Source organism: Ylistrum balloti, unplaced genomic scaffold (genome assembly GCF_031769215.1).
Source record: "Ylistrum balloti isolate Yb309-2 unplaced genomic scaffold, AGI_CSIRO_Ybal_v1 Utg371472, whole genome shotgun sequence".
Lineage (NCBI taxonomy): Eukaryota > Metazoa > Mollusca > Bivalvia > Pectinida > Pectinidae > Ylistrum > Ylistrum balloti.
Genome location: NW_026782766.1, coordinates 329,753 through 388,044, shown reverse-complemented (window position 1 = coordinate 388,044; position 58,292 = coordinate 329,753). Strand labels below are relative to the sequence as shown.

The 58,292-nt window shown below is 36.0% G+C and overlaps 1 protein-coding gene across 1 annotated transcript; it reads left to right on the top strand.

The window, feature by feature from the left end:
- The first annotated feature begins 6,176 nt into the window (after positions 1-6,176).
- On the top strand, positions 6,177-56,669 carry LOC132562650 (voltage-dependent calcium channel subunit alpha-2/delta-2-like). The gene is made up of 24 exons (XM_060227405.1): positions 6,177-6,258; positions 6,484-6,572; positions 9,708-9,857; positions 15,072-15,223; positions 16,693-16,845; positions 18,486-18,650; positions 20,235-20,363; positions 21,128-21,256; positions 23,388-23,509; positions 23,998-24,101; positions 32,941-33,191; positions 35,016-35,160; positions 39,872-40,021; positions 46,632-46,700; positions 47,077-47,222; positions 49,124-49,318; positions 49,788-49,943; positions 52,235-52,449; positions 53,270-53,474; positions 54,516-54,726; positions 54,983-55,121; positions 55,386-55,548; positions 56,104-56,222; positions 56,584-56,669. The coding sequence occupies exons 1-24, from the start codon at positions 6,177-6,179 to the stop codon at positions 56,667-56,669; spliced, it is 3,525 nt and encodes a 1,174-aa protein (XP_060083388.1).
- Positions 56,670-58,292: the final 1,623 nt, after the last annotated feature.

Here is a 58,292-nt window from a genome sequence, read left to right as displayed (position 1 = left end):
CATGGATATTAATGACTTACTTTCTTGGTAAATAGGCACGTGCTTAGCCTTGATGGGACGAGGGCCCACATGAGGGGATTCTGGAATTGTTTTCTTCTTGGGATCCACCACAGGGGGCAATCTGTTCTTGTTGACTGGGAAAAGACTTGGCACCAACTGTTGTTTGGGACCAGGAACTGGATACCGAATAGGACTGTGGTTGATTGTAAAAGAAAATAAATATAATGCCAGCCGGTAATGTTGTTCTAAAAATTACTTTTAATATGTTAGAACACCATGGTGGCGTTTTTGATCCCCACCTAGGACCATATGTCTTCTTATGTAAAATTTGTTGTTCATGCTTGAAACTCTTATGTTTCAAGTTCATCGTTTATATATTAATAAACGGCCAATTTCAAGCATCGCTGATCTTTTGTCTTGTCTTTTATGCTTATGCATTTGGTCCAACTAGCTTGCCCTCACGACGGTCATGTATAATAATCTTTATGTATTTCAACACATTAAGAAGGAAAAGTAAGAAAATGCTGAATCTACTACGTTAGGGACGATATCAATAAACACGATATCACTAAGCACGATATCAATAAACACGATATCACTAAGCACGATATCAATAAACAGAATACCAATAAGCACGATATCAATAAACAGAATACCAATAAACACGATATCAATAAACACGATATCAATAAACGCGATAACAATAAGTTCGATATCAATAAACACGATAACAATAAGTTCGATATCAATAAACGCGATAACAATAAGTTCGATATCAATAAACGCGATACCAATAAGTTCGATATCAATAAACACGATAACAATAAGTTCGATATCAATAAACACGATACCAATAAGTTCGATATCAATAAACACGATAACAATAAGTTCGATATCAATAAACACGATAACAATAAGTTCGATATCAATAAACACGATAACAATAAGTTCGATATCAATAAACGCGATAACAATAAGTTCGATATCAATAAACACGATAACAATAAACACGACACCAATAAACACAATATCAATAAACACGATTCCAATAAACACAATATCAATAAACATGATATCACTATGCACGTTATAAATAAAAACAGGATATCACTATGCACGATATCAATAAACACTATATCACTAAGCACCATATCAATAAACACGATATCAATAAACACGATATCACTAAGCATGATACCAATAAACACGATATTAATAAACACGATTCCAATAAACACGATTTCATAACGCGATATCACTAAGCACGATTTCAATAAACACGGTATCAATAAACACGATATCACTATGCACGATATAAATAAACACGATATCACTATGCACGTTATAAATAAAAACAGGATATCACTATGCACGATATCAATAAACACTATATCACTAAGCACCATATCAATAAACACGATATCAATAAACACGATATCACTAAGCATGATACCAATAAACACGATATTAATAAACACGATTCCAATAAACACGATTTCATAACGCGATATCACTAAGCACGATTTCAATAAACACGGTATCAATAAACACGATATCACTATGCACGATATAAATAAACACGATATCACTATGCACGATATAAATAAACACGATATCACTAAGCACGTTATCAATAAACACGATATCAATAAACACGATACCAATAAACACGATATCACTAAGCAGGATACCAATAAACACGATATCAATAAACACGATACCAATAGATATCAATAAACACGATACCAATAGATATCAATAAACACTTCCTTTTATAAAGCAGTGATTTACTTACTTGACTGTTTCATTGCCACATTTTGTAGTCGGCTTCTCCCCTCTGTAGGGGAAGACATCTGCAGGAAAACAAAACATGACAGTAATAAATATGTCAGACTGTATGATAATCAAATAGTTCTGAGCTGGAAATGTAGCAATTAAGATATCCATATTTCATCCATACTATGATGAATCAAATAACAATCAACAAAACATCCATGCACCATGCTAAAAATGGGCAATATAGTGCCTACCAATGTTTGAAAATTAAAGTTTTACTTTCTAAGCGTTCGTGTGTATTGATACATCGAACTTAAATAAATGAAAAATAATAACAAAAATATGAACGATACCAATCAATTTAAAACTCGAACTTGCCGTCATATAAGGCTTGTTGCTTCATCGTCTTTTCCTCCTTGCCAAACATTCTGTTTCCTTTCAATGGTGTTGGACAATACCATGGAACAGCTGGGTCATTGGTCTGGGGTACCTTTTTGGAATCACGTACAGTACTGGGTTCTAGTCTGTAGATATGTGTTTCTGAGTCCAGTGAATGTCCATACTTTGCCTCGTGTGTTTCAAAATGCTGAATACGAATTCTGTGCTTTCTGCGTAAGTGTAATGCTTCTGCAGGTTTAGGGTCTTTAGGAGGAGTTGGGACGACATCAAACTTACTGATGTCGGTAAAGATCGTCTGGCTTTTGTCACCTGAATAACATTAAATTAAAATTCGTCGGTATGGCAATATTGCGTTTGATTTTAGAATTAGAGTAAAACCTTTGTTCTTGTGGAAGAAATGGCAGATTGAACATTTCCTAGGGCCATGTTTGGCTATATGTTAGTTCGTATAATAATGTGAGACAGTTAGTTTATTTTGCGTAGTTAAAATGAACTTACTTTCCATTCTGTTGTGACGCAATGCCTTCTTTATGTTGGTTACTTCCATTTTTCACTCTTATGATAAACTAACAAAAAAAGTTTCGCTAGATGCTACAAATGTCGTCGTTTCGTAGCTACCGCCGCCAAAACTCACGTGAATGAACAATGAGATATTGAACGTTATTGATTGGATAAAAAAAACCACGTGCTCTTTTAGACGTTTTGATAGGCTTAAAAATGGTAATTATAAAAGACACTCGAACTGTAATCCGGATTATACTAAATATGATACACCATTCAACTTTTTTCTTAATAGATTGGAAAAAGGAAATTTTTTTCACATTTTTGGAAAACATCAGTGAACTTTCATTCCTGATGTCAGAAACACGTGATTTGTCGTCAACATCTACGTATTTGAAAAATGATTTAGGAGTTGGTTCTGGTAAATTACATCCGTTACTTAGCCTTTACCTTTCATACGGAAACCAATGAAAAGTGCCGTACTATAAAACAACCAATCAGAATGCATTTCACATGATAGAAAGGAAAACGGTGTGTTGTCTGCTAGAAAACGAAGAGAGATCTTAGAAAAAGACGAAAACTACCAACAGTGACCATATATACTCGATAAATTCCAGTATGGTATATGTCAGCATTTTATTTCACGTTAATACTGTTACATATTTAAAAACAGATGCTAGGAATATATTTTCAGCCTATGACCAAACAGGCACGTGCTGCATGGTGACAGTTGGTTGTAGACGAGTCCCAAATCCGAGGTGCTGCTGTTGGATATCGATCTATTGCGCTGTGGCTATACAACAGCTATACGATACAGCGACATTCCCAATCAATAAAATACCTTCATTCGTCAGAGAACCTACCATGGAAGGAGGAACTACTGCTGAAACGGTATAGTTGCCCGTGTATATATGCCTGTTACGGGATGAACTGAAATCGGGACACCGAAAACAGTGATGTCTGTCTTCTGCTATTGTGAGTACAATATTATGGTATATCGCAAAAAGGCATGTTTAAGGCTTTATTGTTAAAACTGTGAACAGGGATGGTAAAGTATGTAGACATGGGGCCCGGGCTGTGTACGCGTTTGTCGATAAAATGACCTTTCTGATAGAAAACCCCGTAGCGTGGCTGCTCTATTGTTTTCTCAATGTAATCTATAAAATTTTCAGTACCAAGTACAATCTACCTTATTATTTATTCAACAGTCAACAAACACCTTTCACTACAGGAGCCATAGATTAATATGCAAACGTCAAATATTTTCGTTAAGGTTTGCCAAATGCATACATCAATTCTACCCTGCACCTATCAAAATTTGTTTTACAAAATCAAATGTTAAGTATTCGCTGTTTCATGACTGTTAACATGCAATGTACATATTCCCTTTGTATAGTTACAACATCAAACTTGTTAAAAATACTTTGCATGTCTTATATATAATTATTGCATGTTCAAAACGTGTTTCTTTTCTATCTTGGTTCTCGTGTGTGCCTGGGGTGTCAGTTGGAAGTTAATTTGTCTTATGGAATATGTAACATTCACACATATATAGATGGGTCTGTTTTAATCATTCAAAAATTTAGTTATTGAAATTATTGACTGATGAATTTAAGAACTGGTACTGGAATGCTCTACACAATGTAGAACTTGTATTATCAATCAGTATGATAGTTTTAATTAATTATCATAACGTCCCTGTTTACACTCATTTATGGCATTAACCATGTCAATGTATACCAGAAGATTAAAGATGCAATGTACAATTGTATGTGTCAAGCTTTTTAAAATCTTTTTGTCACATTATTAAATGTATAAAGTTATTCACAAATATTAGTTATACCTGGATGCTATCAAAGTGTTACCATCTTAACTACCTTACAATATTGCCATTGCCAGAATGTTTAATGTTTTTGACTTCAATGTGCAAAATGTCATTGACCTCATGTCTAAAGATTCAATGTACAGTCAGTTGATATGAAATGATGTTTTCACAAAGTCATTGTCACTAGGCATAGTGTAAAATCTGTTTAGTTCCATTTCATTTCATAGCATAATTATCTACATCCATTACATAAAGTGTCGTCATTACACACATGTTACATGTGTAATATGACCTAGTGAAGCTGTGATTAACTTAAGGTTTCCATATTTTACAAGTAAATCATGTTTCATGATGTCATGTACATTTGGGCGTTACCAAAGAAAGAAATACAGAATGAGAATGTTATCAATTAATTAATGCCGTTTTTTGTTAATATTTGCAAAGGCATCTAAGTTATAATGTGACAAACAGAATATTACATATGCTTCAATTTCACCTGAAATGTATGAAATTTTTCACAAACTTTTTCATTATACCTCACCAGATAATCAATAAAATGAAAAATTATAAAATTGCTTCACAAATCTCATGTAAATAGAAACTCCTGTAAAATTGTTTTTGTCAAAAAATTTCTACATGTTCACCAACATCATCTCTTGTATGATTTCATATTGCAAACCTCTGGAGTATACAACAGTCTTGCACATAGTATTTTAGCATTAAAACTGTCTGTAAACATAATTTCTTATTTTATTATATTATACAAAATGAGTTCAATTTAAAAACATCAGATATAGCCATTTATACCTGATACATGAGGTGATACAGTATGTTGCCAGGCATTTTGTCCTTAATGAAACTGAAACCAGACAGAAAATTTTCAAAGGTTAGAGCTGATACCAAAATTCTGTGAACTTGGTGAAGTGTTTTTTTGTTGTCGGTCAATACAAGTTGATCATTAGGGTTTGATTTCAAAATGTAATGTTTAGAAAGTGATTCTCTTTATATGTCATATCAATCATCCAATATCAAAATTGAAGACAAAAATTTACACCAAAAGACTTGTTCATTGTGCGATATGAATCCTCTGTTAAACAGCAGACACATATTTCTATGTGTACAGATTTCTAAAAGAAATATAGTACAACAAGGTTTACATGATTTGGAAAAAAATCAATACATGGTGTTGTGATAATGAAATTAATCAACTCAGCACTCGAAAAAAACCCAGAAAGAAATCTTCTGTAGTGGTCCAAGGATATCTACATCTGGATCACCCTCTCAGCGTCTGCAGCTCAGGTCACATGTGTATACTTTCCACAATTAAAACTTCCCTCCAATACATGTCCAATCATATTGATTTCTTGTTCTTGTTTGAGCTCTTGCACATACTCCAGGGTCTGCTGGTGAACACCCTTCTTCAAATTCTCCTTTGTGGTAGAATAAATAAATATTCATTGTTTCATTGTATATTATTCTTTTGATTGTTTGGGAATTTATAGTGTATTTCCTGCATAGATTTGAAATAAAAGGTTAATATCTACTGCTTATATTAATCACTTGGGATTACCTGGGTGTAGAGATGTATATATATAAGCCACAACATTATTTCAAAAATCTTCAGGTTCTGGTAATACAACTGATGACATAAGATGAAATTTTCGTAAAATTAAAGATGACTTTTGGAGAAATGTCACCTGTAAACCTTCTAAACTGGATAATTTCTAAAGATTTTGAGCTCAGGAAATACATCACAAGTAATTGTTTAATTGATGAAAAAGTGGTATTTGTTTAAATTTTATTGTTTCTCATTTCAGATTTAACTTGGGATAAATACCTTCAAGGAGTGTAATTATATAACAAATGGTGTAATAGTGTAATGAGTTAGATGGCTGGTAAGACTTTGTTATCAAAGTGTGACGAGATGATCCTGTGGCAAACCATCTTACTATTATTGTGCATGTCCTGTTGGACAATCCAAGGTTACCCAGGCGAGGAAAAAAGGGACATGGGTACCCTAGAGGGGGACGTCCAAAACTGGGCCATGTTGATTCAGAACTACATTCTACAGGTCAGTATGTTTTAATTTTCTTCCTCTCTCTATGTTTTCTCATATATTTCCTCCTTTTCCTTTTGTGGAAATGTTGTCACTGGCATGTACACGTCATTCCAACCACTTTAGTTATATATGCTTTCTAACATCTGTGTGTAGTGCTGGATATCTGTATCTGCCACAGCTGTGTGTTCTGTGTAGAATATCTCTTTTTTCCAAAGCTGTGCCTACCATATAGAATAACTCTTATCTCTCATAGCTGTGTGGGAAGTGTAGGATATCGCTATCTCCAATAGTTGTGTATACTGCATAGGATATCCGTAAATCCCATAGCAGTGTGTACAATGTAGAATATCTTTGTCTCCAAAATCTGTGTGTAGATTGTAGATATATCTACCTCCCATAGCTGTGTGAACAGTGTAGGATATCTCTATCTCCCATAGCTATGTGTAAAAGTAGTTATATATATACATTGAAGGCTATCTCTAGTTTTCATTGTTGTGTGTGCACCATAAGAATGAGACTTAGATTTGATACCATGTGTGTCTATTGAAGAGAAAACTTTGTTTGATACATTTTATATGGTAGAAATGGTTTAATGCAGTGTGTGTATTTATAAAAAGGAGTCTTGGTCAGATACAGTTGATACAGTGTGTGTATCTATGGAAGGGAGTCTTGGTCAGATACAGTGTGCATATCTATAGAAGCGAGTCTTGGTCAGATACAGTGTGTGTATCTATAGAAGGGAGCCTTGGTCAGATACAGTGTGTGTATCTATAGAAGTGAGCCTTGGTCAGATACAGTTGATACAGTGTGTGTATCTATAGAAGGGAGCCTTGGTCATATATAGTGTGTGTATCTATAGAAGGGAGCCTTGGTCAGATACAATTGATACAGTGTGTGTATCTATAGAAGGGAGACTTGGTCAGATATAGTGTGTGTATCTATAGAAGGGAGCCTTGGTCAGATACAGTTGATACAGTGTGTGTATCTATAGAAGGGAGCCTTGGTCAGATACAGTGTGTGTATCTATAGAAGGGAGCCTTGGTCAGATACAATTGATACAGTGTGTGTATCTATAGAAGGGAGACTTGGTCAGATACAGTGTGTTTATCTATAGAAGGGAGTCTTGGTCAGATACAGTGTGTGTATCTATAGAAGGGAGTCTTGGTCAGATACAGTGTGTGTATCTATAGAAGGGAGTCTTGGTCAGATACAGTGTGTTAATCTATAGAAGGGAGTCTTGGTCAGATACAGTGTGTGTATCTATAGAAGGGAGCCTTGGTCAGATACAGTGTGTGTATCTATAGAAGGGAGCCTTGGTCAGATACAGTTGATACAGTGTGTGTATCTATAGAAGGGAGCCTTGGTCATATATAGTGTGTGTATCTATAGAAGGGAGCCTTGGTCAGATACAATTGATACAGTGTGTGTATCTATAGAAGGGAGACTTGGTCAGATATAGTGTGTGTATCTATAGAAGGGAGCCTTGGTCAGATACAGTTGATACAGTGTGTGTATCTATAGAAGGGAGCCTTGGTCAGATACAGTTGATACAGTGTGTGTATCTATAGAAGGGAGCCTTGGTCAGATACAGTTGATACAGTGTGTGTATCTATAGAAGGGAGCCTTGGTCAGATACAGTTGATACAGTGTGTGTATCTATAGAAGGGAGCCTTGGTCAGATACAGTTGATACAGTGTGTGTATCTATAGAAGGGAGCCTTGGTCAGATACAGTTGATACAGTGTGTGTATCTATAGAAGGGAGCCTTGGTCAGATACAGTGTGTGTATCTATAGAAGGGAGCCTTGGTCAGATACAATTGATACAGTGTGTGTATCTATAGAAGGGAGACTTGGTCAGATACAGTGTGTTTATCTATAGAAGGGAGTCTTGGTCAGATACAGTGTGTGTATCTATAGAAGGGAGTCTTGGTCAGATACAGTGTGTGTATCTATAGAAGGGAGACTTGGTCAGATACAGTGTGTTAATCTATAGAAGGGAGTCTTGGTCAGATACAGTGTGTGTATCGATAGAAGGGAGTCTTGTATGGTACTGTGGCTTTATATATTGTGTGTAACTATTGAGTTGAACTGTGGCTTTATATATTGTGTGTAACTATTGAGTTTACTGTGGCTTTATATATTGTGTGTAACTATTGAATGGTACTGTGGCTTTATATATTATGTGTAACTATTGAATGGTACTGTGGCTTAATATTTTGTGTGTAACTATTGAATGGTACTGTGGCTTTATATATTATGTGTAACTATTGAATGGTACTGTGGCTTAATATTTTGTGTGTAACTATTGAATGGTACTGTGGCTTTATATATTGTGTGTAACTATTGAATGGTACTGTGGCTTTATATATTGTGTGTGACTATTGAATGGTACGGTGGCTTTATATATTGTGTGTAACTATTGAGTTGAACTGTGGCTTTATATATTGTGTGTAACTATTGAATGGTACTGTGGCTTTATATATTGTGTGTAACTATTGAATGGTACTGTGGCTTAATATTTTTTGTGTAACTATTGAATGGAACTGTGGCTTTATATATTGTGTGTAACTATTGAATGGTACTGTGGCTTTATATATTGTGTGTAACTATTGAATGGTACTGTGGCTTTATATATTGTGTGTAACTATTGAATGGAACTGTGGCTTTATATATTGTGTGTAACTATTGAATGGTACTGTGGCTTTATATATTGTGTGTAACTATTGAATGGAACTGAGGCTTGACATTGATTGAAAAGAACTGTGGTTTAATATAATGTGTTTGTATTTATTGAATGGAACTCTGGTTTGATATGTAGTGTGGGTGTATCTATAAAGGAATGTTTTTTAGGGTGTTTTAGTATGGATGCACTGGTACTCTTATATAATTAATGAAGGAGTTTTCAATACAAAAACCACCCTGTCTGTGTGTTTGGTTAGAAACAGTGTATAATACTGATGGGTTTTCTTGTTTATTTCAGTGTAGTTACAATGATGAGGTACTTGTTGGAATGCCCAAGAACACAGTGAGCTCCCATACGTTATGCTCCCACCCTAGTAGACTTTCGCATTGTGACATGCCTGTTCACTAATCACCAAGTTATTCTTTTTAGAAATCAATAATAGTTTTTCTGTGCCTGTTTTGTAGTTAGCCAGTGATGGTATCAAACGAGACTTCTCTCAGTCTTACCTCGATGAAGCTAGCTACACAAAGGAGGTAAAAAATGGAACCAAAATTGCCAAAAAAGTCAAGAAAACTCTGGGTGATTACTTTGAGAAGAAGAAAGTTGCAGCCCAGGTGAGAATTTATAACACATTTAAATAAGATCAAAATTTTAATTTAATTATCAAAATCTACATGGGATTATTTTGCAGGGTAATTAAGATAATACAGTGCACTTTCTCCCACCTGATCCTTGTCAAAACCGATCAGCTCTTATTGAATCTGAATGAAATGACGATGTATGGAATATCTTCTTTATTATAGTAAGTAAAAACTTCCCAAAACTGATCCCTCTCAGTTTCAAATAGGGAACTGATTTTGTGTCTAAAATGATTGAAATATGCTGAAAATTACTTCTGAAGACCTGCCTTATCTGAGCAATGGAGATCTGAGTTCCAACCAGCGGACGTATGAAATCAACACATGAGGTGCCATTTGCAAACTTAAGCTTTGTGCCCCTGGCATGTACCTGTCACAGATAGGTTTTGTACGCATTACCTACCCTGATTGAGAGGATTATGCTAGACATTATATATAGTTATCTCCAATGTTAAAATGAAAACACGTTGAATGAATACATTGTTTCACGAAAATGAGAAACAGACAGTGAAAATCAGTAACATGCACATTTATAAAGTCACAGATTTGCATCTAAATTGTGAGTAATGGAATGCAGTTTTAACACATACAAACCGGAAATGTCATTGGAGTTTTGTTTTAAAAGATAATTTCATATTAACAAAAACATCTATTCATCAAATATATTTGTTGACACCACACTTTCAGACAAGCCGACCGTCACACTGGGGCTACTTTCGGCCATATATGAAGTTAGTTCTGAGATCGCCAGTCGAAGAGCAGAATTCTTTTAGAGTAAATTCAAACATTCTACAAGTACATGTATTAATGTTTTTTTCACTTTAATGAAACATTTTTATTCTATAAAGTCCTTTTTCGCTGTATTCAGTTGGACATGTGCAGCATAGATATGAACACAATACACATTTTTGCTAAGTTTCATAGTTTATTGCACTGGCGGGAAACATTATCAATTATATGTGCTAGATGACATCAAAAGATATGTTCTTGATATTATTATAATACATTGATATATGACGCTACAGCAAGAATGACAGCTTGGCACATATGTGAATGTTTATACAAATACCGTTGGTAATCCTGATGCATCTTCAGACACTATTGCCAAAAATATTTCAAGAAGTTAGCAACATCAAAAGATGTATTGTAGATTTGATTGTGATACATCCTGGTACAGAATTTATTGTTGATATGTGTAAAATTGGTTGAGTTGCAAAAAGATGAATTTTCCTGAATTGCCAATGATACCTGTGTGTATGTGTATCACACTTGAGAGCAGCGTCACCTTGTTATGTGTTGATTAAATAGGGAATAAAATAAATTACAAGAAAGAATTCATCCCATAATCATTTTATGACTGTATATATAACACATATTCATCTCTGGTTTTATATTCTGTGTCACACATTGTTACACAAAAACAGATAATTACAATCTTTGTGGTGAAGTTTTTTTTTCATGTCCTGCTGTCACATCGTGCATGTGGCTGCTCACACAAACTGAGACCCAAACTATGTATCACGAACGATCAGTATGAGGAGCAAGTAATGTAGGCAAATGTACTTTGTCAAAGAGTAACGGTCTTTCACTACACATTTTGATAAGATAATTGTGTGAAGACTTTCCTTATTATGGGGAATAAATAATTATATGATCATAAGACTCAGATATGTTTCATAAACACCAATCAGGTGGATTTTAATAAATGATAGATCTATAGTCTTAAAGATTCCATGCAGATTCCGCATACTAATATGTCAACGCTAACTTCTGCAAATACACTAGCAAGCAGGCAGTGCAGATGGCTTCTCCATCGAAACATCCAAAGTGAAAGGGAATCAAATTAATTCTGTCATTTCTTAACAGTTGATGTTGTAAATGCCTCAAAAGATAGTCATATCTAATCAACATTTTTAAAACCATTCCACAGATCACTGACAATTGGTATTTTCCTGTCTCGTTAGTTACTATCACATTTTTAAAAACTTTGTCCTGCTTTTGAATGATGTTGAATGGGATAGTTGGCATTAATATATACAGTAACAATTTTATTTGTTTTTGCTGTTCATGAATTTTTGTCCACTAGATTTTGGAACTTTCAGTTAAAAAAATTGTTGCTAGGTGACCATCCTGGATTCGACAGCGAGAGATTATCTCAGTTTTTTTTCGTCTTTTTTTTTATTTCTTTTGAAAATAGCAATTTACATGAAAGTGAATTAAATTTCAACAATATACAAAAAATTGAAATTACCACAGATGATTAAACTTGGTAATGGATAAAGTATGAAGAAAAAGAACATTGTCAATTTCGGAGGCATCAGCTTAAGGTCAAGGTCAACAGTAGTAATTCATTTTAAAGGAGGAACGACCTCAGTCCAGATATTAACTTTAGATCATGTGATGACAGGTGAAACTTGATAGATAGTTTACTTCACTGAAATTGAGGTCTTTTCATGTAAAACCAATTTTTATGAGGTAATACTTACCATAACTTTAGTATGCAAATACAGTACCTACACCCATCTTTGTATCCCAACAACAAAAGATTCAAACAATCATGCCCTCCCTATGATCCATGAGCCATCACGGCAGGAACATAGAGTGATCTCCCTTCCTCTAATAACCTTTATGGAGTACCCTACAGAGGGGCAGCCAGGCAGATAAGGAAGAGGGGAGGCTAGGGTGGAACTCCATAAAGTAATGGTAAGTATTACCTCATGAAAATTGGTTTTACATGAAAAAACCTCAATTTCATTTCAGTAATAATTACCATAACTTTAGAAATAGTTCACACTTGATTAGAAGTTATATTTATTAGTATAAGCTGACTAATTGATGAGATGCACATGTTTACCTTGACTGACTCCCAGGGGCTGATGGGCAGGGCCTAAAGTGGGTCAAATTTACTGAAATTTCAAAGATGTTCTACTGTTTCTGGAACGAAGATTTTATATAGGAAAATTCAAATCTTAAGTGAAATTTCTTTTATTTTAAACTTGGTTAGAAGCCTTAGCTTGGGACAGCTGTTAATGTATACACAATTTATATTTGCATAATGTGTACAAAAATTTCAGAATTCCTCCCAAGAAATACCACTAAATTAACTGTCAATTCAAAGACAGCCACATGTCACCCATTTTGTTTTTTATCAGATCCAAGAACAAACAGCACAATAAGAGACCAAGAGGAATCTTACATGTGAAATTCAATATAAGTTATATTACTTTTTTTGACAAAATCATTTCTATGGCATGTTACAAAAAGCATTGTGGCTCAGGTGACAGTTAAGGCCCTTGGGCCCCATGTTGTGCTTAAGTCCTGACTTCAGCACAAAATATTACACATACTCTAAATGCAGAAATTTCTATGTGTGGAATATTTTTGCTAAATATGCAAAACAGTCCTGTTTATAGTAGCTCCTATACTGTATTTAGTTTTTGTATAAGAGTAGATTAGAAAATTTTTATGATTTATTTGTGATTTAAAGAAAAACACTGTAGAAATCAGCTTTTATATACATCATCCCATTCACTTGAAAGTTCACTTGTCCTGTGATGCCATTTGTGTCTGTGTATAGAGTGATTATGTTAAACTGAACTTGTTCTTACAGTACATGTTTACTCAAAAGAATGAGAGCTAACACAGACACACTGGAATAAAATGTCCACAATTGGCAGAAGAAAATCAAGATCTATTCACTGCCTGTGCTATTTTGGTTTAGGGGTGAGACAAATGTCATGATTCTGTATAACATGGAATCAAGGGAATTGTATTTACCATGTGGCAGCTAGGACAATTCTCCAGCATGCTTTTAAACTGTATTATGTGTGCTTTATAACCCAGCAGGCTTATTGTGTATGAGGCTAACTGGATTTACTCCTGAACATTTACTCTTGTGTACTGATTTAAGGGAATATCAAAGAACATATTTTGATGTTAAGATTATTATTTAATGTAGAATAACTGAATATTTGTCAATGTCTAAGAGTACAGAAGATGAATCAATGACAATCTCTCCCATTTAGAATGAAATTTGCTCAATCAAATTAAACTCAACTCAGGCATTATTGCTTTGTGATATACTTTGTTTACACTGTATTTTCTCCTATCTTTTGTTATACCCCCCGCAACGAAGTTAGGGGGGGTATACTGGAATCAGGTTGTCCGTCCATCTCTCCAGGCATCCGTCTGTCTGTCCGTCTGTCTGTCTGTTGTCCGGCTAACTCCTCCTAAACCTGTGAACCGATTTTGATGAAACTTTACAGGAATATTAAGAATCATGTGTAGATATGCATGCAACTTTCTTTTTTTGAAAATTTTGGTTGCCATGGTAACTGGTCACTATAAACAAGTTTTCTAATAAATGTCCATAACTCCTCAGTTATTTGACTGATTGTATTCAAACTTAGTAAAAAGATGTAATTGAGTAAGGCCAATAATTGGACATATTAGACGTTTCCCAAATTGTTACCGCGGAAACACAATCCTGGCCTCTGATTGGTCAAAATTTAGATATTGTCCAATTTTGACCAAATTTGGTATATAGGGTTATTAGGGGATGCCAAACATTATAAAATAGGTTTTGTTGCCATGACAAACATGAGTGTTTAGTGTAGATCAAGAACATAATGGCAGACATTTTTTCAGTTAAACAAATTTGCCATCATTGGTCAAAAAGTTATTAAATATCGTCAGATTTTAACGGTTTCTCGGCATGAAGAAGAAGATGCAGGCACATGCAGAATGTGTCAATTATTCTCAGAATAACACTTTAACTTGTCCATTGACTCGTTGCAGTGTGTGGGTGGTATTGGTTAGCCATCTAGGCGACAGTTCTAGTTTCCTATGGTTTGTACATGCCACTTGAAGTGGCATTGAATGAGTGGTACACTCAATCCTTTAGTTTTCCTTAGTATCTGTGTAGACATTTTGTACAAATCTGAAGGTTTGAAAATTAGTTACTCAGTTAACTGCTGAAGGAAAAGGAATTGTTTGACCTTGAACTGCTTTTGTGTTTCAGAGATTAGCAAACAAAAAAGGAAATATATAACCTTGAATTATCATTGTGTTTCAGAGGTTTGCAGACAAAATAAAGAAAATGTGTGTCCTTGAATTGTCCTTGTGTTTCAATGGTTAATTAGTGGACAAAATAAGGGAAAAGTATGACCTTGAATTGTCCTTGTGTTTCAGAGGTTAGCAGACAAGGTGAGAGAACTTTATGACAACTTTATGAACCTGAATTTGACTGGCAAAGTAGTTAATAGTCTAAACGACTTAGGAGACGATCGGTACAGGGATTCTGATATCCCAGGCACCCTCCCAAGTGATCTAACCTTCACTCCGTAAGCATGATTTTTGTTACTAGACAAGAAAATTATTAAAAAAGATAAATTGCTTTGTTCAAAAGTAATGGCTTTTTTTTCTTCTTCTTTCTTTCTTTCTTTCTTTCAAAAGAAATTAATTGAAATCAAATAATTTCACAATGTATGCACATGGTGATCATGAGTTTTTAGCTCACCTGGCCTGAAGAACTTTTTTCTTCTTTAACTTTTTCATACAAATCATAAAAGAGTTACAGGATCTTTTGGAAATTTTGGTCAGAAATATGCCGAGGGAAAGAGGTTAAATTTTTTTATAAATGATTGATCATGGCCCCAGGGACCTGTGTGGTGGGGTTGCAAAAGATGAAACCAGTAGGAATGATTGGATTTTGCCCAAATTAAGTCTGAAGCATTGTTGTGTGAAAGGGAATCAATTTTGTATAAATGGTTGGTCGAAGCCCCCTGGAATGTGAAGGGCAGGGCCCAATAGGGGTAATAGAACAAATTCTTTACAAACCTTACTCCTCCTGTAAGAATGATTGGATTTTGCCCTTATTTAGTCAGAAGCAATGTTGGTTGAAATGGAATCATTTTTGTTTAACGTTGGGTCACAGCCCTCTTGGGTGGGAGGGGCGGGGCCAAGTATGTCTAATAGAGCAAGGGGTAATAGAAATTTGTTTGGTGAAAGGAAATCAATTTTGCATAAGCGGTGGGTCTTGACCCCCTGGTTAGGGAGGGCCAGAGCCCAATTGGGGAATAGAGGAGTTCCTTAAAATCCTTCTTCTCCATTAAAAATGATTATATATCACCCAAATTTGGTCAGAGGTATTCTTTGGTGAACAGGAACAAAGTTTGTGTAAGAATTGATTCTCAGTTCCCAGTGGTCTTAAGGGTGGGGCCCAAAAGAGGAAATTTTGCAAGTTCTTTAAAACCTTACTCCTCCTATAAGAATAAATGGATATTGCCCAATTTGTTCTGAAGTATCTTGGGTGAAGGGAACTAAGTTCTGTATAAATGGTGCATCCAGGCCCCAATCGGGGGAGGGGATGGCCCCAGAGTGGGAGGTGTTGGCCCTAGGGAGGAGTGGGATGGGTAGGGGTGGGCCCCATTGGGGGTGGGTGGGAGAAGGACGGGAAGGGGTGAGCCCATTGGAGAAATGTAAGTTCTGAGGGATGGGCCCTATTTTGGAAATGTAAGTTCTTAAGTCCTTCTTCCATACAGGAATATTGTCCCAAGTTTGGTCTGAAGTAATTTGTATGAATAATGAATCTGACCTCTGTTTTACCACTAGGGTGAGACCCAATAGGGAAACAATATCAGAAATTGTTTGTCATATTTGAAATTCTTTATCCAATGGCTGAATAGCTAAATTAGCCAGTGAGGGGTGTAGGCCCCTTGTGCCTATTGTTGATGTTAATAATACTGTTTAGAATATTGGTATAAAACATATTATATTAATATTTAGATTACAAAATTTTTCTTGTTTGCAGGAACTTTCGCCAGAAAGTGGCCTGGAGTCAGTCGACTATAAAAATTGCTGATGAACTCCCAAGAGGTGACGCTTCTACAATTAACTCCATTTTTTACACAGCTGGCCTTGATGAAGTTTTTAAAAGAAACAAGAATGACGATGAATCACTGAGGTAGATCATTATAGGTTTACTGCTGGGTAGCAACTCTATTAAAGTGAAGGTCAAAATATTTGACAATGTTTTGTGTAGACAGACTGATTCTAGTTATCGGTGTATAACTACAATTTTGTAGTATGTTTATGCAATCACTTTTGTGAGAAGGGGAATACAGTAACCATTTTGTCAGCATACATGAATGTGTGATAACATTGTGTACAAGACATCTCAAAATCCAATGAACAGATTTAGTTCTTATTCACACCAAGATCTACACATGATTAGATTCTGAATGTCAAGGTTAAAGGACAAAAGTCACCCTTGACCACAGATTTAGATCAGACGGAAAAAACAATGTGGATGGATTGGATTAGTTGGGGTTGAGGGGGGGATCATATGTGAGTCCCTGCTCACTCTGTTTTCAGACACTAAGCGTCTATAGTCATCACTTGATTTATAATCTGGAACCTTATTATTTCTTCATAAAAATACCCAAAACATACATCTACCTATGCGAGAGGAATGAAGAGTTTTTTTAAACTATTTCGTGAAGTAGCTGATGCTGTTACTTTGCGAATATATGTACAGTTGAATCTCTTTATCTCAATTTCTGTGGGACCATGGGAAATCTTCAAGATAAGTGAGTATTTGATTTATGTGAGTTCGAATGCTTTGTGTAAAATTAGGCAGGGACTCACAAAATGCTTCAATTAAATGGGTCTCTGAATTATACGAGTTCAAGATAAAGAAAATGCTAATATTTCGTAAATAACTTATATCTTCCGAGAGAATTCCTAACTACTTTATGCACATATTGCTATGCCTCTTTTTTGTTTGAAAGAAAATGGTATGCCAATCTCCTACCATTCAAGTTGCCTCCCAATGCCCATCCATTCAAAGTTTCATACACGCTTTGTATATAAAAACATGTGAAAGAGTTGACCTGTTTATTACATATAGAGGCAAAGTGTGGATAACGCATATTACAACACTTAAAAATAAAAACTATTCTTTGGCCTATCAGGGGCTACTCGCTCAAACACTAAACTAAATAAACGTAACTGAAACTGCCAAGTTTACCATATTCCTTGTCATTAAACACTGTTTCTTTTATTGAATTAAATGACTGATCATGAAATGCAAGTGCCTGTGGTAAATAGGGCATTTTGACATGTGGTTTCTTCTGTTTTTTTGTCTTTCTGTACTACTATGCCATTTCCTTCATTCCTTTATTTCAATCCATCATACATAGTGTCTATGAGTGGTCTGAGTGCTTTGATTAGTTTAGTGAATGTGACAAATAACCATGTTCTATTCAAATACATATCCCTACTACCAGTTGAAAATGCATATTTACCTACTTCTACACATATATGCTGTTATTTTTCATTGATTATAAAATCTTAAAATGGCGTGCAAGAAATTGATTTATTTGTATTTGCAGTTGTAATATTGATGCAGTATTGTCAAAATCCTAGTTCAGAAGAGCTTTCATTTTATCACTTATAATATTTGATTAAGGTGAAAGTTCTTGCTTATTGTGATTTAATAAAAAGTGGCAGGTACATAGATCTTTACTATACTCTTTAGGGTTTGAAGCATTGTTGAACAGATTTTTGTAACTCTGAAATTTTTGTTGAATTTTCCTGTACCAGATGGCAGTATTTTGGTTCCTCGGTGGGTATTGTGAGAATCTATCCAGGCCGAGAGTGGTCAACAAACTTTGCTGGCTTTTACAATGATTACGATCCACGTGTTCGTCCCTGGTATATAGCTGCAACCAGTGGTCCAAAGGATGTGGTTATCATTTTAGACTGTAGGTAAGTTTTTCACACAGTAAAGCACAGTAATGATCCAGAAAATTACACGTCATTTCCATAGATTTTAGGCTTAATAGAAATCTTTCAACTTATTGTCACAGCCTTTGGCGTTTGATGTTACTACCTATTCAAGTTTTTTGATATGTTGAAAAATTTCACATGAGTTTACCATGCTACCATGCCATCTTTCAAAACTGTGTTAAGTATGCATACATTTGCTATGAGACAAGCAAATACTATACTGAAAACTTGTCAAAGCTAAACAGACTAGGTGTTCCTGACACTATTCAGATTGAGATAAGTATCAATCACAAACACTCAGGAAGTGGAACACTCTGGAGTTTTGGATCACTGACATGTATTCTTCTTGGTCAAATTAAAAATAACAATGAACAAGTGACAATCAGGGACAGCATAAATACTCCTCAGAACAGAAATGTTGATAAAACATATTTTGAAATATAGACATATTGGAGATGCTGAAACTAGTCTATAAATTGTCCAAAAGTCCAAATTTTGCCTATTGTAGTTCATTTATGCATTATGGGTCTTGTCATCCTGTTAATAGAATTCTTATTTTCATATTCATGCTACATTTGCATAGAAAGATCTAAAAGATCTGGTATTGATCTATAAGGTACAGATTATGCCTTTGAATCCCAATAATAATAAATTTGATGAATGTTTGCTTTTACCTGTCACGGGTACAGCACATCAGGGATGCAAGAATGAATCTGAGTGTGCATTCATAAATTGCAATTCTTAAACGATTAGTATAGAAAAAGTTGAAGAACATATCAGTTTCATCCGTTTAATCATGTATTCTCTTCTGATGTAAAATTTCATGTATCTCTGCTGTTGTGTGAACAACATATTTAGTGCGAAAAATATTATTAGTGTATACGATACAATCTATACTACAGTAGCATATGATTGTGCTGATGATGCAATAACTGGAACATATTAAGATTAGGAAAAAATCTCAATTGGAGCCTTCTTATCAGCCAATCAAAAGACAGGAAACAACATTAAAAATTGATTCTGCTACAAATTGCTTCTGATGAAAGGAAATTCCACTTTTTTATGACTTTTATGATCGATATAGGATAAAAAACTAATATTTTCATAGCTTGTCCATCTGTCTAACGTGTCCTACACATTGTATATCACATACAGTTATAGTGTGAGTCAAGAAACAAGAACAGTACCATTTACAGTACCTGGACTAGAACTTTTGTGTTATCACACGCCATATTATAACTAAAGTCTTATGTATCCTGTTTTAAAGTTTTAATGTACTGCAAGTAGTAATCATTGTTTGAGAACTTGAAATTGTTTCAGTGAATTGAATGTTGAACACAAATCACTGATTTGATAGAAAATGTATTCAGAATTTCAGATTGCTGTTGATAGTTATCTTCTGTAATGGTGTTTGATTGTTTTGAATGTGATTGATTATATTGATTTTAAATAAATCCTTCAAGAAAAGTCCACGTTTTACGGTTTTTACCTACATATATACTTGAATTCGCTGACTGTATTAATATCTTATCAGAGTTAATTTGGCCATTGTTTTCTTTCCAGCTTGTCGATGGCTGGTGAGAAGTTTGCTATAGCAAAAGGTGTGGCTAAAACAGTGATCAACACCCTCACCAAACAGGACTATGTGAATGTGATCTGTGCACGGGCTAGTCATTGGGACGAAGTTGGAAAGTGAGTTGCGTTTTTACCATATTTATTGTGCATAAAACCCAGGGATGTTACTAACACTTGATATCCGACTCAAAAGGGAAATGGGCTTGTAGCAGGACATTTGTAAAAAAAATTTGGTAATCTACTAAAATGCTAACATGTGGATGGGGTTGCATTAAAGTAGGACTCTTCAGCGTAGTCTTATCATTTGTAATGAAAATACATGAATTTTTGTGGGGGAATAGTTTGTATTGATTTCATAAGTACTTTTAATCCACTGATACTTCTGTCCATTAACAGTTTAACTAACTATAAGTAGAATCATTGAGCTATGTTTATCCTCAAAATCAAGTGTCCACGGAATTTTTTTTTTTAAACCAGAAGCTCCACAATAATACAATGTATAATATTTGACAGCATATGTGGATATCTAACAATTCAGAAAATGACATCTGTATACTGGAAATTTGACAATTTCTCTGTTGGAAGGTCATAACAATTACAAGGTTGCAGTTTTAGATATCCGTGTAACAGTTATAAATTACAGAGCAAAATACAGTTGTATTTGAAGTGCATACTTAAATGGGACTGAAATATCCAGGATTTGGAGCAGATCAGTCACATTTTAGTACATTCATTTTACCCCTTTACCTCAAGATCTTCTTCAGGCTTCAACAAGTATTGTTACATTAACAGATGATTGTCAAACCAATCTTTAGTGTAGTAGGAAGTCTAGTTAGGAATTGATTTTTCATGAAACTTTGATTAAATGTCATGTGTTTCAGGTGGAAGTATTTTTCAACTGATGTGTTGAGTTGCCAGACAGAGAGTCTGGTTCCTGCGACCATCGCTCACCGGAAGGATTTGATAGAGAAGATAAAGAAACTCAAAGCTGGGGGTACTAGTGAATTGGAGTAAGTACAGAAATACGTTTGTAGACATAGAATGTCAAGACTTGTTGAAGTCCCTATCTTCAACATGACATTAGTTACAGGATATCCTGTTAGGGTCAAAGAGTTTTGTAATCTTTGTAATTAAAGGATAGAATTTAATGAAGGTGAAGAATTGTAAATCTTTTGAAATTACATTTTGGAGGATATCGAAAGGTAGGAGGATATTCAGTGTTGAAAGACAAATCACAAGGGAAGTTTGATAAAAAAAATCCTTGAAGGCTACATTTTGTTGTCAAAAACTCAAAAGGTTGTAGAATTGTAGAATATCGGTATTTGAGATCAAAGACTCAAACAGTTGGAAATTTGTTCAAGGTTAGTGTAGAAGGCTGAATACAGATATGTTTTTGAATGTTAGGTCAAGGTAACCAAAATCAAACATACTGAAATTCTTGGTATGACAATATCATTTTTTGATTTTTGATTTTAAACTTTTTTGGCATCAATTATATTACTTTGATCAACTTTAGTGTAGTATTTATGCTGATAGACCACAGGAATGCTTGTCATTGTGATGTTGACAACAAAGTTTTGTTTTCATATGAAAGTGACTTGTTTTCAGCTCTAGTATGAATTTCAGTTTGTTACTACTGTATAAGTACTTAATTTAGCACAATCAAATTTTAGCTCATTATCACATTAGGCAAATTGGAGCCATAATGATTTCTTACACCAGTGCTTTATAGTAACAATATACAGAAGAAATAATTAGTGCAATCATATTAATCTTATTTCAGCTTAATTGATTTTTAGCATGATAAATGCTTAAATAAGTTTACTGCTAAAATAAATTTACCACTAAAGTGGAAGATACACATAGTTATAATATTGGTTAACCAAAGGTTCTGTTACTGTCTGTGCCACCATTTGCTAGTAATATCTGGTCATAACTCTCCAAATTCAATGGTGAAGAGGTTTATTAAAGGGTTATCAAGGAAAAAGACCTTATAATCACTTCTGTTATCAAATCTGTATGTATTTAGAATGATGTTCTAGGTTGTAATTGGACATTATTTTGTTTATTTTAGATCCAAAATATTGATTGGGAATTTTTAGATACTTATCATAATTAAAGAAATATAAGGCAATTCTGTCATTTTTCAATTATAAGTCCATCCATTCATCCATCCCTTCGTAGACAATTTCTGTTATTGCTAGTTCTTGAGAAGTACTGGATTCGTCTTTCTCATATTTCATATGTAGGTTCCCCTTGTTCTCTAGTTGTGCCTGTCCAATTTTGGGACTGATAAAAACAACAAAATGGCTGACAAGTGGTTATCTTGGATTTTGTGAATATATTATTGCTATTTCTTGAGAACTACAGCATAGGTCTTTCTCAAATTTCATTTGTAGGTATCCCTTGATCCCTAGTTTGGCCAGCTTGATTTTGGTACTGATCAGAAAAAAAGCGGCCAACAGACGGCCATCTTGGATTTAGATTTTAAAAGATTGTAATCGCTATTCCTTGAGAACTACAGAATAGAACTTTCTCAAATTTCAAGTGTAGGTTTCCCATGATCCATAATCTTGCCTGATTGATTTTGGTACTGATCAGAAAATGATAATGGCCTTCTGGTGGTCGTTTTGGACTTCGCCAAGTAAAGTTTTGTTATCACTATTTCTTGATAAAACTGCATAGTATAGGTTCCTCTTTATCGCCAGTTGGCTCTATAAAGTTTTTGGGACTGACTGTTTGGAAAAATAAAAGGTCTGACAGGTTGCCATCTTAGATTTTACCAAGTAAAGTTTGTTATCCCTATTTCTTAAAAGGAACTGAATAGATCTCTCTCAAATTTCATAGGTAGGTTTTCCTATGTCTCTTGTGCCCATTTGATTTTACATCATACAAAAGTTTTAACATTAAGACTGAATGTTAAGTTATCTTTAAGGTGATATTGTATAAGTATACCAAACAAAGAGTTAATGACCTCTGAGCTTTACTGTCAGAGTTCAACGAAGAAGTTGAAAATCGCCTAATAAAGGGGAAAATGAATTTGGAATAGTTATGAAATTTTTTACATCATATTTAATAAGATGGTTTGTATTGTGTGATCAAGCGATCGGTGTTATAAATAATTTTTCATATCTATTTCAGGAAAGGTTTTGATATTGCCTACGATCTGCTGATGGGTAATGCCAGGACAGGGTGTCAGTCTGTTATTGTGTTTGCTACAGATGGTCAGGAGATGGATGGAGAAAATGTTCGCTGTGGACCAGGTTTGTATTCTACACAATTCTCATATATCCAAGAACATTATATCCTACCATTTATGTACGTAGACATGGGATAAAAATAGGTTTCTGTCAAAAACTATTTGATTTCATGAATAGATGTTAGCTCAATATGTCTACTTATCCTAATTCTAACACTTCATGGATGTAGGAACTCCTAGATTCAGAGTATCTATGGAATCAACAAAAGTAAAACCCCTATGAAAATTAATGATTTTATAGTACGTGAAGAACAATTTTGCTTTCACAGAGTCTCCAAGATGTCATTTGTGTGATCCATGCACCTTTATTTAGTCAAAATTGCAATAAGTCTGATAGATATTCAATACAAGGTATTTGATAGTGTAGTAAAATAAAATATGATAAATATTCAATACAAGGTATTTGATAGTGTAGTAAAATAAAATATGATAAATATTCAATACAAAGTATTTGATAGTGTAGTAAAATAAAATATATGTTTGTGTTGCTAGGCTATTATACAAGGAGTGGGTATGTGCCAGGGCCAGTCTGTAAATATAACTGGACCAAAGTTTTCAATGTGGCTGATGAGAAGAGGAAATATTCTCATCCTGAGGTAAGTTTTGTTCAAACTAACTCTTTATTGAGGTATTGTCAATTGTCATTTTGGAGGATAACGAGGGATATGATATTGTTGCTGTGAGGAAGGTTTATAAGGGACAGTGTGATATTGTGTCTGAGTATACATTGCATACAATGTTCGGGAAAAAACCATTTTGACAAGATTTCACAAAATTGTTCCAATTGTCATTTTCAAAGGTCAAAGGTGAAAGTTACAATTGCTGAATATTGATATGCAACATTCTGTAAAAAAACTGCTTATCCAACGCTAAACCAATTTTAATCAGACTCAATTGTTCCTTATATCTGCTCTAGGCCCAGGTTAAGTGTCAAGATCATATAAACATGAGAGATCAAAGTCCTGGTAAGAGTTAAAATAACACATTTCAGGATTCTTTACATCAGGCTCTAATATATTGGTCTGACTGAAGTTTCAGGGTCTCAATTCGTGTTCTTAAGTCAAAAATCAGGGTCACAACAGCTGAATATTCTTTTTTTCCCTGCAGCATTTGGGAAAAACTGCTCCACAGATGTTCAATGAGACATTACACAATTGTTTTATACAATTTGGTGTAGGTTTATAGGTTCAGGTCATGGCAGCTTAATGTACTAAAATGGGTACACATTGTGTCTTCCACATACTAGGTTCAGTCCTAAACACACTTCAAACGATTGTTCCAAACATAAAGCTCTGCATAAGTTAAAGTCAAATGTAGAGGTCTTGGTCATGTTCAAAGATGATTGATGTTAATTTCATAAATCAGATTTTGAGGTTGTGTAACTGCACACAGAGGTTCTTCATATCAAATTACAAACCAGTCAGATTAACATTAGTATTCAAGATTGTGAATCACCAACAATACCAAAATGTAAGTACAATGGTGATGATAGCAGAATTACCTAAACTAAATACTGGCAGGGTCTCTGGTCACATTCTACAACATAATTGAATTTTAATAATTTTAGGGCTTGCTACTAGGAATATAAACACCATACAAACAAATCATAATTTAATGTCATAGCAACACATCAAGTTTGTTGCATTATTTCTGCAAACATCAGGAAAATGGTTGGTTATTGTGATGGAATACCCCACTATATGCAGTACCTGTGATCATTTTATGTTCTATAGGGTATCAAAAGTTGGGGACTGGATTATATTTAGTGCTCCAGTCCTCTAAAGTTTGGCCATCATTGCTGCCATCTTAAAAAACATATTGAGCTGGAAACTGTTTGGATGTTAAGAAAAAGAAGCTGACAAAATGTTTGAAATGTTAGCCATGTCAGACAAGTGGCACAATCATGGTTTCCCTAAACATGAACAATTGTAAACTTCTTTTTGAGTTGGGGTTTAGCTCAATCTTTGCATGAAATGTCCTTACAAAGTGTTGTTATTTTTATTTTTTGGGTAAGTCCAAAATCTTATTTGTCTGCCATGGCTACCATATTCAAAAACACTAAACCTCTTCTTAACTGATGCTGTTGTGCTGGAGATAGGTTGGTATATTAAAGGAAGTAAGCTGCAAAGCATTGTTAATTTTCGTGTTGGTTTGAGTCCTATATAACCTCATGACTACCATCTTAAAAAGCACATTTTCAAATCAACTTTTCTGTGGTTCCAGTGGTGCCATGCCATTGAGCTGAAATTTTGTAGGAATGTGGAGAAGCTTAATTGATGAGTGTTGGTGCTTTCCTTTTTTCTTTACTTCTAAAATACAGTGAACCTTACAGTCATTAATAATTGTACCCACTACTACAACTTCTGTAATAGTCAGAGGACTTTTAAGGCCTATCATTAAGATTCACATGGGCCTCTCATTTCCACTGTAGTAGTTATTTGTGGTTGTATTGAATCCTTGAAAATGGCATTAAATAAAAACCTTCGAAGATTGCAGTCTTTCATGTATAATACTTGTTACTGGTAACTTTCATTGTTATACCCAAATAATTGTCATTCTTTATCACAAAGCAGTATTCAGGTGAATGCACAGCATTGATGTAGACGCTTTATGGTTGATTAAATATCACTAGTTTTGTATCAGTGGCTTCAACTGAATTTTGGTTTCTGCCTTTTTTTTGGAAAAGTTACATGATGCTTTGTGAAATGTGCTGTATCTCCATTCCAAATATTTTATAAATAGGTATAAAAATTTCAGGCGGTTTTTACCGCATTCCAAACAGTTTGTTCAGGAATCGAAGTTCATTCCTTGAAATTACTCTTTTGATTAAAGCATAGAGCACATGAAAAGCTTGCATCCTTATCAGATGGGCATGTTATATGTTTTTGTCTCTAGAGAGGTCTAGAACAATACAGTTCACAGTATGTGAATTTCATGCAAATTTAATTGCAAATGATCATGTAATGTAGCACTACTTGAGTTTGTATTGCGTTCTCTGCAGCACAAGTCTCTAGGCAAGTGCACACTAGTGTTATTGATTGAAGTCATTAAAACTAGGGTTTGTTTGTGTTAAATTGGTGAATTCTTGTATCCTATTGTCACTATAGTAATATATAATCCTTTTTTAGTGAATCTGGTGAGGAAAATTTCCCTTTACCTAAATCTGTAGACCAGAAAACCTTTATGTCACAAATTCCAAGGCAGTCTCTAGAGTGTTAGATGGATGTATGATCAGGTGATGATCTGCGGTATGTGGTTCAATTCCAACATGGGAAACTTTGCCTTTCTCAAGCAGTTGGGAACAAAGTCAATTCTGTACTGTCATGGTTGTGTCCAAGACAATTTTTCAGATTGGTTCCTGATAGCATTTAACAGGCCTCCCTCATGATGTTCACAAAGACAGCTACCAGCTCTTGGAGTAATATTTCACTTCAATAAAACACACGAATAAACAAAATTAAAAACAGCAGTATAAATTACTATATATACTGTGCTGGGTTTGTTATCTAAAAGTTTATTGTACAATTGGGTATGGCTCTTGGCAGAAACAATACAAGTGTGATTACCATGCATCACAGTAGCAAAGAAAAACATACAGGCTGTTGTTTGATTGATCTTCCTCGAAATAAAACATTTCTTGTGATATAAAACCATCAGTTTGAATACTTGACTACCGAAATTTATAGTGCATCCACCGTGTTATTTGATAATGAAACATGTAGATAATTTATCTGTACCACTGTTATACATATACTATATTTGTTTTCATAAGGATTTATCTACACAGTTTTGTTAAGTCATAGCAAAGGCTTGTCTTACATTACAATTGTAGATACAGTATTGTTCAAGGTAATTATTGTCTTAAGACATGCAAATAGAGAATCTTTGTTAAAGGTCTTCATAGTTACAAATGTAGAACCAGTTTTTGTTCATGGTATATATTGATACAAATGTAGAACCAGCTTTGTTCATGGTCTGTAGTGATACAAATGTAGAACCAGTTTTTGTTCATGGTATGTATTGATACAAATGTAGAACCAGTTTTTGTTCATGGTATGTATTGATACAAATGTAGAACCAGCTTTGTTCATGGTCTGTAGTGATACAAATGTAGAACCAGTTTTTGTTCATGGTATGTATTGATACAAATGTAGAACCAGCTTTGTTCATGGTCTGTAGTGATACAAATGTAGAACCAGTTTTTGTTCATGGTCTGTAGTAATACAAATGTAGAACCAGCTTTTGTTCATGGTCTGAAAAACAATTCTGTTCAAGGCCTGTCGAGTTTCAAATGTATAACAAGTTTTTTAAGATGATATGTGTCTTGTAGCCATCACCCAGATCTAGCTATTTATAGACTTGACTGAAGTTTACATATCAAAAAGACCCAATAACACACATATACCTCTGAAAAAAGGATGTAAAATGTGTTTGGAAATTAGTTCATGAAGTAGTTGCTGCTGTAATTTTTGTAAATACATGTATTTATTTTGTGATAAGGTCTTTATTCCAAGACATTATTAAAAAGATATTAATACATTTTCGATTATTCTATGGAGGAAGTCTTACATAGATAATCATACATATTTGATCACCACAGACTTCCGAGCTAAAGTTTCTGACATGATTCATCAAATAGATGTTTGAAATATTTTTCATTTTTGATAGAAAATTATATATATGATTACAATAAATTTATTGAAAAGTTTGTGAAAACTTTAATATGAAACAACACCGACTAGTGTAGAGTTAGGTTTTATGAGTTGTGGTAAGCTTAAACAACAATGGCAAAAAAACAATCAAGAGTTTGAAAGATATATTGCTTAAAGAAATAAACTTTGGTTGGCAAACTACACAGATGTGAACAGAGCAGTCTGTAGATTGCGTAATTGAATTGTGCTTATAAAGGTTAATCATTTTATATTTTTTATAGTAGTGACAGCTCTGATTATGTATTTATGTTTTGTCAATGTTTATTGCCCTAATTATGAATTTACAGCATATCATGAAGGGCATGTTTAAAGGCTTGGACAGCTAATAGGCCTTTAGGAATTTTAATGGTGCTTTTTTCGTCATTGTGTGGCATGCATTGTACATAAACTCTTTCTTACCCTACTCCTCTTTTATACCTGGATGGATCTCAACAAAATTTGATCTGATGCATTGTTTGGTGAGGGTTATCATTTCTTAAATTCAGAATTTTGATTTGACCCATAGGGGTTGAGATACAAGGACCCAAAGGGGGAAGTGCTGAAATTAAATTAAAAACATTACTCCTTTCTGCCTGGGTGGATTTCAACAAGCTTTGGCCTTATTGAACTGTTAGAGTATGCAATTATTTGTTAAATTCAGAAATTTGATCTGACCCCTAAGTACTTTAGGGCAGTCACAAGGAAGGAATTATCAACTCATTTTCCATTGAATTGAATCTATTGTGCAGTTGTTGTTGATTGTATCAAGGAAATAAAGGCATGATTGGTTTATATTTTGACTCAGAAATGAACAAGTTTATAGATCTTGGATTTGATGCAATAATTGATACATAGAGATTTTATTGGAAGGAGTCCAGAAAAACACAGCTCCTAGCTTCAGGGGTTTGAATTAGGCCTATAGCTTGTATACTTCTTCTTTCTGTTTTCACCTTCACCAATACTAATGACTCTGTGGAGACTATAGTGACGCTTTGGTTTCTAGCCAGACACTCTACCAATAGACTAAAGAGAAATCCACACAAGCTAAGGCTAGAAAGGTGACCATGTCTGCCCTCAACTTCTACAACTTTTAGTATCAGTAGAACTCATCAGTTTAAAAACATACACTTTGTATTTTAGATCTAATAATGTGTAATGCTCAAACAAACTATGGAGTGATGAAATGTTATTGGTTACTTTTATATAAGATGATTTAAAAGAATAAGAAAAACCAAAAGTTAAACAAGCAAGTAATTGATCAGTTACTAGCCAGTTAATTGATCATCGATGTTGAAATCTCAACCTATCTCTATATACACAAGAAAATATTCAAACCTGCAGTGGCCTATAACCATGCACTACATTGATAGTCACACTTGATTCGGCATGGTCAGTTATTACTTGTCCAATCATACTCATCCATCATAATGATCATATGAAGATCTTATCATAACCATATGTCCTGAATCTTCATATTATGTATGTATAAACAGGGTGACCAATCACTCAACATTTAATGCCATTCCATATTGATATATCACTTCCTTTATTTCAATATACATCATACACAGCATCTATGAGTATCCTCAACACTTTGATTGTTTATGGTCTGTAGTGATACAGATGTAGAACAAATTTTTGTTCATGGTCTCAAGAACCATTCTAGGTTCAAAGTCTGTAGAGTTACAAATTTAGAACCAGTTTTTGTTCATGGTCTGTAGTGATACAAATGTAGAACCAGTTTTTGTTCATGGTATGTATTGATACAAATGTAGAACCAGCTTTGTTCATGGTCTGTAGTAATACAAATGTAGAACCAGTTTTTGTTCATGGTATGTATTGATACAAATGTAGAACCAGCTTTGTTCATGGTCTGTAGTAATACAAATGTAGAACCAGTTTTTGTTCATGATCTGTAGTGATACAAATGTAGAACCAGTTTTTGTTCATGGTCTGTAGTGATACAAATGTAGAACCAGTTTTTGTTCATGGTCTGTAGTGGTACAAATGTAGAACCAGTTTTTGTTCATGGTATGTATTGATACAAATGTAGAACCAGCTTTGTTCATGGTATGTATTGATACAAATGTAGAACCAGTTTTTGTTCATGGTCTGTAGTGGTACAAATGTAGAACCAGTTTTTGTTCATGGTATGTATTGATACAAATGTAGAACCAGTTTTTGTTCATAGTCTGTAGTGATACAAATGTAGAACCAGTTTTTGTTCATGGTCTGTAGTGATACAAATGTAGAACCAGTTTTTGTTCATGGTCTGTAGTGATACAAATGTAGAACCAGTTTTTGTTCATAGTCTGTAGTGATACAAATGTAGAACCAGTTTTTGTTCATAGTCTGTAGTGATACAAATGTAGAACCAGTTTTTGTTCATAGTCTGTAGTGATACAAATGTAGAACCAGTTTTTGTTCATGGTCTGTAGTGGTACAAATGTAGAACCAGTTTTTGTTCATAGTCTGTAGTGATACAAATGTAGAACCAGTTTTTGTTCATGGTCTGTAGTGATACAAATGTAGAACCAGCTTTGTTCATGGTCTGTAGTGGTACAAATGTAGAACCAGTTTTTGTTCATGGTCTGTAGTGGTACAAATGTAGAACCAGTTTTTGTTCATGGTCTGTAGTGGTACAAATGTAGAACCAGTTTTTGTTCATGGTCTGTAGTGATACAAATGTAGAACCAGTTTTTGTTCATAGTCTGTAGTGGTACAAATGTAGAACCAGTTTTTGTTCATAGTCTGTAGTGATACAAATGTAGAACCAGTTTTTGTTCATGGTATGTATTGATACAAATGTAGAACCAGTTTTTGTTCATGGTCTGTAGTGATACAAATGTAGAACCAGTTTTTGTTCATGGTCTGTAGTGATACAAATGTAGAACCAGTTTTTGTTCATGGTCTGTAGTGATACAAATGTAGAACCAGTTTTTGTTCATGGTCTGTAGTGATACAAATGTAGAACCAGCTTTGTTCATGGTCTGTAGTGATACAAATGTAGAACCAGTTTTTGTTCATGGTCTGTAGTGATACAAATGTAGAACCAGTTTTTGTTCATGGTCTGTAGTGATACAAATGTAGAACCAGTTTTTGTTCATGGTCTGTAGTGATACAAATGTAGAACCAGTTTTTGTTCATGGTCTGTAGTGATACAAATGTAGAACCAGTTTTTGTTCATGGTCTGTAGTGATACAAATGTAGAACCAGTTTTTGTTCATGGTCTGTAGTGATACAAATGTAGAACCAGTTTTTGTTCATGGTCTGTAGAGTTAAAAATGTAGAACCAGTTTTTGTTCATAGTCTGTAGAGTTAAAAATGTAGAACCAGTTTTTGTTCATAGTCTGTAGAGTTAAAAATGTAGAACCAGTTTTTGTTCATAGTCTGTAGAGTTAAAAATGTAGAACCAGTTTTTGTTCATAGTCTGTAGAGTTAAAAATGTAGAACCAGTTTTTGTTCATGGTCTGTAGAGTTAAAAATGTAGAACCAGTTTTTGTTCATAGTCTGTAGAGTTAAAAATGTAGAACCAGTTTTTGTTCATAGTCTGTAGAGTTAAAAATTTAGAACCAGTTTTTGTTCATAGTCTGTAGAGTTAAAAATGTAGAACCAGTTTTTGTTCATGGTCTGTAGTGATACAAATGTAGAACCAGCTTTGTTCATGGTCTGTAGTGATACAAATGTAGAACCAGCTTTGTTCATGGTCTGTAGTAATACAAATGTAGAACCAGTTTTTGTTCATGGTCTGTAGTGATACAAATGTAGAACCAGTTTTTGTTCATGGTCTGTAGTGATACAAATGTAGAACCAGTTTTTGTTCATGGTCTGTAGTGATACAAATGTAGAACCAGTTTTTGTTCATGGTCTGTAGTGATACAAATGTAGAACCAGTTTTTGTTCATGGTCTGTAGTGATACAAATGTAGAACCAGTTTTTGTTCATGGTCTGTAGAGTTAAAAATGTAGAACCAGTTTTTGTTCATAGTCTGTAGAGTTAAAAATGTAGAACCAGTTTTTGTTCATAGTCTGTAGAGTTAAAAATGTAGAACCAGTTTTTGTTCATAGTCTGTAGAGTTAAAAATGTAGAACCAGTTTTTGTTCATAGTCTGTAGAGTTAAAAATGTAGAACCAGTTTTTGTTCATGGTCTGTAGAGTTAAAAATGTAGAACCAGTTTTTGTTCATAGTCTGTAGAGTTAAAAATGTAGAACCAGTTTTTGTTCATAGTCTGTAGAGTTAAAAATTTAGAACCAGTTTTTGTTCATAGTCTGTAGAGTTAAAAATGTAGAACCAGTTTTTGTTCATGGTCTGTAGTGATACAAATGTAGAACCAGCTTTGTTCATGGTCTGTAGTGATACAAATGTAGAACCAGCTTTGTTCATGGTCTGTAGTAATACAAATGTAGAACCAGCTTTTGTTCATGGTCTGTAGTGATACAAATGTAGAACCAGTTTTTGTTCATGGTCTGTAGTGATACAAATGTAGAACCAGCTTTGTTCATGGTCTGTAGTGATACAAATGTAGAACCAGTTTTTGTTCATAGTCTGAAGAACTGTTTTATGTTCAAGACCTGTAGAGTTTCAAATGTAAAATCAGTATCTGTTTATGGTATTTAGTGATACAAATGTAGGATCTGTCTTTTGTCATGATATTTATTTTTCAGAGTCTCTGTTCAAGGCTTTGTAATTACAAAGATGATCTTTATCATCTGTACATTAAACTGCTAATATTTTTGTATTACAGCCCCGTATATTCAGCTACTTGATTAAGGACCCTGATGAGTCATTCCCTGGGACACTGGCCTGCTCCCATCGAGGAAGCTTGGTTAAACTGATGAATGGACAGAGTCTCATATCACAGATGAACAACTACTTTGAATTTCTGTTTGGCAATGCTAAGAACACCAATGCTTTTTGGACATCCCCCTATCTGGATGCCTGGGACCTAGGTATCATGGTGACACATGCGATTCCTGTCATGAGTAGTGATGGAAAGTAAGTTGAATGACATTTATAAACTATAGAAGGAAGAGATAAAATTTTAACAGAAACACTTTTTTTCCCTGTTTTACTATCTGCTAGTTTTTCAGAAATTTCTTGAAATTTGTCTGTGGTTGGTCATTTGTCTGTTGTTCATCCATCTTTTACCAATATTTGATATGCCTGTTTCTACAGAAGTACTCAAAAGATCATTCTAAAATTTGGTTCACCTTGATGCCTATTTTTGTGTTATTTGTTTTTGGACAGATTAGAAACTTAATATGCTGACAAGCAGCCATCTTGGATTTTGTTAGTTAAAGCTATTATTGCTATTTCTTTTTAAGAAGTGGATGGATGATTTTCAAGTTTCATACATAGGTTGCCCTTGGTTGCTAATTGGTCATTGTCTCTTTTGGGAATAAAAAAGTTAGCATAGCTTATAGTCAGCCATCTTTAATTTTGACAGTTATGGTTTGTTATCACTATTTCTCAATAAGTGCTAGATTGATCATTCTCAAATTCCATATGTTGGGTTCCCATGGTCTGTAATAGTGTATTTAATATTTTGGGATAGACTGATATAAACAAGTGGCTAACAGGTGTCCATCCTGGATTTTGACCCTTGTAGTTTGTTATTTCTATTTTGTGAAGCACTGATAGGATAATACTTTTCCTATTTCATAAGTAGGTTTCCATTGGACTAGTGCTCTGCGATGTCCTCTTTGATACTAATCAGAAACATATCACAGTCGATAGACACCCATCTTGAAATTTTACAGATATAGATTGTTACTATTTTTTAATATCTACTGGATGGATCTCTCTCAAATTTCATGAGTAGGTTCCGTTCGGTTGCTATTTGTGTATTTTCCATTTTATTTGAACAATCAGAATGGCTAACTACCAACCATCTTTGACTTGATAGTTATGGATCAGTCGTTAATTCTTGAAAGGCATTAGTTGAAAACACAATTTTCAAATTTTATATGTAAGCTACTCTTGCAGTATCTAGTTTGGAACTGATTAGAAAATCAAATGGTCAAGAGGCGGTCTTGTTGAATTTTGACATTTGTGATTTGTTATCACTGTACTTTGAGAGGTACAGGCAGGATGATTCTTCACTTTCATATATAGGTTTCCCTTGGTCGGCAGATGTATTGTATCCAATTTTAAACATCTGAGAAATACAAAATGGCTGCCAAGTGGTCGTCTTGGATTTTGATAGCTATATTATGTTACCAATATTTCATCAAGAATGAAGATATGATAGATTATTATGAAATTACATATGTAGGTCGATTTTGATCCCTAGTTGTGTATTATTTATTTGTTTGATCAGAAAAATATAAATGGCTTAGATAATGACATTTATAATTCATCAATATTTCTTTAGAAGTAAAGGATGGATAATTTCCAATGTTTTTTTATGTTACTACCCTTTGTAGGGTAGAACCTCTTATAACATAATCAGCAGAAGATGTAAGTGTGATGTTTCGATAACTACACTGTCACTTTCAACTGATAAATGACCAGCGTGAGGCATAGTAGCACTGCTGTGTACTGTAATTCTATCTGCACTACAGTAGAACATAATGTGACGAGTTGGTAAAAAGATTAGAGAAAAAAAATACAAAAAATGGTAACAAAGTACTGTAGTCAATTCAGCTACGCTTTCTTTAACACTTGGTCATAGATGTGTGAGAGTGTTTGGCACATCGTTTATTTGGATACGGTATCCACTTAGTCAATAGATTTTACACAGTAATACCTTATTCACTGACAGTATACTACTCAGGACCTATTTCAGAGATATTTACAAGCTAATTTTTGTTTCTACAGAAATATTGGGGTAGTTGGTGTGGATGCCACCTTGGATGAGATTGAGAACTTCCTTACCAAACATCAATGGGGAACTGTGTACTCCTTCCTTATTAACAACAAAGGGGAGACAATCTACCATCCAAGACTCAAACCAAGTACCAATGTAAGTGTACAGATGTTGATTTACCTGTGAAATCTTATTACTCATACAAAGAAGATTAAGGAAATATTTTGTAATTGAATGAAGAAAACTGATACAGACATTCCCAACATAGCAATTGTTCGAAGGGATTTTGACCTCTAAAAAGGTAAATCCTTCATGGTCTTTATCAACATTTTTATTTCAATTTAAAATAATAGTCATATGTAAGAAAAGTTTGTCTGATATTAAAAAACGACAAAAAACAAAACAAAAAACAAAAAATGATTACACCAATGCATTTTCAGTGTCAAAAATTAATTATTCATTTACACTTCACACAAACATCTTTATTATATAATCTGAGAGTGGAGTCTGATCTGGGACCTAGACTTGATAGCATGGTAATCTAGGTATAATTTTTAGGTACCTTTTCAAAGCCCCTAAACACGAACCTAGAACTCAGAAAGTTTTAAGAAATTAAAAAGCAAAAAAATAATTTTTAATAAGAAAGAAAAACACTATTTTGCTTTTCAAAAACTTCATTTGAGTGTATTCTTGTTGAATTATTTTAATGATGTCAAGGTAATTAAAGTTTTACAACTGATAAAATAAAAATTGTCCACTAGATTTGATAATAAAGCTGGAGATACACTATTGGGTGATCTGAAATATAGCAAGAGTATTGGGATATTTGCTTCATCGCTGATGATACCTTTCATGGTAAAACATGCTGTTGTAATATCCCCAATTTCCATATAATCCATGTCGTTGTATCTCACAGTGATCTCCCTTTAATTGGCAATCATTGTATAATTGTCCACAATTTGTATAAGCCATCTTTTATGAAGAAACGCACAATTTATTGTATTTAGGCGCTTTTTCACAAAGTCAAACTAACATAGTTTAATAAACACAAGTATATATATTTTTTTCTTTTCTTCATTAAAAATTCACAGAAAATTCCAGATAGTGACCAACAGCAAATTGTTCTGGTGTAGTATCTTCAGATATGCATTTCATGTCCTCATACATATTCAATATATACAACTTCCTCACGGTTTGTGTTGTATGAAAGATGTAAGTGCACAAAGCTGTATATTTGCTGGTACCTAACTACAGCCTGAAAGAGCTGGCACCTAAGTATATATGATATGTAATCATTAAGATGAATACCTTAAATAGTGTATATATAACTATATTTCCTGTCCAAGGTTAATAAATAAAGATTAATTGAGTGTTAATTTCTTTCCAAACTCTATGATGTCCATTATTCCTGATCCTTTTTTATTTACTCTGTCACTCTACATATCTTATTTATCAGTCCTATCCAAATCATTGACCATTCATATATGTCATTTGGTAACTTGTAAGCACATTGCCCTATAATATACACAATGCATGCAGATTTACACTATTAATCATGTAATAGGAAAAAGTAAAGAAAAATGTCCTCAGCCCCCATCTGGTATCATACTAGCAGCTCTTACTCAAAAAGTAAATAGCATACTGCTGGACTAACAGGAAATCCCATCTTGTCGAGACTCATTATATGATCGAAACATTCTGCTTCCTCAAACAAGTGGTTTTATGCCTGTTCATAGAATAGATGTGTTTTATGGAGTTGTCTGTGCATACTTATTTTTATATCTTATTTCATTCAGTTTTCAATTTTCAAAATTTGTTATTAAAGAACTTTTTGCAGTAGACTGAAATCAGGTGTTTCAGACTTTCTGTATGGGGGCTGTGAAAATTCTGTTTGACGAGCATCAGGTTTTCAGCCCCAGGTGAAGATCTGAGGTAGTTTGTTTGATCACTAGCTACACAGAACAGTATGTTTTTTACTGTCCTGGTTGAGCCATTGGCAAGACACTTTATTCCTATTGCTCTGGTTAACATGTGGTTAGCTTCTCACATGTTCATTGAAAATGCTGCCACCTACGACAAAAACAATGGCCCTGGCTGTTTAGAGGATGTTAGAACTGACTATGCAAACAAACAAAGCAAACAAGCTGTGCTCTATACATCTATTTCGGATTTTGACATTTAATTTGTTTTTTTATTTTTCTTTGTTTTGAGCCCACCATCATCAGGTGGTGGGCTATTCAAATTGTTCTGCATCCCGGTCCGTTTGTCCGTCTTTCGTAAACAATTTTTGTTATTGCTATTTCTTGAGAAGTCATCGATGGATCTTTCTCAAATTTCATTTGTAGGTTCCCCCTGGTCTCGAGTTGTGCCCATTTGATTTTGGATGTGATAAAAAAAACAAAATGGCCGACAGGCGGCCATGTGGTATTTTAACTTTGAAAGTTTGTTATTGCTATTACTTGAGAAATACTTGTAGGATCTTTCTTAAATTTCATATGTAGGTTCCCTTGGTCCCTAGTTGTGCCAATTTGATTTTGGGACTGATCAGAAAAACATCAGCCAATTAGATTTTGACTTCAGATGTTTGTGATCAATATTTCTTGAGAACTATTGTATAGATCTTTCATAAATTTGGTGTATAGGATTCTTTAGGTCCCTAGTTGTTCCTATTTGACTTTGGGACTGATCAGAAAAAGAAAATGGCCCACAAGCAGCCATCTTGAATTTTGCCTGGTAAAGATTCTTATTGCTATTTCTGAAGAAGTACTGAATGGATATCTCTCAAATTTCATATGTATGTTCTCTTTGGTCTCTCCTTGTGCTCATTTGCTTTTGGGACTGAACAGAAGAAAAAAATGGCTTTCAGGTGGCCATTTTGGATTTGGCAGATAAAGATAATCATTTATTTCTGCAAAGGAATATTCAAATATCTTAGCATTAAGAGCAAAAACCGAGAAGAGAATAGAAAAGAAGGGAAAAGATCCAACTTTCAAGGAACATATAAAGATCAGACAATGGTGGGAACCAAGATCCCTCTGGGATCTCTTGTTTTTTATCTTTCTTTAAAAAATCGATTGAGGGATCTTTTTTGAAGAATTCACAGGACAGGTACTTTGGTTTGGGCTTTAGTTGTCTTATAAACAAAAGATGAGTTCTCTTTTAAAAACTTTTTTATTATCACTTATGAAGTTTGTTTACAGTATTTTTTCCATGTTCAATTGGTACAGTTCTAGTTATAAGGTTTAACAACATTTTCACTTTTATAGGGCTTTTTCAATGTCAGGTATTTTTGACATGACTACTAAAAACATTTTCCTTGCATAGAACCAGTGAAGATCACCATTATGGTAAGCACCATGATATCTCAGGGAAAGTTACATGGTGTTGGAGATCTGGGGATAGCTCATGGTAGTTGATTCCTCTTAGGTCTTTTGGTGACAATGAAATCTTTGATGGTGATGGGGATCAGGGGATTGCTTGATCCCACTGGGTTCTCTTAATGGTACTTTATAAAGATACAAGGTGGAGGGAATCAAGAGATTGCTTCATATAGTTGATCCCTTCTGGGATCTCTTTATGTTTCTGAAGTTTATGGTGGTTGCTGTGGGATCTGAGGACTATATATAGCTGTTTAATGCAGTTGATCCCTAGTCTGGGGTCTCTAAATCATACTGAAGGTTAATAGTAGTACGGATCTCGGGATTGTTTCAGATGAAATTTCCTTGCTTTCATGCAAGTACACACTTCAAAATTATTATATAACATACCAAAACTAGTAACTCTCATCTTGATTTTGTGTAAACTATCAAACAGGAATTTCTGTAATATTGTATAATATCTATCCTGTTTATCACATTTCTATGATAAGAAATGGGATTTGGTTGGCATTATCGAAAACCCAAGAGTTCCACTTTTGATGTGTAAGTCTTGTTTGTATTTTTGGAATGTGTTATGATAAAATAGGTGATTCATTATAATGCATTAGGTTCTTTAAAGATATATTGCTTTGCTGATACATATGAGGAATACATAATTCTCGTTTGTACTTTTGGAATGTGTTATGATAAAATAGGTGATTCATCATTGGGCTTTAGGTTCTTTAAAGACATGTTGCATTGCCAATACATATGAGGAATACATATTCAAAAGATGAATTTGGGTCGCCACATGATGTATATGATCTTGCATAAAAAAGGCATAGTTATACAGTAGGACACATTCCACAGGATGAGAAGGAAAATAGTGGAACCCTTGAATTTATAACAGAGACATGTACCTTCAAATATGCTTGATAATTTAGTTTTAAACATACACCTTGGTATATATGTTGTTGCAAAGTTTTCCAACAAATATTAGTTGTGAATCCATAAAGTTGACATTGTTTGTAGTCTGTATTGCATGTGATGAGCAAAATATCCATAATCTCAAGTTAGCATTTCTTTTGATTTAGGAAAATCACTTGTAAATTAGAAAAAAAATAAGGAAATGAAGATTGATAGACTACAAAAATGAATTTATGATGATGATATCAATGTCAAATATGCATTAAAAGAAAAAAAAAAAAAAAAAACATTGGTCGGAATTGCAGTCCAAAGCATTCTAGCACACATCTACAGTGTATGTTAATTTCATGACATGTTCTTGGTTCTGAAATTATCTTTTTTTATTAAAAGATCTATATGTCCTAAGTTAATGTAAAATATGAGAAGGAGTAAACTTTGAAGTCTTTTTAACTTGAATCCTTTTTCCTGAATTTTTTGGAGGGCTGCATGTACATTTTCTTCAATGTATGTAAAAATGATTAAAAGTGTATCATGTTGTTTAACTATATTCATAAGTGAAAAAAAAATGCTTTTGATGATTTCAGCTTCTTGAAGATCCGATCTTTATTCCTATTTCACAACTTGAGACCGACATTGATAGGAATCCAGCTGAATTTAGCCTGATAGAACAAGACATGAGGCAGGGAAAAACCGCACATAAACATATACCAAAGTCTAAAGATGGGAAAGCTAGGGTAAGTCTCTGTTACCAAAAAAACATTTATTTTGATTGGCGTTTCAAGCAATTAATTAGTGTTTTCAGTCATAAAAGAGACATTGAAAACAATTACTATCCCAATTCACAGTATATGAAATGAGCTTATAGCTTCGAAATTGAGGTTTTTTAATGTAAAACCAATTTTCATGATGTAATACTTACCATAACTTTAGTATGCAAATACAGTACCTACACCCATCTTTGTATCCCAACAACAAAAGATTCAAAAGAAAAACAATCCCGCCCTCCCTACGATCCATGAGCCATCACGGCAGGAACGCAGAGTGATCTCCCTTCCTCTAATAACCTTTATGGCGTAAACCCCACAGAGGGGCAGCCAGGCAGATAAGGAAGAGGGGAGGATAGGGTGGGACTCCATAAAGTTATGGTAAGTATTACATCATGAAAATTGGTTTTACATTAAAAAACCTCAATTTCATTTCAGTAATAATTACCATAACTTTAGTATGCGAATTCGTCTTACCGTAGTGGTGACTAGAAGCCAGGCAGCCCCTTCAGCACAACCAAAGTAGTAGGGAGGGAGAACAGAGTGCTAAAGTGAAGGAAGGGACCTCTCTGTGAAAGAGCAGGTGTACCCACATGCCGCCGTACGGAAAGACATGGCCTGGGGCTAACGAGGAGGCCCAGCCACTGACTATGCCACCACCAAAGGTCCCAATGAATACAGGCCTTCTGAGTGGGAAGCTAGGGATCACAGATAAAAATCTGTTAAGGTATCCCTGCCCTGCCAGAATACTGCAGACATGACCTCCTGAAAGGAGGACTCATTGAGAGAAGGGCCCAGGATGAAGCAAGGGCCCTGACCTCGTGAGACCGCGCTTTCACTCTCGCCCGAGCCAGATCATCAAAATGCTCGTAAGCATACTAAATCACCTGGCAAACCCACCTGGAAACCGACTGGGAGGAGATATCTCGTTGCCCCTGTTTAATGGGCAAAACAGACGGGATCGAGAGCCCCGCCCCCCCTGGTTTTATCAAGATAAAACCTAAGAGCCCGACAAGGACAAAGCAACCTATCTCGCTCCTCCGAGCTAGTCACAGCCAGGATCCTGATGGGATCGTGCGAGAACCCCGGAACCTGATTCTTCGCTAAAAACAACTCTATTCATAGCAAAGCCTCTGATTAGGGCAGAAAGAGAGGAGGACTAACCGATCTCCTTCCTGCCATAACAAGCAAGAACTCTGGCAATAGCTGTACGATAGCCAGCAATAGTGCCAGGTGGCAGATAGCGGTACCTAAACAGAGAGATTAGGAATTCCGCAATCAAATGCAGAGGCTTCGAATGAATAAGCTTCCTTGCCGACACACCAATCACAGAAGATCATCCAACGTGACTGGTAGACGGCAGAAGAGGAAGCCCTGATTGATTGCTCAATGCAATCTGACACCTCTTGAGAAAAGCCTGCCTTGGCGTGGCTTCCAGAGATAGCCTCAGCGCGTGAAGGTGGAGGATCTCTGGTCAAGAGTGTGTCGTTCTGGGCCAAGGCTGGCGAAGGAGATTCGGTCTGGTGGGGAGAGCCAAGGGCTCCTCCACCAGAAACGACAAGAGCTCCTGAAACCAAGCTTGCCTCGGCCACAGAGGGGCTCTCAGAAGTAAGGAGCAGTGATGCTCCCAGAACTTCTGTAGAACCCTGCCCACCAGGTTGAAGGGAGGGAATGCATATGCATACGTCCCTTCCTATTCCAGAGAAAGGGCGTCCACAGCCCACGCCTTACGGTCTGGGACCGGGGAGACGAAGGTTAGCAGCTGGTTGTTCAGGGAAGTGGCAAACAGGTCTATAATAGGTCTGTCCCACGCCTGACAATTCCCCTTGAAAATCAAGGGACACAGCTGCCATTCCGTCAACACCGGCTGGTGGCGCCTGGAGAGTGGCCACCAACACACTCAGCCTGCCAGAAAGATGCTTGACCGCTATGGTCAACTGCATGTCCTGGCAGAGAAGATGGATGTGGATGGAGAGGGCACACAGGACATGAGACCTGGTGGCCCCTGTCTCTCCAGATACTCGACAACTGTTGTCGGTAGCCACACTTTGGACTGCAGGATACCCCTAAAGGACTGCAGAGCCAAATGAACAGTCTCATCTCGAGTACACTGATGTGCTTCGAGAGTTATTCGCCAGACCACTCCCCCATCGAGGTAAGCTCACATTCCTGTCATGAACGCGTCCATGAACAGGATCATAGAGGGGATAGGCTTGGTCAGAGGTACCCCGTGGAAAACGTTCTCCTGAATGGTCCACCAGCAAGAGAACTCCCTGACCGACTGGGTAAGCGGGATCCAGGCCTCCTGGATGACGGAACCCAGTCAGACAGGAGGAACATCTGGAGAGGTCCGATGTGAATCCTCCCTAGGGGGACCACATATGCCAAGGAGTTGAGATACCCCAGAAAACTGAGGAACCAATGTACCTGGACAAGCGACCAAGTGATGAAAGTCAGAGCCAGAGCCCTGACCTTCTCAAACTTCTCCAGAGGTGGAAGGGCTAAGCCCCGAACCATGTCAAAATGGTTCCCCAGGAAGAAGAAGTCCTAATATGAAGGAACCTCTGACTTCTCTCTGGAAGGAATGAAGCCGACTCTGAGCAAGAGTTTCAGGACCAGACGAGTGTCCTTCACTAACGATTCCCACACCAAAAGAGGCATGAGGGAGTCGTCGAAATAGATGTGGACGTCTATTCTGCAGGAGTGAAGGAAACACCAGCAGCAACTTGGTGAACACCAAAGGAGCTGTCGTGAGCCCCAAGGGCATCTCTGCCTTGGCAGCATGGTCCCTACTTCCTCCTGGAGCACCCGTGCCCTTTCTGAATCCCCGGGAGGAGGAAAGAAACAAAAACGGCCAGGAGGCGAGGGACGAATCCTGAAGAAGGGGAATACCTAGACCCTCCCTGACCACCGACAAAAGCCCAAGCGTCCTCTGTAATATCCTGCCACTAGGAAAGGAAAGCAGAGAGACGTCCGCCCACAGGGAGTTCCGGATGGGGCAGATCGAGCCCCTGCCAGACCAGAGAATCGTCTACCCACCCGGAGCCTGAGCCTGCAGGAGAAGGACATGAGCCCGGGAAAGGAGAACCACCGTCCACCCGGCCATACCCTTCGCCTTTCGCGGCCAAGAAGCAGAAATAGTCAGGAACCCTTCTTCTTGCCCCCAGGAGGTTTCTTACCCTTCCTACCCTTCCCCTTGTTGCCGTTGAAGTGAGGTTGGGACTTGGGCTGTGCAGAAAACTGAGCAGCCGAAGACTTCGCCTTCTTCTTAGGAGGCACTGACCCCTGCGAGGCACTGGCCTTCTCAGCCTGAAACCTCTTCACCAGAAGTGCTGAGGCGACCGAGTCCTCCTTCATATCCTTCTGAACCCAAGGAAGAGCTCCCCTGAACAGGGTAGAGCCCTAGAAGGGGGCATTCAACAAGCGGAAACGGTAGGGTTACTGGACTGGGCGGAATTTCAGAACTGAAAACTGCCTAGCCAACACGGCATTGACGAGCAGAGAACCTGCAAGGCTGCCGTGTCCTGTATGTCGGCTGTTCTGTCTCGGATAACCGACACTCAGGCAAATCGGATACCCTGTATAGACAAACTGTCAGGAAGTCTATGTATGACAGAACTTGGATGGAGAGGTGCAACATTCTCTCCATCCTGTGGTGCTCTTTGGGATCGAGCACCACCTGGTCCACTGATTTGCCGGGCCAGGCAGCCAGCTGTCTCAACTCCAGCTGTGCTGGTTGAGAGGCCAGCTGCCCATCATGTGTGGCATAGTCGGAAGCTGAAGCCTCCGACAATTCACCAACACTGAGCTGCAGACCGACAAACCCGAGAGCACGGGTAGAGAAGGAGTCCTTCTCTAAAACCGGAGCCCGGGCCGTGGCCAGAACCGAAGACATGATATTGCCTTCTGGCAGAGACCGATCTGAGCGAACGGAAGCCCGAGGAGCCACCAGGGAACCCAGAAGGATGGTGGATTCAGGCGCCGACGATGCTGAGGCGGTGGGCAAACCTCCGCCCTGAGAATCCGGGAGATGTTGGCCCGGAGGACCCGCATCCCAGAAAGCACATGCTGGCAAACCTTTATAGGACCGGCCAACAAGGCCCCCGAAGTAGCAGAACATTGGGGGGATTCCGCACTGCTATAACATCTCCTAGAGGAGAGACCAACCCCTATGGGTTCCACGAGTGAAGACCCATGGGGTAAAAACCCAAACCCCTGAGGGAATGGGAACGGTCCAGCGGGCCGGGAGTGACCCCAGAACTGGCCAAGATGGCCTGCCTGAGTCTGGGGCTGGACATCCTGTCCAAAGGACCAGGATGAACCGCCACTCCCACCAGGTGGAAACCCAGACATGTACAGGCTAAGCCCGTAACTGCTGAGTAACTGTTGGTACCCAAAACCATCCGCAGGTTGGCCTGGGCGACCCAGGAATAAGTGCCCGCAGGCACCCCTACTCCCTGAGCCCGGGGGAAAGGGAGACCGGAAACCGGACTCCTGGCCTGAAGCCCCAAACCCTTGGAGGAAAACCCCCTGGGAAACCCTGCACTGGGAAATCTGGATTGGGACGGAAGTCCCAGAGCCAGAAGCCTGTGAGGGTGGGAAAACAGACCCCGCGCTGACACCAGGATTAGTGAACTCAAGTGTCACTAATCCCCGTAGCCACAGACAATCCTGACAAAAAGTCTGTGGCCCCTGAACCTATACCCGAAGGCACAGTTCCGGAGTCAAAGCGGCCCCCACCAACGACGCCACCTGGCGTGCCGAGGTCCCTGAAGGAATCAGAGACCTCGACCGGAAGTCCCTTTCCGACGGTAACACCGCCGCCTATCGAGAGCTACCGGCCAATTCGACCCTTGACTGCGCCGAGTCAGGGTCGGGCTGCCCCCCCCCCTACTCCAGGACGCACCTGGACAGGGGGAGCCACCCCCTGCTGAAGGGCGGAGCTCGGTGGAACGAGAGCACCCCCAGCAGGAACGCTCTGGTTCAGAACTTCAGGAGGGAGGTCTTAAAAAGCTTACTTCCCTTACCGGAAGAAGAGGACGAATCCCTCTTCCGGCGGAAAGTTAGCTGGAAAGGCATGGGAGCCTAAGCAGCAGACTCCATGTGCAAACAAAGTTCACATAGTGAGGTCTGGCTGTAATGTCGGCAAATGGGACAGGTATCATGGGGTTCCCATTATCTATAGAAATAGGAACATCCATGCGCTGACCCCCGACGTAAACCCGGCACCTTTATCCAGCATCGAAACAATAAAAAATTGTAACAATGAAAACAAGGATAAAAAGTTTTCTAACAATCAAAAAACTACGAACGAGATCATAAAACCTACCGTACGCAGCAAGATTGTACTGCAAAAAAAGAAAACGGTCGTACAAAACGGCCGACAAAGCAGCAAGAAAACAATTTCAACTTCACGAAAATCCGAGTGACGAGACAAGTAGTCACTCACTCGAACACGCGGAGTAAAAACACGGCCGGAAACGAAGTTCTCGAACAATCAAAAAACTACGAACGAGAGCACAAAGCCTATCGTACGCAGCAAGATTGCACTGCATAAATAAAACGGCCGTACAACACGGCTGACAAAGCAGCAAGAAAACAAATTCCAACTTCACGCAAATCCGAGCAACGAGACAAGTAGTCACGCACTCGAATACGTGGAGGAAAAAACGGCCGGAAATACGGTCAAAATAAACAAATGACAATACTTAATTTCACAATATAAGTTGGGAGATGGGTTTATAGACTACTAATAGAGTAACAATATACTCAAACGACAATGGCAGTACGAAGAGAAGGAGTAAGAAAAGCACTTAGCTCAGACACCTCCGCACTCGTCGGCAGCCATAAAGGTAAGAGGAAGGGAGATCACTCTGCGTTCCTGCCGTGATGGCTCATGGATCGTAGGGAGGGCGGGATTGTTTTTCTTTTGAATCTTTTGTTGTTGGGATACAAAGATGGGTGTAGGTACTGTATTTGCATACTAAAGTTATGGTAATTATTACTGAAATGAAAATGCCTTTTCAAGTCTACAGAGTAGTTGAACCCAAGACATCTACCAGGTAGATGAAAGGCCAGTGCCTTACTACTGAGCCACCCAACCACCCAACCTTCTAATGACAACAGTTTTATAGCTTTGATAACTCATATTTGTTCCTGTAAAAATATTTGCATATTTTTTATTTATTTTCGTTTTTTCTTCGAATGATTATGGTATTTAAAAAAAATGATTATACATCAGGGCTCTCGATCTGCCAGATTTTGGGCCGATATTCGGCTCCATTCCCAATGCAAAATCGTATATTTTTTTCCCAATTTAGACCCCAAGTTTTCCCAATTCTAAGGAAAACACATCTGTTTTTCCCAATTCTAAGGGCCCAAGGCCCTAGTCCCAAAATGGGGTGTGAGAGCCATGTACATGTTTTACTTGGAAGACTGACAGAAGGTCTTCTTTATTTCAGATGTTTCTTTATCATTTATTGTATCAGTGTAAGAATATCCTGTATATATCTGTATAATTCCAGGAACTTATCTAGAGTATCAAATGTTAAAAGCTACATATGATATTTTGCTGTTTCAGACTTACTACTATGCAGCACTGAATGAATCTGAGTATTCCTTTGCCTACAGTTTGGCTGACACTGACATGGTATGTGTATAGTATTTCTGATATTTTTTCAGTTTTTCTGGACAATGTGATACCTAAGAGTTTTTAAACATGTTCTTCTTCCTATCTGTCCTTTTTGTCTGTCTGTTTTTCCTTTGTGAATCTTGAGGATTGATCAGACTTTCCAGAAACTTTTACAGCAAATTTACCACTTTAAGTTCCTCCTGTCAGTTCCATGTTTGTCAAGCTCTTCCTGTATTCAATGAAGCTGGTTTACTTTTCACTTTACTGTCTTTTGTCCCTCAAATAATCCATATGTTTACATTCTGTAAGAAAACAAATATTACATATTCAAAGTTGGAAGAGGTACATTTCTTACATCAAAATTTCAAATTGTTATTTTGTGATTGCCCAACAGGTGTTTAGAAGATCTCAGGAGCCAACAGATAGATCGAAATATACCATTAGTATTTTCAATCTCCTAAAGGAATATAGAGGTAACAAGTCTAGGGAGAAGTTACCCGGCATGGCTGAGTTTATTGAGATCAAGGAAAATGAGGAGAAGTAAGTCCTTTGATATATTGTTTACGTTTTTCTCCAGTTCTTTTCAACATATAATACATAATAATACAAATTATCAGCAACAGTACAATGAAGAATGAAATTTATTTACATATTTAATGCACTATAGATACACATGTATTAATTATATGTTCCCACACATTTGGAACATGTGGCCACCACTGCCTCACCGATACAGAATTACTGGGAACCACTTAGTTGGCAACTATGCCGGCATTTCTTGCCTGGCACGCCTAGCGGGCCTTGGCATACTCTGCACTGCCCCAATACCCCTGCTGTACCCTCGTCACCAGATTCCTTGTTATGCTGGCAATTCTAACTAGCAAGTGTAGATAAGGTAAATTACCTTGTCAACCACTTACGAGTACAGCACAATGAAGGAAAAGGATTGTCAGCTAATGACAGCTAGTCTTATATATAGATGTGAACATAACCTGGATAACATGGACGTTGATATAATTATCAACAGAAAATATAAGTGAAGGGAGTAATACCAAGATGAATTCACACGATAAAACTACTCATTACCTGTACACTAAATATAGCATATTGAACATGCTATTAATACATAAATAGGTAGTATACGAGGTACATTACACTGTGTTGTAATTTTTCTAGATCTCTAGTTTATAGTTATTTTTTAATGATGTACACGTTTATCGTTGGATTATGATAGGAATGTTGAAGTTTTCTACAAAAATGACAATGGACTAAATTCAATAAAGTTGCTACTCAAATTATATTCATCAATCGGGTAGGTTTATTTTAATGATGTACATGTTTATATTAGGAACAATTAATAAATTAATCAATTTTTAGAAAGACTTGGTATATTTGTTGTAAACTTTAAGTCTACCCAACCTCAGTGAAATATAGATCACTGTTATCGATGTTTTGTATATTGGTGTGATGCTCCCCAATATGAATCTTCATATGAATTTCAATTGTTAGACTGATATATCATATGGACTGAAAATTATTACATGCAGCTATGTCTGAATTATTATACAAAATGTGTGAACTTTCATGATTAATAAAAATATTGAAGCATATCATCTGTTTATAATCAATATTTCAAATAAGAAGTTATTCTTCTCATTTTTATGTTATGGCGTGGTGTCTGTTGTCTGTCTGCCATCTGCCCTCCATCATTTCTCATTTCTTTACCAAAAATTGCTACAAGCCATAAATGACTTAAGAGATTTTGACCAAATTTAGTCTGAAGCATCCTTGGGTGAAGGTGAATCAATTTGGTATACACATTAGGTCTTGGCCTTCTGGGATAGGAGGGGCAGGGCCTAACAGAGGAAATTCCTTAAAATCCTTCTTTTTCTGTAGAAATATCAGGATTCTGTCCCAGTTTAGTCTGAGGCATACTTAGGAGAAGCGGAATCAGTTTTGTATAAATGGTGAATCTTGTCCTCAGGTTGGGGCTGATTAGTGGAAACGGAGAAAATTCTTTAATTTCCTTCATTTGTGTAAGTGCCTTGATTCCATCCTGATTTAGTCTGAAGCATACCTAGTTCAAACCTAATATTTTGTAACAATCTGGATCAGACATCAGAGAGGTGGAGCCCAAGAGAGGAAATGTAAGTTTTTAAAAATCTTTTTTCCGTACAAGGTTATTGCCCAAGTTTGGTCTAAAGCAATTTTTTATGAATAGTGAATCTGACTTGTTTGACCACAAGGCTGGGACCCAATAGGGAAATTATTGTCTTATTTGAAATTCTTTGTCAAATAACTGAAAAGCAGAATTAACCAGGTGAGTGATGCAGGCCCATTGGGCCTCTTTTGTGTTATTTTGTCTTTTTGTTTGTACATGTTTGACTTTAAATTTGACCTTTGGGTGTACATTTTCGAAACATGTATCATTTAATGTTTAGGTACCCAGGACTGCGAATCTCCTATAAGTTTTCCACGATTTTCCTGCCGGCAAAGGCTTACTGTGACCCAATATCGTACTTATATGATGATAACCTGGAACAGAAGACTATCGACGCTCATGTGTGGATCAACAGTATGAAGCCAGACAATAAGAGCTGTAGTGAATCAAAGGGAAAATTTAACAAGGGCATTCGGTTAGTTACTTAGATTTATGCCAAAATATTGAATGAAATTATTCCCCAATTAAGTTAATATACTTTCTTAATGATTTCATTTCTTTCCTTTATATAAAAATAAGTTAACTTCACAACATCTTCTTAATGCCAGAATGAGCTTTAATCTTTAACCCTAGGTTTTATTGCCAAGGGCAAGGTTAAGGTCTAGGTTGAATCGTATGTGTAATGTGCAAGGTAGCCCAAAACATTTTTACCATATTTATCTGCATATAAGCCTCTGATCATAAGTAAACCCCTTTTACATTTTTTCAGAGATATCAATTTTGAAATAGTTGGCTAAATGTAGTTTACATATAAGCCCTCCTTGAGCTTCAACATTTAAATTGAACACCAGAGGAAGGGCTTATTTAGGGATAATTATGGTAATTGTAAAGTGTATCTAAGATATGTAGCATGTAGCAGCAAAAATATCTTCATTGTATTTTAGGGCTGATGTCCTCATAACACAGCCAATTGAGGAAATCTGGAAAAACAGATCCTTTGAATCTTTGGACCAGGTGAAATGGACCAACATTGGTCTAAGAAGTGGTGTGTTTCGAACCTACCCAGGACATAGGTCAACCAGGGGCTATGATCCTACCAAGTAAGTGTAATTAGGTGTTTAAATATCCTGGATGGTATTGATGTTTTATATTCCTCTGAATGGAGTGTAGAGTTTTCAGGTTATAGGGGATACAACAATCAGATTTCTTTTTAACTTTTTCAATTATTTTTTAATGAATGGATAAAATTACCAGAGTAAATGCATATGGTATTGCTATCAGAATAAGTCTAAAACACTCAGTAGGATTATTTCTGAAATTTTTCCTGAGTCTTTTTGTTGTTTGACAATGGATATATATTTATTATCTTTGAAAAAAATAGAAACACTGAAACTGGTTTTAATACAGTACAGACTTCTGGAATTATTTAACAGACAAGGGGATACCAGTGGAGTTGAAGGTTTATCTCTAAACATGTTAATTTCTTAGAAACTGTGAAAAACACAGATTAGATCTAGGAATAAGTTGCAACCTGTGTGTGTGTTTGATTGGAGCTAGAGGTAGACATCCCATTGGCTAACAAATCAAACAATCCATTCATGGACTTGGTACTATTCAGTTTAATTTAGTAGTGAAGCTTGTTACCTCAGAAAATATTATCTTTTTGGAATTTTGATCCAATTGTTTATTGTTGAGTGGATTGCAGATAATGTGTTTGTTGCATGAGTCGTGAGGTCAGTCTTTTTGAACAGTTAATTCATTGTTTTCATTCAAACCACCATTAATTTATCATAACCCATGAATTCAAATTAAACTCAATTTCAAATTAGTATTAACAGTATTTAACAACATGTTTTTGCGCTTCAGCTCCAATTCTTGCTTGCTCCCATTAACTGAACACGTTTCAGATTGTCCAGTTCACTAACAGGGCTATAATATCTCAGAAAAGTATGGATGAAAAATTTCATCCTCTCAACAATTACTCTGTTCACAGTTCAGAGTTTGCATTCATAAGCATTACACGTTATGTATTTGAAATAATTAAAAATGTAAAATTTCTGTGGAATATCTTGACCAAGTTATTTATTTGTTATGTCTTAGTGTTGTCAATTATAGACACAGATAGGTTCAGGTTTATCAGTTCAGTCATACACATCATGTATGTTGCTTATGAAAGGTCAACACAAATCTGCCTCCAAAACATTGTAACTCACAAAGGCACTTGAATCATTTACTCTTGTAGTCTCATCAAAGTATTTTCTAATCTACAAAACTGCTAGCTCTTAGATAATTTAGGAGTCTGTTTTCTTCTTTCTTCTTTTCTGGAAGGAATTGCTTAAGAGTCTTCTCTGCCAGCTCTGAATTCACTATTAAAAGTATTTTTATAACTTGCTTCTAGCATTGCTCTAGAATCTTTCAAGAGTGTTGTCTGACTTCTATTGAATTGCCGAGAAGGACAGCTTGCAAGTTTGATTTTTGGTTCATTTTAGCGTTAAAATAAGTGTTTGAGTGGGAAGTCTCTGATAATTGCCAAATATCATAATATCTGGTATGTTTTACTATATGCCCAATGCATATGATTTCCAGTGAACAGGTAAATAGCATCCTTGTTTGATATGATTTAATTTGTTATTTACTTCAGCGTATTAGGGGTTACCCTAGTTATCTACCATGATAGTAGTGGACACCTGAGCTATTAAAAAAATCACAAGTTATCTTCCTTCATACACTGAGTTGATGATAAGAGTCCTAAGATGACTAGAATATTGAAACGATTGAAATACATGTCAATCTCAGAACTTTTCTGCTGTATTGGAAACTAGCAAGCAATACACTTGGCATCATGCATCAATAGGCTTGACATCTTGCACCAATAGGCTTGGCATCTTGCATCAATAGGCTTGACATCATACACCAATAGGTTTGACATCACACACCAATAGGCTTTACATCATGCGTCAATAGGCTTGGCATCTTGCATCAATAGGCTAGACATCATGCGTCAATAGGCTTGACATCATACACCAATAGGTTAGACATCATGCGTCAATAGGCTTGACATCATACACCAATAGGCTAGACATCATGCGTCAATAGGCTTGACATCATTCACCAATAGGCTTGACATCATGCACCAATAGGCTTGACATCTTGCATCAATAGGCTTGACATCATGCATTAATTATCTTGCTAAATCAACAAACTGGGTAAAATTTGAATGACAAAGCTTAAATGTAATATATGATGTCAAAATGATTGTGTCAAACATTTCCAAGAATTCATTAATATCCACAATTTTATTTTCTTTAAATTCAAAAACATGTTAAAAAGTAATAAGAAAAGGACAAAGATTCAGTTATCAATATTCATGATCAGCTTTCAAATATTTCAGACGACCTTGGTACAAGCGAACTAGCAGCGCTCCCTGGAAGACATCAATATCAACACCATACATGGATGCTGCAGGTGTGGGGAAGATCAACACCATCTCCCAGGCAGTGTTTGAGGGCATGACCCCTCGCACACAAGAGGAGTGTCTAACAATATCTACTACTGGACCGTGGCCAGGTGGCTGCAAGTGTAATGTTAATGAAAATTGTATCAGCAGTAAGTTTTCATTATTTTTCTAATTACTCATCATTATACTTAAATTATGAGATAGCATCTAAACACAATCATATGTCTTAAATAATAATACAAACTGGTACAGAAATTTCAATCTAAGTTCTTTGTATTTGTTCTTCAATATGGGGACAGTTTTTACAAATGAAGAAAGAGAAATTAGAAGGCTTATCAGAATTTGAAATTGGTAAAATGTCTTAGGAAATTTTTTATTTTACAAAGTAACAAATGTTTTTGTTAATGACCTTGACATTTCTGGAGAATGTTACATTAATTATCTTGATATTTGTGGAGAATTTTACATTAATGACCTTGACATTTCAGGAGAATGTTGCATTAATGACCTTGACATTTCAGGAGATTGTTACATTAATGGCTTTGATATTTCTGGGGAATGTTACATTAATGACCTTGACATTTTAAGTGAATGTTACATTAATGACTTTGATATTTCCGTGGAATGTTACATTAATGACCTTGATATTTGTGGAGAATGTTACATTAATGACCTTGACATTTCTGGAGAATGTTACTTTAATGACCTTGACATGTCAGGAAAATGTTACATTAATGACCTTGACATTTTAAGTGAATGTTACATTAATGACCTTGACATTTTAAGTGAATGTTGATACTTCTGGGTAATGTTACATTAATGACCTTGACATTTTAGGTGAATGTTACATTAATGACCTTGACATTTTAGGTGAATGTTACATTAGTGACCTTGACATTTTAGGTGAATGTTACATTAATGACCTTGACATTTTAAGTGAATGTTACATTAATGACCTTGACATTTCAGGAGAATGTTACATCAGTAAGGCACCAGGTCCTAACAGTGACCAACGTAGATGTGCGACAGAGCGTGTAGAGGGAGTGACAGGACTGGACATCCTGTATGATGACTTCCATGAGAAAACCATGGGAAGCATGCAGGCCAGTGACTTTCGCCGCTCTTGTGGTCAGAACTACACCTGTCCTGACCACGAACCAGGTTGTCTTACCAGGTAATCAAATCTAATTTATGAAGTTGTGAAATATTAAAGAAATATCAATTTTTAACATTTCATTTTTTTCACAATCCAGGTTGTCTTACCAGGTAATCACATGTGATAGATGTGAAGTTGTGAAGTATCAGTTTTTATCATTTCATTTTTTTTCTATCAAATATCATTAGAGGTGGAAAAAATCATTCTTAAATTTAGAAAGTTGATTTAACATAAATTGACCCTTCTGTAAGGTCACTCTTTTCACAGCTCGGTCATCGGTTTCTTTTTACATAACATTTTATATCCCATAAAATATGAAAGGACGGACTAACTTAACAGCTAGAGCTTACATGCAGGGCCCCAAAAGGGGAAGGAAGACAATATTTTGCTTCAATACACTACTCTTCTTTAATGCTTTTTCTTTAAAACGCTTCTCCTTCCTGGGTAAATTTCAATAAAATTTGCTCTGAAATATCATTAAGTGTTTTGGAATCGTTACTGAAATTCGAAAACAAAGAGGTAAATTTTCACCTTGTGGCCAGAACACTGGGCCCCAAGTGGGAAAGATAAATATTTGGATTTCAACCATGTTGGGTCTGGAACATTATTAGGGAGTGGCAATGATATCAGATATGTATGATGTGATTCTGAGTGTCCTGATTAACTCTTACTTTTTGGTTTTGTCCAAAATTCAACTTCACTCATCTTCAACAAATATTCATTTGTACATCTGCGAAAAATATTTAGAGTTCATGGAATAAAAGAAACAAAAGATATGTGCTCAGTCAAAGCTTCAACATGGTATTCAACAAGGTTGCCAATTTGTAACTGTTTTTCAAGAACAATACATACTACTTATGTCTTTCTGATTCTTTCTAGAAATGTTCAAGATTTTAATTCATCAGATTTCTACACAACCATCGGCAAATTGCGGGCTGTTCAAATTGCCTTTTCTGTGATCAGATTGTCCATCAAGTAATAGTCATATAAACATTTAGGGCTCTGGTCCTCATTTGATAGAAATCATGAAATAATTTCGAAAATCTTTTTTCCTGGCAGATGTTACCTGTTTGACAGTGATGCATTTCTGGTGATGGATCCAGAGTTTATGATAGCCAGTGATCTGGAGGAAAACAAGTATGTCCGAGTCCAGTTGGGCACAAAAGAAGGGGAGGTAATGAAGGACCTCATATACAAACACAAGTTTTTTATCAGAAAGGAAGACACAGACTTTCAGGGATCCTGTCGCATAACACCTGAAGCTCCTAAGGTAATATCAAGCTATTGAAATAGAAGTTACTTCATAGCATCAAAACATTACCTGTTAAAAGATTCTTGTTTATGCATTTCTGAGATATCAAAAATATGTTAAATTACGAAGCAAATATTGCCTGTTTGTAAAAGAACAACAATCTGAACAACTATATTTTGATATATTTTTTGGCTTTGAGTGAAGAGTTAGTATAAGAAATTGAGAGAGCTATTTGCTAAAATTAATTTTCAATCATTGATATTTTGTGTTATAGGTTACATTAGAAGGCATTCCGAAAAATCCTGAAGAAAAAGATGCCTATACTAAAGAGAAAGGTCAGATTCCTAAATTCAACAGTGAGTTTGGCTGTATACAAGACTTAGTGGGCTTCAAGGCCAATGACACAGCACTGGGTAAGTCAATTCTGATTACTATGGGAAGGAATATTGGTGATTCATTGCCTCGGAACTTGGTACACTAGATACACTTCATAACATGCAGTTGTCACTCACTCAGGTTCAGTGGTAAATTTCTTGGGCAGAGGTAAACACTCTATCACTGGACAAAATGAACATGTTGACTTGCAAAGACTAGTAAAGTGATATACACTCTCTAATTCTTCATAAATGAAAAATATGGTGTTAAGTTACTAGTATGATTATAACTTTTTGTTGCAGGACCAAGCGGAATGTTGACAGGGAATGTGTCTGGTCCCTGTATGTCCGGTTTCTATTACGTTATAGCCTTACCCAAAACCAACCTGTATCTCCTTGTTATAGAGAACTGGAATGCCTACAAAGCCACTCTTTTCTACAACTTCAACTGTAAAATAACTAGAAGGTAATATTTACTATCATTCGGAGATAAACGATCGAGATAGTTTTCTAAGCCTGCTAAAACTTTGATTGGATGTATTATGCTATTGTGTTGTACGTCCTTTGTAAACTTTTATCTTGTCCAGAGATCACCTTGTTTTCAACTGATCTCCTTAAAACTTGGAAGGCTTAATTGTCATGACATAAAATTGGGGTTTTCCTGAACAACAGTTACAAGTATATTCGATAGTATTTGGAAGAGTTACTGCCCCTTGTTTGCTTCAATCTTGTACAGATTTTTTTTTACATTATTTTCAACATATCTCTTTCAAATTTGGTAGGCTTTCGGACAATGGCATGAAATTGAAGTTGATATTTTAGAAGGAAAGCCAGTATAAAGCCTTACTTTTCTTGCTAAAATATCTTTATTTGCTTTGTTTTATGCAGGAAACTTCATCTGTTAAGTTTGTGTACATCATTCTTGTGGAATTGAAATATATAGACTGGCACAAGTACCATGTACAAGTCGTTAATTTATACATTGAAAACTTCTGATATGTATTTTTATTTTTCTCTACAGTATTGTGAACTCTGGTGCATACAGGATAATTAACGGAACATGTGCTCATGAAGACAAGTCCACTAGTACCTTAGCCCAGCAGGGGCTTTGTCCATCCACCCGCGACCTTGTGCTACCCTGTAAATTTACATCGAGAGCGTGTTCCATTTCACAGACTCACCTAGTCATTACTATTATGATGGTGCTGGCCAGATTACAGGCTTCACTCTGTAGATAATACTCACTGTACAGGAAACCACACAACAATAATATGTCACGTGTGATGTGTGGAAGGATGACAGTTCAACCACTTCTGTTACAGTGGGAGGTCTATATTAGGTAGTGAAACTTTCACAGATCATTGCTGTATTTAAATAAGGATTGTGCTGCACTCTACAGTAAACCAAATATTGAAATCTCCAAGAACCTACTGTACCTAACCTGCTGAGTACCAGTACCTACTCTGTATCACTTAGGATCTATGTAATCTCAATCTTACAGCCGAAAAGGCTGCAATAGAGGAAGTAAAAGCGTTCTGTCTTATTGATTACCTTTTCAGTTTTCTCAAGTACCTTTTTGGTTCTTAGTTATTATATAACTCTGAGTGTATACTGAGTCCTACTGAGCATCTTCGCGATCCATTTGAGTACAACATACTTTGTCCTATTGAGAATCTGCATTGCCTCATTGAGAACCTTCTCCATCCTACAGAGTATTAGCTGTAATCCTCTGGCCGGGTACCTAAACAGTCCAGTGGAGTTCACACTCAATATTCATCAGCCTGAAAAGCAGATGTAGAGTATGTCTACCATGTAACTCTTACGCAAGGCCTGTCATTATACAGGAACATAGTCTTAAATGTTTAAAAAGCAATAGAAACTGTGGATCTTGGTGTGAGATTTGACAGTATAATCATAATGGTGATATTTATCATCAGCAGGTCTTCATGCAATCATTGTTTGTGTTACATGACTCCTATGTCATGTGATCTATAATGTCATATGGCTTATTACTTAACATATCACATGATCTCATGTGTTCCATTATCCATTTATTACTGTCAAGTGACTGTTAGGTGTCACATATGACCAAAATGTCTGTCAAATGACACATGATATACATGTGACTTGTCATGTCACATTACCCACCATATCTTGGGTAACATGACATGCACTTTATATGTATACAGTATATTTCACAGTATATATATCACATGATACACCATTGATTCATGTTTTGTGGTCATGTATGGTATATGCAACTTGTAGTAAAGCATAATACATTGTTTCTTTCTTGCTTTTTCTGTAAGGAAAACACTGGTACATTTACTCTGATGTAGATAAGTCATTGTATTCCTGTAAGCAGCTTACAGTGAAGGACATTCTTTTTTACAGCCTTTATTGGGTTTTATAATTTGATCTTTCTCAAAAAACCCTAACTTGCAATTTATTAAGAGTAAAGATTTTCATTCCTAAATTCTTACACTTTCATTATTTGGTTCAGGATTGATTCCTGATGGATTTGTGTGGAAATAAAAATAAATCCATTAATCCAAAGGCCAAACCAAATTCACAGCATTAAACTAAACTAAAATACAATATAGAAAACAAATATCATCAGACTCCTAGCTAGTCATGTTTGAGTGGTAAATTAAATAAAATTGATTGAATTTTAAAGGTTCTGAAACATTTAAAAGAAAAAACCGGATTGAATTATTTTATGTACTTTTTATTATATTCAGCCATCATTGAGCAAGGTACTTTCAGTTACAATATGTTATTTACTGTATAAAATGTCCATACCAAGATACACTTACACAACTTAAACAAGGTACCAGTTATATTTTATAGCATTGGATTGAATTCTGCTAAATGGTGTGCTACTTTTGAGAAAATACAGAAAGAATATGAATTAAAACATAAGTGAACCAGTGATACAGGATTTAAGAATGTGTCTTGGCAAGTTTTCACATGTATACACTTGGGTGATAGTTAATGCACTTCTCAATTGGTTGTGTAAATGTAATGATAGTGATAATGTTTCCTCACATTCCATTTTTTTTAATGAATAAATCATTTTATCAATTTTTGTCACACATATAAAGACAGTTATATGAAAAAACCTTCATTTTCAAACATTCTTTGTATTTCTGTCTTTTGATAAAAGTTTTATATTGGTCCTCAAAGTTATCGACAATGTGGAAATGAGTA

Excerpts from the sequence above, each read along its gene's own strand:
- LOC132562650 (XM_060227405.1), top strand. The coding sequence starts at position 6,177 with ATGACTTTTGGAGAAATGTCACCTGTAAACCTTCTAAACTGGATAATT. Across the intron at positions 15,224-16,692 it reads AGTGATCTAACCTTCACTCC|GAACTTTCGCCAGAAAGTGG; the intron begins GTAAGCATGATT and ends TCTTGTTTGCAG. Across the intron at positions 46,701-47,076 it reads GTTTGGCTGACACTGACATG|GTGTTTAGAAGATCTCAGGA; the intron begins GTATGTGTATAG and ends ATTGCCCAACAG.